The sequence below is a fragment of the Gossypium raimondii genome, chromosome 4 (genome assembly GCF_025698545.1).
Source record: "Gossypium raimondii isolate GPD5lz chromosome 4, ASM2569854v1, whole genome shotgun sequence".
Classification (NCBI taxonomy): domain Eukaryota; kingdom Viridiplantae; phylum Streptophyta; class Magnoliopsida; order Malvales; family Malvaceae; genus Gossypium; species Gossypium raimondii.
In genome coordinates, this window is record NC_068568.1 from 49,970,597 (window position 1) to 50,024,362 (window position 53,766).

Sequence of the window (53,766 nt, forward strand, 5' to 3'; positions counted from 1 at the left end):
ATAAATAATTGAAGTGCATTTAATATTGTTTATCTAATGTATTTATGTTTTAAGCTTCCTTTTACTTATAAATTAATCTAATTTTTTTATTTTAATATCTTATATATTTCATGTGTTATTATGATTAATTCGTTTCAAGCCATACGTTTCCTTGTTTATTGTACTTTATTTTTAAACACACATTTATGTTTTAAATCAGTGGTTTTACACGCATATCGTGTAATAAGATCTGTAGTAATGTTTTAAGCAGGTTATTTAAAATTTTCCGAAACTTAGAACTATTTTTTTGAATTATTATAATTTTCATAAATATTAATTTTTTTGTTAATTTTTAAAATTCAACCCATAGTATACATTTATACATTACCATGTTGTTCTCAATTGCATTTATATATTTTTTCTCTCTTAACAACAGTATTTTTATTAATGGAAATGATTAAAATTGTTTCAATTCTTTTTATTTGTTATTTTTAATACTATAGGGGCATCACTACTTACCCTATAGATTATTAACAAAGTGGTTAATTGTTTGCTTACTTTCTAATAGGACAGAGATTAAATTACTCTATTTGCTTTGAGAGGGACTAAATTGTTTATGAATCTATACTGTAGGGATTTTCTAGGTATTTTTCCTTTCTAAAAAATAATGATACATGTCTACTTAAAAACATAATGAGACAAGTCAACTACATCATTGTCACGTGCTAGCCACATGACATCCATGTGTTGCACAGGTATCAATTTTTCAATAAAAATAGTAGTAAAATATAGGGATAATTATTTATTTGGCCCTTCGACTTCAAAATAAATATTTTAGCTCTCAAACTTGAGTCGTTCATCAAATCATCCCAGAATGGATGAAAAAGTTAATGTCTGTTAACTTTCTTGACGTGGCATACACGTAAACTGCCACGTGGATGTCACATTAGCAATTAATTTCTTAATTTTAAAAAATTCAAAAACATTATAAAAATATTTTTTAAAATAAAAAATTTTTAATTGCTAAGGTGGCATGCACGTTAGAAAAGTTAACTTTACTATCCATTTTGGAGTGATTTGACAAACAATACAAGTTCAAGGGGTATAAGAGATAAAAAAAATTAAATGGAGAGCTAGAATAATTTTTTTTGTAAAGTTGGAAAGCCAAATAAATTATTATGCCTAAAATATATTACGAGAAAATGTAGTAAAGAATATATCAGCACGGGGTTCTATGATATGTAATAATGCAAAATTAATGGATCCAACTATATTTATCCTACCATTAACAACAATACAAAAATTAAACCCCAAAATGTTTTTCTTTTAACATATTTATTGTCGATTGAGTTTTAACTCGATTGACATGAGTATTGTTGCTAACGCAGGAGGACGTGTGTTCGAGTACGTTGAAGCGTATTATTCTCCTATTTATGAGGGTTGAGGAAGTGCTATAAATAACTCTAAACATTGTATCAAAAATATATGAGGGTTGAGGAAGTGCTATAAATAACTCTAAACATTGTATCAAAAATATATTTATTTTCGAGCTTTATTATTAACATTTCTGTGAGAAACAGAGAATGTGTCAAACGAATGTCTTCTTACAAACTAAATCATTATTAGTTTGAAATTTAAAAGAACATAATAGTTTAAAGATAAATAAAAATCTTGATAGATTATTTCAAATCGACTAATACCACTTTTTAAAATAATGTTAAATTTAATCTTTAACGTTACAATTTTTGTCAATTTGGTCCTTACTCTTTTGTTGAGTTAAATTTGACCTCAACTTTTTTAAAAAGAGCCAATTTGCTTCTTCTTCTTTTTATGAAAATATTGACTAAAACATTAAAATATTGTCAATTTAGTCCCTTTTTTAAGTTAAAAATTTGAAAATAAAATTTAACTCAAAATAATAATAATCATCGAATTGATAAAATATAAATTTGATATTATGCCAAATAATTATACAAATGAATTGAAATTATTTTTATAAAAATCGACTTCATTAATTAAAATAAATAAATAAACAATGCTTTTGATTTGATTTGCTTTTTTTGTCTTATTTTGTTGTATTCATTTTGGTCCCCGATGAAAATAATGGAACTCTACTATCATTTTGCTAACTATTTTAGTAATTTCGATATGTTAGATCAAATTAATCACTCTATCATTACTATTTAAAAAAAATTCATTGGTTATTTTTTTCTTTCTTTCTTTTTATTGAATACTTTCTGTTAAGGGAGGTTAGACTCGGGCTCTCAATAGTATTATTCCATTCAGGGGAGCACCTCGATTGATAGTTGATATAGATACAACCTGCAAGCTCATGGGAAATGTGTTAGTATTGTTAGAAATATTAATTATATATAATGTGCCTACAAGAGATCGAACCGTCGATTATAATCTAAACTTATGCTTGTAGCTGCACAGTAAAAAGGGGGAAAGTGAAATTTTGAGTGTTCTATATTTTATTTTAGTGAGATAAATTAAATCACAAATTTAGGGTTTAAATTCATTCAATTTGATTTAAGGGCTAAATACATCTTGATTCTTGTGATTTTCATTTTAAAATATAATGATTTTAAAATTAAAGAAAAAATTGAAAGTAGGCCTGTTTTAATTTTTCTTAAAACATTTAAAAAGTAAATTATTTAAATTTACACATTTAAAACAATATTTTATAAATATTTTATCATTAAGTGAATGTACATCAAGATAAAAATAAATTTGATGTACTTTAAAACTCTAATTAGTTAGAAGTGGAGCTTTATTTCATTTATCGTCTTATGTCTATAAATATAGACTTTGGAGAAGTATCGTAAATATATCTATTGATTAATAAAATACCTACTTCTCTTTTGCTCTCTTATTTCTTGTTCTTTTACTTTCTTTAAACATGTTATCGGAGCGATAACACGATATTTAGATAAGTATGAGGCTTCAACCATTCAGTCACATCAATTTTTATATATACTTTTACATCATATGAGTAATATATTAATCGATTTATAGCATGTTTCTAATTTTCTTAAAATTTTCTTCTTGAGATTATATTTTATTGAAAATATTGGATCGAATCAAATCGATCCGCCCATAATGGGGTAGAACTTAAACCCATTAAGGTTATTAAAAAGTAGTTACCTAAAACTATCATGGGTAGTTTATATATATAAAGAAGTTTTCTTCCTATAAAAATAATTGCTTGAAGTTACAAAAGTTTAGAATAACATTCTACCATTAAAAGCTATTTATTTATTTTAAGTGATTTTCATACTTGAGGATATTTCGTAATTGATGAAATCAAAGGCACTCGGATCTAAAAAGAAATAAGTTTCTTTTAAATAACTTTTAAAGAGAACAATGAAAGTTCTTAAGATAACCCTTCAACTGGGAGATATAACTTATCGTAGCGATGTGATATAAAAGATCATAGTCACATACTTCTTGTATGTTCAAATATTTTATTTCTATTGATATTTTTAGAGGAAAATACATATATACATTTACAGAAAATATATATAGGGATGTATGTTCAAATATTTTATTTCTATTAATATTTTGAAAGGAAAATACATATATATTTAAAGAAAAAATATATAGGGATGTTCAAACTTCAGTTAAAACTGAATTAACCTACCAAATCAGTCTATTTTGGTTAATCGGTCAATTAACCGATCTAGTTTGGTCGAAAGTCGGTTAAAGGTTTTTTGAAATTTCAGTTAACGATTAATTCGGTTCGAAATTGTGTAATTAACCAAATTAACCGAACTTAATAAATAATATTATATATTATATGTATTAGGCTATTACTAATTCGGTAATTTGGTCAAATGAACATTATCAAATTTTTTTTATATGTTTTATATTTGTTTTAACAAAAAATAAAAAAAATAAAAATTTCGGTTAACCAATCCAATTAACCGAAATATTTTGCTTTGGTTAAAGGATTAAAAAGTTCAGTTAATGCTAGTTCGATTCGGTTAACTATTTGGTTAACCATTTGAACACCCTAAATATATATACCTCATTAACAAGTGTAGCAATGAATACTATCCTTACAGATAGAAAGTATTTATCTTATTCAAGATTGAAACAAACCAATATTATTGCAATATTTGGTTGTAAAAATTAGTTAAAAACTCAAGAAGAGTTAATATATCAATACCTAGAAGAATAAAATTTGTGATGGTTAATGCTAAAAGATAATCAAAGTTTGCTATAATTAGTATTGAAACTCCTAAAGTGATCAAAATATATTTCTTGAAATCTTTCTCACTCGTGACTTCTAGAAGAATGATGACATGAGCGTTTATCAAATTCCTTTAAGTGATTATTTGAAAGCTAGTATTCAAGATTGAATCGTAGAATATGAGATATTATGTTATATCGTCATGAGGGAAATAAATACGCGTTGTACTATTTTTCCTTTAATTGAGGTTTTGTCTCACTAAGTTTTCTTGATAAGGTTTTTAATAAGGCGAATTAGATAAGTATACTCTTTTACTTCACTAGATTTTTTTCCTCATAAGATTTTAACGAGGTATGCTATCTACCAATAGACATCTAAGAGAAATATTATAAATATTTTATTATTAAGTGGATGTCCATCAAGATCAAGATAAGTTTAATATACTCTAATATTAATTAGATGTAAAGTTTTATTTTATTTATAGTTTTGTGTCTATAAATATAGACTTTAAAAAGCATTGTAAGCATCCATATTAGTCAATAAAATACCTACTTCTATTTTGCTCTCCAAGTTTTTGTTCTAAAATAAATTTAATAAGTATTTAAATATTTAACTCAAAATTATTTTAAATTAAACCTTTTAAAATTACTCGTTACAATAATTATAATATTTGAGTTTATTTTGAAAATATAAAATGACAAGAAATGAAAATATGATTGTTACTTATTTTAATAAAAATAAATATAGATAAATATATTTTATTTATTATTTTCTAATTTTTAACAAGTAATTTAAATTTTATGTTTAAAAATATAATTACATTTTCTATTATTTCTTAAAATTACATGTTTTTAAATGTTATTTTAATTTTTTGGTAAAAAGACGTCTTCAATCCCTCCCAATTTTGAAATTGAACAAATTGATCCCTTTCAAAAAAATTAAAACAATTTAATACCCATCAATTTCGAAAGTGAGCAACTAGAACAACGAGGGACAATTAATCACAACGATAATATCTTTTATTAAGTGTACATAATTTTGATTTGGTATAACAATAAATTTAGCCTTCAAGTTCACATATTTTGCCATTTTGGCTTAATTTTAAAACATTCAACAAATTCAACCTCAACTTTTGTACATTTACACAAAAATTGCAAGATAAAATTGCTAAATTAGAACCAAATTGGTAGAATGTGTAGACTTTGAAAACTAAATTTGTTATTATATCAATCAAATACACTTGGTGAAAAACATTAACATTGTGATTAATTGTCCTAGTTGCTCATTTCAAAATCGACAAAAATTAAATTGCTCTGTTTTCTGCAAATGGACCAATTTGCTCAATTTTAAAATTGAGATAGATTGAAGAAGTCGTTTACCAAGTTTTTATATTTTAAAAATAATTATATTATCGTTTTATATATATATAAATTTTTAATGAAATTAACGGATGCCATGTGTCTAACAGGAAACATGTGAAACACATACTAATATATCCAATGCTCAGGCTATGAGATAAGTAACTTAGGAGTAATCGATACTCACGCTCCTATTTGAGCTAAGCAAAACGGCAGACAATTCAAAGTCTTTCCATGATCAAGAAAGGAAACGGTATGGTGCCCATGAAAATTGATAGACATCAAAACAAATGATTTAAATTTTGTATGAATCGGACAGCAACAGTTTGTAAGCATGAACCCAGATATGTTAGAAATGCAGGGAAAAATAACTTTCATTACTTTAAGATAAAATGATTTACCAATGTGAACCAGGAACAGGGGAACATGTTGCTACAAGTGTCCTGGGATCCAGCAATCTTTATTAACGATGTAGAGCAAGCTTGACAAAATCAATCCCGCTTGGTCTGCTGAATGAAGAAGTAGATGTATGCGCCTGTATAAAGACAAGAAAGAAAAAAACAACACATTGGAAATCCGAGACCCTTAAACTCCGAAAATCGCTTTGGTTCATTTCAAGACCTAAAACAAAAGTTAACAGCCACATCTCAGTAATATGGTACCTAAAACTTGTGAGAGTCTTTTATCGGATTGATGAATAGAATATAAAAAACTTATTACTGATGCTTCCCATCATGGAAATGTGCATTCTTAGAAGACTTGAAAGTTTCCAAAAATTCTTTAGCCTTCTGTATTTCTTCCTTCTGCCTTGACTTGTCCCAATTGTGCTCTGTAGCAAGTATTTCGATAATGCGTGGCAACGCATGGCTTGCTGCATCGGTGTCAAGGAAAGCAAGGCGAGATCTCCTGGCAATGAAATCAACAGCAGATTCGCAGTACTCATTTCGAGCACAGTATGCAACCTCTGCCTCCAGATAGGGGTATCCATGAGCAAGCCTCTTGCCCAAATTTTCATTCTAACAGTTGAAAGGCAGATGTGAAATTGTTAACCAACCATAAAGGAACTACAAATTGCATGTTCAGAGACATTAATTTTGACATTCAAATGATATAATACTTAAATATTCCCAAATCATTCAATGCTAGGTCACTAGATTAGATGGTGGCACTTGGGACAAAAATTCAAGAGCATTATACTAAAACCATGTCCTAGAACCGGTTCTATTAAAGCTAACAAAGCTATTGCAGCTTTTGATTGATTACAAGGTTTTTATATCTATGCTGGCTCCAACTCTTCATTTCCCTTGAAGTATTTGTGTTTGACAACCATGTCTAACACATATATGGATACGAGTGTGGGGATATCACCTTTCAAAGATCCTCCAAATACATGAAAAACCTAGAAAAAAGATTAAACATATCCGTGCTGGATGCATACCGTATTTGGGATTCTTACCAAAGACCAAGTGACATAGTCTTACATGACTACGAGGTCAATAATTAGTGCATATATTTATTATGCCGAGAAAAACTGAAGAACCAAGAATTGCTTGTCCAGTCCCTAGTAGCACCCAAGCTGGTCATTTAAATTTTAAACAGGCGTGGAGACCTGATGATCGGGAGTATTTTGACAAGCCAGCTCCCACTGATAAGAAACATAATCTCATTTGATATTTCACAATATCATAAGTCAAATATATTCAGTACACAAATAAAACTAATGCACGACTCCTAGAACTATCACCAGAAATAAATTATGAGAAGCTCATGACATTCTAAGTTAAATTTGCATTTCTTTACTCTCTCATCGAGTAATGTCATAAAAATGCCTAAGATTATACTTCCAAGCCTATTCCCAGTTATTATTATCCCTCTCAGAAGAACAAACCAGTATCAGAATGAAGATCTCTGAAAGCTATTCAATTCACTAATTCTTAATACATTTGATTAATGAGGTGTTGCTAGATAATTATACACTAAAATCCCCTAAATTTGTCTCCACTCGAAGTTCAATGTGCAATAGACAGATGCACAATTACCTAATTACTACAGCCATTAAGACCCATTATTAACAGTTATATAATTATGAGAGCACCGAAAACCAACCTGAGCTATGGTGGCTACTCGTTCTGCTAAGGTGCCATATGCACGAGACAAATGCTTTGCAGCAGCGGTGTCCATCACCCCAGGAACAACTTTACCACCATCAGACTTCTTCATCCGTACATACTGTTGAGCAAGAACAGTAAAAAGTGAGGGTTCCCATCCATCTCCACCAATCAGCCGCAGGTTGCTTGTTATACATTCATTGCTTGGGCTCAGTTTACCAGACTTGATAGCAGCATTAACTGCATCTTCTGCCATACTGAAACTAGTTCTAGTAAGCGGAACAACTCATGCCGAAAAGAACAAAGTGAGGGAAACAGAGGAGCAAAAAAGAACAAGATACCATGCTCCAAAATCTAGGAGTATGTTTATCACTAGATCTGTAATTCAATGGTTGAACCTACACTCCAAATTTTCACTTGATAGTATAAGTTCAACAGTAGCCCATCAAGATAAACTCAGCTCTTGCAGTACAACTAATACTTGCAACCATGCATTGGAAAAAAACCCAGAATATATTGCCACTCCAAAAGAAAATTTAGCAAAAACAAAGTAAATATTACCTACGATAAGTAGTCCACTTCCCACCAGTGATTGTCACCAAACCAGGATACTCCTCAGACACAACATGATCTCTAGAGATGCTTTCAGTGTTCTTTGCATTAGGATCCACCGCCAATGGGCGGATACCGCTCCAGGCAGAAAGAACATCTGTACGTCGCACCTAAAGTTTTCCACCATAAATTTAATAAAAAGTTTAGACTGAACCATTTGCCAAAAAACGTGATTGAAATGAGAAATAAAGTGAAAGAAAAAGTCAAAACATTGAACATTGATAAATCCATGCTATACCTTGATGTTAAGGTAATCGCAGATTGCGTCAAGTATAAATTGAATTTCATTCTCATTCGGTTCTGGGAGTGGAGTGATGGAAGTACTAGAATCTGTAGTGCCAGCTATAGTTCTCCCCAACCATGGTAGCATGAAGACAACACGTCCATCCTTAGTTTTAGGGACAATCAAACCCATTCCATCTGGAGAATAATAATCTGGGAGAACAATATGTACACCACTGCTAGGACATATCATAGGCAGTGCATCTTTGTTAGCCATTTTCCTTACAGAGTCACAAAATGGTCCAGCCGCATTCACAACAACTTTTGCATAGGCGTCAAACTCTTGGCCTGTTTATATGATAATGAGCAAAAGGATCAAATAGAAAACCAAGTAAGCTACCTAATTCCACCAATATTCATATGCAGAAACAAAGTTAATGAAGGAAGAAAAGTAGAAAGCACATATTTAGTCCTTATGTGCTAACCCTTGTCCCTGCATGTAAACAAAAAAAAAATTCCTCTTTTCTTCTTGATTGATAACAGCACAACAATAACAATAACAGTGACAACAACAATGACATTAATAATAAGAATAAGAATAATAAAAAATGCTTCGATCTTGCAGGGCATGAAATAAGCCAAAAATAAATAATAAAATGTAGAAATGTTTAACTAGGATTGCAACGTATTTGAAATGTAAGGATTGAATAACATAAGGTCTAAACTGAAAAAAGAAAAACTAATTATTTCCATCCGAGCACCCTCATCTAAAGAAAGTTTGATGTTTTAATACCAAAGCTCCGTGACAAACAAGACTGCTAATTACGGTACACAATTTCAATGGAAAGCCCTCAAGTTTGATAAAAAAGGAAAGAAAAATATCCTTTTAGGGGGCATTTAAGCCACTATCACGCACCTGCATTATATTGGCAGTTGATTCTAAGAATAAGGATAAATTGAATTTTCACAATTTTCTGTCTCATTTTTGTCTAATTTTAGAACTTAGATCTTAGTCTTACCATTGTATGAACAAGGAGATAGCCTAGTGCAACACATTCAAGTGTTTAAAAGGTAATTAATGCATTAAAGGCAAAACTAACTACAGCAAGTTAAACTACATAGAGTTCAAATGGTGATAAAAACTAACTAGTACAGTCAACTACAAAGAATTCAAATGGTAGTCTCATTCAACTGCTTGGACAGAAAGCTGATTCATATTTACAAACAATAGATATCAAATGCGTCTCAATTCATTGCTAGAATGTCACTAACAAGTACTTCAATAATCTATAGTCATTTGACTTCTCTTCTTCTTCTCTTTCTTTTTTAAAATTTAAAACTTAAGGTTTCATGAAAAGCTATAGAACAGAAAATAAACAAATCAAGACAGATATGCAAATTGTCTTATGGTTGAATTGGTTAATCATTTATGTGAACATTTTGCTGAAAGGACATGCCTTCTGTACCTGACAGATTGTCACGAATTCTTGCACCGACTATCCGCTGAGTACCTTCATCTTTAAGAAAGGAAACAACTTCTGCATGATTAAGCACAGCTGCCCCAGCAAGCGCAGCAGTGCAAGCTAATCCAACGTTTAGGCGCGAGTCATTCATCTGACCATCATAGTACACAACTGTGCCCCTCAAGCTTCTACCTTTGCCCTTCCTTGCAAGTGTAGGGAAGAGTTCAACAGACTCTTGTGCAGAATAATATCTGGAAAAATGTAAAAGACGTCTTCCAGCGACCAAATCGTACATTTTCAAGCCCATCCAGTAATATACTACCTCAAACCAGTCAAAACAGGGTGTCATGCAGGGCAAGGCATGGCAGAGATGAGGAGCATTCTCAATAACTTGTTTACGCTCCTCGAGTGCATGGAAAACCAGTTTCAATTGCCCGTAGTCAAGGCCAAAGACAGCTTTTTCCAAGTAGCGGACTCCTAGCATAATTGAACAAATGGATTTGCCGAAAAAACAAAACCAGCTTATGAAGAAGAAAAGGAATTGGCCTCGTGTACATATTTTATGGATTATAATTAAATTTCAATCCTAAAGGCAACAATAAAACTGACACATGACATCATAAATTGCTATCCATCCAAAACATTTTATATAATTCAACTGAAAGGAAGACTTCTGACCTTAGTAAGATAGACTAGGCAAGAAAACTACTTCAAATTTCAAAAGAAAAAAGAAAAGTTTGCTAATAAATTAATACAAGTGTAATTGATACTTGTTGAGAGGAGGCCACCTCCTTCCGGAGAAGTCCGTCAGTCCAGAGTCGACTGATCTGCTGAAAGGAGTCGGCTTCCCTCAACAATGCTTAAATGGAGAATATGATATACTGAAGAAAAAATTTTAACAGAACTAATCGATGTTCATATATGTACTTAAAATCCACGCTCCCTCGGCAAAAATTAGAAATTTCAATATCTAATATCTTCTACACATAGAGTGAATTCCCAAGAATTTCCCCTTTTCTCTTTTCAAAATTTCGAATCCTATGCGATCATCATGGTGGATTTGGCGTCGTCGTCAACGATCAATGTTGAAAATCAGCAATTTTGAAACATTTGATATGTCATATGTATAGCGAAGAGAAGGCATCTATGACCGTGCAAGTCAGCTTGAAGTTTCTTCGTTTTTTAATTTATTTACTAAAGCACATTTTCAAATAAATGGTGGAAATTACAGAAGACTTGAAGAAGAAAAAAAGAAAACAGTGATTCATTTTTTTTATTAAGAAAAGGTTGAAATAACCGTTCATATACGCGTATACATACACATTTACATAAGAAGATTTATCCTTACCTCCATGAATTAGCTTCGTGGACCGCGAAGACGTTCCACAGGAAAAATCCTCTCGCTCGACGAGGCCGACTCGGAGGCCTCTAGTAGCGGCATCCAGTGCAACGCCGCAGCCAGTGGCACCACCGCCGACGACTAGGATGTCGAGTGGACCAGATTTAGAACTAATCAGAGCCGATTCCTGAAGAGTGCGGGACGGGACGACGGCGCTTGGGTCATTAATTATCTGCCTCAGGGACTCTACTGTAGGGTGGCCACTAGCGCGGTCATTGGAAGATACAGAAGGAGTTAAAAGGACTGCGCCACCGCATGCGGTAACTGCTACAGCCGCGGAGGCAAGGCGTCGGAGGCGAGTGGCACTTGCGGCCATGGTGGGAGATACAGAGAGAAGTTAGAGAGTTGGTTGTTGGGAATCGAGATGAAGAGGAAGATGTAGGAATTCTTATACCTCCTTAACCATTCTTTTCCCTCATAAAATATATATTATTAAATTATAAAATTCAAATAAATAAATTTATCTATTCACATGCATGTATTACGTACCATTTTGAAGATCCAAATATTTGTCATTACAAATGCTTTTTGGTTGTCAGTTAATTATGGTAAGTAGCATTTATCATATATGGTATTCACTAAATATTAAAATTTTACCCTTATTGTCAGTGTAGAAAGATACGAGTTTAAGTATACCGAAACGTATTATCCTTCAATTTAAGAGTTAAGGAGAAACTATGGATAATTCTAAATTATTGTATCAAAAAAAGAGCAGATGTGTTAAAAACTAATTTATGATGAGATTAATGTAAAAATTAACATAATGTATTGCCAATAACAATATCACTACTCAACTTCTTTTAGCCTTTTATTTTGGGCACCAGAAATAAAAAATCGTTAACAATCGTTTTCAGTTTGGCCATTTCGTTAATTCAACGTTATTGTATACTCATTTAGCTCACCCAACTTTAATAAGTATTCATTTTAGTCTCTCGTTTTATCTTTTAAAAATCAATTTTTAACCTTTTCTAATAAAACCCTTGGTTTTTCAAAAAAAACTAAAATTAACTCTAAAAGTATTAACTTAATTTTTCAAAAGATAAAATGAGGATTAAAATGAAAAGTTGTTAATATTGGATAACTAAGATGAGTGTATAATAATATTGAAAATGATTATTATCGAGAAGTGCTTAATTTGTATTTTTTTATTTTTGATACCCAAAATAAAAATTTATAAAAGTTAGCAACTACTATTATTACAAATATTTTTGGTACATTGTGTTATGGAAATTATAAATTATTTTATGAAATTTATTATGTGTTTTTTATTATATCTATTTTTTTGTTTTACATAATGTTTAGAACTAGACATAGCTCCCCTCAACTAATAAATAAGAGGATAATCTGTTTCAACGCACTCGAACCTATGCCTTCTTGTATTGATAGGAATGTTGATTCCAATCGAGTTAAGTAAAATAATTTACTTAAATGTAAAATAAAACTAAAGATACTAAAGCCCCTGAAAAAAATAAAACATTACACTAATCGATCTATACTCGTTACCAAAAAACCAAAAACAAAAGGAAAGGACACTGAAGTAATTTGGAAGGCAAAAGGGCAATGGGTGGGTCCTTGAAAAAGACACGTACCAAAAAGAATGCACGGGTGGCTTGTGAGTCACCACTTAAGTGGTAAAAGTTAAACAAAACCCCTTATACTATACTCAATATTACATTTTAGCCCCTTTATTGAAAAAATTGAGTAAATTAGCCCCTATATGTTAGATGAGTGAGCAAAATAGCTCCTTTGTTAAAATTGCACCGTTAAATGTTTGTTTTGGTTTTTGGTGCTTTTCCATGTTATAATATTCCAGTAGAATGTGATTCCTTAGGTACAACGTTTGGTATATATTGGAAGTTATTGATTAAAATATCATGAAGGTTGCATTATCACGTTTGGTTCACGAAGTACTTTCCAAAGAATATAATGGTAATTTACAAATTTATCCTTATTAAATAAAATATAATATTCATGTATTTAATTTTTTATAATAAATTTTATTCTTAACAAATATTTGTATTAAATATTTAATATTAAATTTTAATCGATAATTTTACATTATTTTTTCAAAGCCCGATGATTTACTTTGGATATTGAAAAAATATAATTTACTTGAATATAATGCATTACTGCTTTGAAATTTGATTAATCACTTGTCTTATCGATTCTACTTCTAAATGGGTTGCCAATCATTTGCTCATTCTCGAAAATCATTCCAATAGAATTCCTAATCAATGAATGTCTCTAAGAGGTCCCTCTATCATAGGGATCTAATCAAATCAGTCTCTCTATTATTAAATAGATCAAATTAATCCTTATACTATTAAAAATCAAATAATGCCAAATTGGAATAGAGTTAACATTTAATGTTAAACATAATTAATTATTTTAAAGTTTTTGTGGTTTTGTAAATGAAATCTTTTGCTTTGGAATTGAATTGCAATTGAAAATAATAAATTTTGTTAGAAGTTGTGTAACCCAAATTCTTGTTAAAATAAAATACAAGTGGCAAGATAGGAGGATTTACGAGAGTGAAGGTCGATGGTCGCAGCCCATTGTAGATCCCCAATAAGCAAAATACTAGACCGGGGTCGCAATCGGGGGTGCGAGGGCCAAGAAAAAACTGCACAAGTGAAATCCGTATAGAAGTTTACTTCATTTATTTGATGTTAATTAGAATAAGGTGTTTTAACCTTACTGCATTACTTCTATTTGACTTTGAATAGAATAAGGTTTTAAACCTATAAATAGACATAATCGTCTCTCATCTTGTATCATTCGAATTCAACATAGTTAATTTTCTTCTCATCTACTCGTGGTTTTTTTCCCAAAAGGATTTCCACTTAAAATTCTGTGCATTCTATTTTTCTTTCTTTTCTTTACGATACATTGTCATCATCAATGTTCTATTTTTACAATTTTAAATACATTTTTTATATAGTAAATGGTAACTTTGATACAATTTAGACTTATTTGATTCTTTTTAATAATATAAAAACTAAATTGTTCCATTTAATAATAGATGGACTAATTTGATCCAATCCCTATAATACAAGAGCCTCCGAGGTACTTTAACCGTTCTCAACCGCATACAACAAATCATAATTCAAAGGTAAATCATACAAAAAAGTTATAATCAAATCAGTCTTACAAGTAAACCAAAACCTTAATTTTTTTTCTTTTGCTCATAAAGATTCATAAAAACTAGAATAAAATTGAATTTTCAATTAATATACCAAAAAGAAAAGAAAAAAACAATAGATAATAAATATAAAATGTAAATGATGTAATATATTGAAGTAGCAGTGAAAATCAAGTAGGAGGAATGAGGCAAAAGCTTCTTTTCTTCTTTTAGATCTATTAATAGATTAAATACCCTAAACTAATATAAATTTGGGTTAACTTTGTCTTTATTTTTTTACTTTCCAACTTACATGGAAAAGTAACTAATTTTCTCACATTTTATCGTAAGAATCACATTGTCATGTTTATAGAAAAGTAACTCTCAATGGAAAGTTGAATTCGGGTAAGTAAATAAAAATTAACATAATAAACGTTGGAATCACTTTTCAACTGATTAAATTCTCAAGAAAGTAACCATTTTCCATCATGCCAAACGTTATCATAAGGTATAATAACAAATTTAACCCTAAACATTTACCGCTTTAGTTAAATTGACTCATACTCTTTTATTGGAAGCAAATTGGAAATCTTTAAAACTAATACAACTAATGGGGCAAAAGACTTTAATAACAATTTTTTAAAAAATCAATTAAACCCTTTTAAATTTTAAAAATTATAAAATTATAGACAAAATTTATAAGAAAAATTTATTAAAAAGTTAAAATTATAATCTTTTATTAGAAAATAACAATGTTAACCTAATAAAGGAGTAGGGTTTTTTTTTAATCTTTAATCATTATATTTTAATGGATCATATTCTTATTTTTAATAAGAATTTCATAATCTTTATAACTTATTTTTATAAATTTTGTTTATAATTTTTAATAATTTTAAAATTTCAAAATGACTCAATTGATTTTTTCATTTGTTACTAAGACTTTTATTATTATTTAGCTTTATTAGTTTCAAAAATTTTAATTTACTTCCAATAAAAGATTAGGGTCAAGTTGAATAAATGTGTAAAGGTTGAGGACTAAATTTCTTATTATACCTTATATATAAATACAAAACAAACATTTAATGGTGCAATTTTAATAGATGGGTTGTTTTGCTCACTTATTTAACATACAAAACTTTTTCATTAATCATTTGAACTAAAGCAATTTTTAGTTTTTTTTTGAAACTTTAATAAGTTATATATGTGTTCTAAATTTGTATATATTTGTGTATATGAATAATGATATTGATTGAGTCGGTACCACAAGTCAACTTGACACTAAACGTAAGATTACTAACAACACCATAATAAACCATTATAGTGCATTTAGTATTTTTAATATGATGTATTTTCATATTTAAATTTCATTTTACTCATAATTTAAATTTTTTTATTTTAAGATTATAAATATTTCATGTTATATTATTATTAATTAATTTCAAATCATACATTTCATTATTTATATGTTATTTTCAAATACAAATCTGTGTTTGAAATATATGATTTTCACGCACATACAAGTATGATAGAATTTTTAGTATTAATTAAAATAGATTAAATAAAAGGTAGTGAGGCGAATTGAACGAACTCTCCGAACCATTCCATGAAGTATGTAACTTTTTTTTCACTTTGTTGGCGTTTGATTAAGGTTAAATTCTATTATTAGCATCTGTACTTTGTAAAAATTGTGAATTTAGTGCTTGTACTTTAATTTGATTAATTTTAGTCTTTGTATTTTTCGAAATTCAAAATTTTAGTCCTGACAAAATGGTGGCAATTAATTCTGTTTGGTTGAATTATGCTATTAGTCTTGTATTTTGAGTAAAGTTATAGATTTAGTCTATGTTTTCCAACTGGATCATTCTTAGTTGTTATATTTTTGAATTTCAAATTTTAATCTTAATGCAAACCACCGTTTTTAAATCTATTAACTATTTTTTTGTGAGTGATATATAGAAATAATAAACTAACATAGCATTACACATGCGCTAATATGTTTGACTATCAAATTTTGAAAATAATGAATTTAATAAATTTAATAGTTACCATTAGATTGGAACTAAAATTTTCAAATTCTAAAAATATAGAGACTGAAAATGACCAAAATATAATATAAATGTTAAATCCATAACTTATACAATGTGTAGAGTCTAATAACAAAATTCGAACTTTAATTAATTAATTATTGAGTCAAAATGAAACTTCCAACCAACTTCCAAAGTGCTTGTTCTTTTCCAATAATGGAAAGTTATCTTTATCATGGGTTCACTTAGATGACATATATAAATAATTAATTATTTATTTAATTCCCATTTTAAAACTATATAATTTTTGAGGATTTTAAAACTATTAAAATCTTAATACATGAATGTTGAAATTATGAATTTAAAATAAATAAATATATTTAAAATAACATTATTAATATATATAAATATATAACAATTTTATATAACAAACATATTTATTAAAGTTTCATACAAAATTAAAAATTTTAAATGATAAAAAAATTATATGTACAATTCCATTTGTTCAAATTTCATTATAGACAAGTTTTTAGTTTTTTTTTTATAAAAAAATAATAAAAAAAAGAGGATAATCGTTGTTTCAACACACTTGAACTCACAAACTCATGCATTAGCAATAATGCCTATGCCACTCGAGCTAAAACTCAATCAACAATAATATAGATATTTTTAAACATTAATTAACGTTTTTTATTGAATTTAAAAATATATTAATCATACGTGTCTTCAAACATTTAATACCATTTTTTATTAATTGGTATTTGATAAAACAATAATGGGTAATTATTTGATATACTTGCAGAGTTTTTAGATTCTACAAATGGGTTAAAGGTGTGATAAGTGTCACATTTATTTATATGTTTAATTTTATGGGAAAATATTTGATATATTGCCAATGAAGATTTTAAACTCCATAAGCAAGGTTGGGGTAATGACAAGTATCCTGTAATGTATAGTAAAATATTAAAAAATTAAATATATAAAAGAAATAGGAAACATGACAAATTTTTTGTTTAAAAAATGATGTATGATTTACAAAATGTTGGACTTGAAACCAATGTTGTTTGAACTCGACCAGACTGATAGGTTGGATTGAGAATCGACTGGGGTACCGATCCGAATAGTGGCTTTGAACTGGTTATATGGAGTCATACGGGCCGGTTGAACTGAGATTTTTAAAATTTTTAATATTTTTTTATTGAACCGGTTGGACCGACGAACTAGTGGCTTGATCGGTTCGACCACCGGTCCAGTTTAAAAAATATTGCTTGAAACAACTATAACCGAAAATTTTTTAACTCTATTTGTGAAGTTAAGAAAGTACACTATAAGTATACCAAATAGTAACTCTTTTATATATTTTTATATATATATATATATATATATATATATAATAAAAGAATAAAACAAGCAAGCCTAAATTGGGATCAGTCTTCCCAATCTAGTTCCATTTTCATCCTCATGTAGCAGCCGTATTACTTCCATAGGAATCTTCTACATGACGCACACCCTATAAAACACTTGCCACACTTTAAACCTGCTTGTAGAGTTTAATTTTTCAACAAATGATGTATGAGATAATTTTCTAACAATACTTTATAAAATATATAATTAATATTTTATAAATGATAAGGAAATTATCTTGCCTATAATATTGAACTAGAGTTAGCTCAAATTTTATAATAGATTATCATACATGCATTTATTCAAAAGGCTTAATATAATATTTGGTTTTTGAACTTGACACTTTTTCCTAATTTGGTATCTAAACTTTTTTAATCCAATTTAGTACCTAAACTTGACAAATTTTTCTAATTTGGTATACATTAGGGACCAAATTGAATAAAATGAAAAAATTTCAAGAATTTTTTGTAGGGATAGAAAACAGAGGGTCCCTAATAAGTATTGGTGAAATCAGGTTTTAATCTGAGACCCTGAATTGGAAGTTATGCTTGTCTAGGTTTTAGGGGCTAAATTGAATAATTTGTAAAATGTGTGAGATTTAGTATTTAATTCTGATTTGATTGGAATTTGATATTGTATTATTATTGAATTATTATTTTTAACTAAATACGATGCATGATAGTCGAGAGGGAAAGGAAAGGCGAGAGCCTACGACAAGTGACGCTAGCTTTGATGATAGAGCCTTAGGGGTTGAAACGAATCTGACCGAGCCGATAGACTCCAGAAATAGATTGACCGGAAAGTATAAGGTAAGTAATGAAATAGGTCATGACTAGTTGATTAAAGTAATGCCTTTGTTATGTATGAAATTGAAAGGTGTGTAGCAAAAGTATAACTTTGATGATAATGTTGAAATGTTAAGCAAATTGGCTTTCCTAATGGGATATGCACACTTTTATATGTATATATATGAACTTATACAAGTTACAATTTGATTTCACATACTTATTGTCATGCTTTTATACTAATTTTAAATCTTTTGAATCATAAAGGTACCATTGAGCCTTGTTGCTCAGTGTACGGTTTATTTTTCTTTGTACATAGGTTCAGGTGATTTTCGAAACCCTAAAACTTGAAGCCAACATCTTGACTATCATTTCTGACCCAACAATGTTTTTATAAGATGGTTCATTTTGGTTCTTTAGCATGTACCTAAATATATTTTGGTTTAATGTCTCAAATGATTAGGTTGTCAAATTGTGATCTTATGTAAATGTTTATAAATCATATTTGAACATGTTTTCTAAAGTTGCTTTGGAGCCTTAGAGTTAAAGGCTATGAACGTTTATATGTGTTTGGCTGGTTTTTAGAAATATGAATGATAAAAGTTAGATTAATTAATTGATGTTAGAAATTGGTAGTTTGGTGGTACTTGGAAGTACCAATTTTTATACAAATTGTCTTAAATGCTTTGGTATGTGATTAATATGGTAGTATGAAATGTGTTTAAATATGATTTCAGGTCTTCCAAACTTGTATCAAGTTGGCTATTGTGAAAACAATGACTCACGTCGCGACGACGAACCTTTGACATTGCAACGAGAAATAGATAAACATTCATGTGGCGACATCATTGCTTCAAGGTCACAACAAGCACCAAATAGAGAGTTGCGCCGCGACGAGTAACCTCCATTGCCGCGACGTCAATCCAAAATTTTAGATTTCTTACAATTTAGTCCTATTTCGATCTCGGGTTAACAAAAGTTTCGTTAGCTCGTATAAGACCCGAAAAAGATTATGTATCGTTTTATACACTTGTTTTAGTTACATTTGAATGTTTAATAGTTTGTAATTGAATGTAATTTGACCATAGTTGCTTCGACAATGAATACGACACCTTGTAACTCGAGCCCGATGATTGGACTGGGTAACAGGGTATTTCACAACAATTGTAGTTCTAGCCTCGTGACAATAAAATTTCCATCCTGGAAAATCGGTAAACTACACCATATGTCACTCAATTATGGGTTCGTTTTTTTTGTCACCCAACCATGAATTCTTTTAAACTGGTCACCCAATTAATCGAGTTTTTTTTTTGTCCTGGGAGAGTGAGATGGTAGCTTAAAAATTAATATAATAATAAATTTAGCTCTCAGCTTTTACAGATCGAGTCAATTTAGTCATAGTTTTGAAAAATTAACCCTCAACATTGTAAATTATTTCAAATTGGTCTTAATTCTAAAAATATATATATTTGAAAATTTTAGAAGTTGTTAAACATAGTCACTTGGATGACACAACATTAAATTTATTGTCACACAAATCTAAAACACAAATCTAAATGAACATCTGTTTCAAATCTTCATCTTAAATTTTGAAGGACTTCAGGTTCATATCATCAACTCCACATGAAGGCATCTTTAGGATATAAATTTCAAAGTTGTGAAATAAGCAAATCAAAGTAATTAACAATTTTATCTTCCCAGAGGATTCCAGTACTGGAAGAAAATTTTAATGTTGAGGATTAAATTGAGATAATTTTTAATGCTGAGGGTTAATTTTTTTGAAATTATAACTAAATTGAAACAAAATGTAAAAGTTGAGGACTCAATTATCATTATACCAATTTTTATGGAACCTTATTTAACGGAAAAGGATTAGTTGGGAGAGTCACTCTCCCATCAAACCTCATTTAACCAAATTAATAAATCATAGTTTCTGCTGCTTGTAAAGTAACACTCCCCTAACCCTCTAGAAACCTCAAGTGAATACGTGGGATTAAATTTAAATTTCGAAAGAGTATAGGGACCTTGGTCATATTTGAACCATAAATTTAACTATCTTTTTACGAACTTATTTTCTGATTTTCTCCTCTGCAGAGAAAAGCAAGATAGTTTTTTTTTTTTTTTTCTGAACTGAAAATGGCTCAGATTCCAAATTTAGACAACTCTCCTCTGAATCTCAAGTCTCTCAGGTATAATATTCAATCGCTTAATCTCCTTATTTCCTTCAATTTCGTTTGAATTTGTAGTTACTGATTCTGATTTATTATTATAATTATTATTTTTCAGGGAACAGTCGCAGAAAGATCTTGTTAAAATCCTCAAAGATGTAATTCGTCATTTAAATTTGATTAGCATTTAATCTTTTTTTCCCCAACTGACTACTGTTTGGTTGCCGAGAAAGCTCGGGAAAATTAAAATGATTTTGTTGCATGAAGCTTAGTTTAGCGGACATTTCGTTTGGATTTTATTGATTATTATTTTTGATGAAATTAGATTCGAGGAAAGAAGTGTTTGGTTATTGAACCGAAACTTGGTGGCTCCCTCTCTTTGATTATCCAAACATCTCTTCTCAAGGTAATTCACTTGTTTTTTCTTCTTGAAACTGTAAATGCTTAAGGATGCCACTGTTTCAGTTAAGTTCTATAAGAAAGTTGTACTCTTCTACTAAAGTTCTGCCATTGCAACATCTATTGAAGCAGTAAAGGTTGTTGTGTTGAAAAAGTTCTATTTTCAGCTTGTTTCCATGCATACCTAAATTTGAAAAGAAGATGATATGCCTGGATGTTTCAGTTATATGGTTGGAAACAATGTACTGGTGTTACTAAGTTTATGATTATGGATGTCTTGTTGACTACGTTCAGGAATATGGGATTGAATTGCGACATCTTTCAGCCGAGCCAGTTCAGACTGATTGCACCAAAGTGGTTTATCTCGTTCCTTCTCAGCGTGACTTGATGAAATCCATATCTTCTCATGTGCACGATGATATCTCGAAAGGACTTCAAAGAGAGTACTATATCTATTTTGTTCCTCGCCGTGAAATTCAATGCGAGAGAGTAAGCATCCCTATTAAGCTCCTAATGTGTGTGTATTGTTTACCCAAACACCATAAATAATTTTGATCACTCTGCAGATCCTTGAGGAGGAAAAAGTCCATCACTTGATAACCATAGGGGAGTATCCGTTGTATGTAGTTCCCGTGGATGAAGACATTTTGTCATTTGAACTGGATCTTGCTTACAAAGTATGGAAAATATGCCTTCCTTTTCCACCCACTATATTCATCTTGTGGTTCTAAAGAATTTGAACCAATTCTTTATGTGTGTGTTTCTTCGTTGTAGCAATGTCAGGTTGATGGTGATACAGGCTCACTTTGGCATATTGCTAAAGCCATTCACAAGCTTGAGGTTAGGGCTACTCTAGTTATTCATTTGGGATAGATAAGGATGATGAGATATCTTTAATTTATAAAAATAAGTTAATTAGCTTATCACATGATTAAGGATTTGCTAATTTCATAAAGCTCTATTGTTCTAAATTAAATTTTTTTTCCTGAATTAATCTTAAAATTTATACATATTGCAGTCTACTTTTGGAGTTATACCAAATGTGCGTGCAAAAGGCAAAGCATCTGTTCTTGTCTCAGATATTTTGGATCGCATGCACACAGAGGAGCCCATGAATTCATCTGATGTAATTATGAACCCCTTTAAAACCTTTTCTCCATCCAAATTAGCATTAATGCTTTTGCTTTCATGTATTTATGAATGACTTGTGGCCTCCTATTTCTTTTGGTTCTTCAGATGGCTTTATCAGAGATTAACACTCTCATCCTCATAGATAGGGAGGTGAGTTTTGCTTTTCAGTGCACTTAGTAATTTTGTTTTCTAGATTATTGTCATCAAGATGATGCAAGACGGTTACTAAGGCTGTTTTAAGGAGGGCTACAAATTTATTATTTGATTAAAACCTAAATGCTCAGCATACCGCTAATAATTTACTAAATCAAATTGTGAAATTCTTCATGTCAGCTCAAAGTATACATGGTTTCTTGCCTTTTTCTCTCTCATTTGATAATGAAGTTGACTGCAAAAATAAACAATAGTTGTTATAACTTTAAATTTTGTACTGCTTACTTACAGGTGGATATGGTTACTCCTATGTGTTCACAGCTAACATATGAAGGGCTACTCGATGAGGTAAGCTGATGCAAGCAGTGGCAGTATTACAGTTAAATATTGTTATGTATTTTCTTTGCAAAGCATCTTTTTCGTGTTTATCAGGTAGACCAGTCTATGTGTGGAGATTAAATTTGAAATTGAGTTGCTTTATGAAGTATCTATCCAAAGTGCCATCTTCATTATAATATTTTTTGCTAACTGCTAACTAGTTCAGTTAGTTTTTTCAAATAAAATATTCTAATGAGGTGGCTTATTGGCGGCATAAATTGCCGGGAAAAGCAGGAATGCCACTTATGCGACTAACAACTGGTCCTGGAAATGTAACTACAAAATTCAAGCTCTCATGGTCTTTGCTAAAACCTCTTCTACTTCCCATTCTGTTGGCTGTTTTTGACTCTGTTTAGTATTAAACGTCATGAGAGCTTGAACGGTCCCTGGGTATCTGAATAGGTTGGATAGATAGGAATATAACTAACAAAAGAGGTTTTCTAATCGAAATTGTAATACTGAACTCTTTTAAGGCAATCAACATTTCTATTTTTCTTAGAGGAAAAGAACCATTTTAAGATTTTTTTTTCTCTTAGTTGTATTTGGTAATGCTGTCTCTTAATTTTTTCATTGCAGTTCTTGCGCATCAATAATGGTTCTGTGGAGCTGGATTCATCTATAATGGGTGTTCAACAAGAGGGAAAAAAGATGAAGGTCCCACTTAATTCAAGGTAAAGTTAGCCTCCACTTGATCTATTTAACTGATTAGTTATAATAGTACTCTGATTCTTATAAACATTGTGGTTTTGCCTGTTTTGATGTATGATCATGGTTGGATATGGCTTTTACTGTAAGGTTCTTATATCTGTGCCTTTGTTGCATTGACAAGTAATTTATGCCTTTGAGTGGGTAAAACAAACATGAATATTTTAATTTGGTGGCTATTTGATTAAGGTTTCTATTGTCCTTTGTATTTATCTTGAAGCATAATGAGAAAATTGACTTTTATTGGCCTCAGTCAAAATTCTGATCTGTCTTCACAAATAAAAGGAAAAACCCTTTGAGCCGAATGTTAAGCATCCTTTTGTTTACTGCCTTCTCCCTTGTTTTCCTCTTTCTGATGCTTATTTTAACTTTTAGTGACAAGCTGTTCAAGGAGATACGAGATCTCAATTTTGAAGTTGTTGTCCAGGTTGACCCATCTTAATCATTTTCACATTCTTGTTTTCCAATTCTCGTTACCCCAAAGTTAACGTCACTTCCAAGTTTCTCTGCTTAGTTGCCATCTGACTGCAGGTTCTTAGGCAGAAAGCAACATCCATGAAACAGGATTACACTGAGATGACTACTACTGTAAGTGAATAAGGACCTGAACATTTCTCATGCCTCATATGTAATGCATAATGTCAAAACCTGATTATGCATCATAGTCAAAAGCCTAGTGAAAACAGTTTTTAGCTCACTATTTAAGTTTCCTGTGGTGATTTTAGAAAAGTCATATGTGCATGGAAAGACTATTTAAATGGTTTGTGGATGAGTAACTTATACATTGTCCTCACTTCTAATGTATCGTATTTTGTGGATGACTGAGTGGTTGAAATGGTTCCCTTCTCAGACAGTTGAACATTCTTAAGTTTGTATAATTCCTTTTTTAATTTGTTAAATGTGTACAGAACCAAACAGTTTCTGAGCTAAAGGATTTCGTCAAGAAGCTGAACTCATTACCTGAAATGACCGTAAGTAGGGTTCTTTGGTTTTTCCTTATTAGGATTTGCACTGGCTTCCTGGAAAGTGGTCTGGATGAGTTTTAGGTTGTAATTTACTGCTGATTATTGCTTCAGAGACACATAAATCTTGCACAACATCTGCAAACATTCACATCAAAGCCATCTTTTCTTGCAAAACTTGACATGGAGCACACAATTATTGAGACCTCAAGCTATGACATGTAAGTCTAGCATGCTTCACCTACTAATCTCATGAACTTAAAGTGTCCTTGCAGTTTTTTGTTATGTAATGCAACTATTACTGCTTGCTCATAGCATTTTGAGGCGAATAAAGCTATTCTCCATTATTCTTAGCAAATTGCAGCTGCCTGATTCATTCTCTTGAAAAACAGTATTAAACTTCGAGTCCCCCCCCCCCCAGTTTCTAAGCATTTGTTTCTGGTCTATTAATGCAGTTGCTTTGATTACATTGAAGAAATGATCCATAAGCAGGAGCCTCTTGTCAACGTCTTGCGTCTTCTCATCCTATTTTCTGTTACAAATTCAGGGCTGCCCAAAAAGCATTTTGACTATTTGAGGCAAGCAGTGTTTACTCCGTAGAAGTATCTTTTAGTGTTGTTTTTCTTCTTTTATGTTGATTCTGTATGCTAGTTTTTGACTCTTGACTTTTTACAAATTAACAGCTAATTTTTTTTCTGACATATTGATTTGGTTATTTAATATTTTTTGAATTCATGGTTTAGGAGGGAGCTTCTCCACAGTTATGGATTTGAGCATATGGCTACATTAAATAATTTAGAAAAGGCTGGATTGTTGAAGAAGCAGGTATAAAACAAGAGTGCATAATCAGTCATTTCCTTCAGTTTGTGTACTAGTCTATGACTACAAGTTCTGTTGACACTTAGTTTAGTCAATTGTTTTACATTTGACTCTTGCAGGAGTCAAAAAGCAATTGGCTGACAGTCAAACGTGCTTTGCAACTTGTAGTTGAGGATACTGACACTGCAAAGTATTTTCTTCTCACTGATGCAACCTTTTCTCATAATTGAACTGTATAATAATTGCTATGTACTCATTTCAATGTTAGAGGTTAGGTACTGCACCTAGTGAGCCTTGGTTGATATTAGTCACCTTATCATCTGTATGTTTTGGAACCCCCCCCCCCCAGAAAAAGAAAAACAAAAGAAAAGAGAGATGGATGAAACTTCATTTTTATCAAGAAATTCTGTGTTGTTGTTGTTAGTATTTTCTTGTTTTCACGATTCATTTTTTCTCTATAATGTTTGCTGTATATTTATTTCAGTGTTAGAGGTTAGTTGTTGCTCGTGTCTAGCTGAGCCTTGATTGTTATCTGTCACCATATCATCTGTATGTTAATTATGGTCAATTTTTAATTCTAGAACCCTCACCCTCACCCTCCTCCCCCAACCCCCTCAAGAAAAGGAGATGGATGAGTTTGTATCTTTTATAAAGAAATTCTGTCTTCTTTTCCCTTTTCTTTCTTTGTACAATTGCCTCCATATCTTTCTCTTTTCCTTCTGTCCGAACAAACTTTGCAAGAGCGACTTGTAGCATGATATGATGATAGATTTTATTGTATGTCCCATATCAACATTTTAATCTGAAGCATACTGTTGTACTTTGAAGCAGTTAATCATTCTCTTTTGCTTCCTAATTAAGAAGTTATTTTTTGATGCAACAGTCCTAATGACATAGCCTATGTCTTTTCTGGATATGCACCTCTTAGTATTCGCCTTGTGCAGCATGCAGTTCGATCTGGATGGTGAGTTAAATCTATTGAGTTTCATTCTAATTATTATATGTGATCTAGATATGGAATGCTGCCCGTTTGCTTTCTGAGTGAGAACAAATTTGATTTTAGTTCTTTCCTGTTGGCTATAGCTTGTTCTAAATGGAAAAGGTTGACTTTAATTAGCAGGCTCAAGGTCAATTTCTTTTTGAGTTCCCGGCCCAAGTCAAGGCGATGCAATAGTCGGGCGATAAGGAAGAAGCAGTCCCAGGCCTTAGGTCCAGATCTGAGAACTTTAATGAGATTGAATCGTTGGCCTTAGGATCCGAGTTTGAATTGGCTAGGGGCATGTATAGTTGTCAGTGTCAATGCTTTTACTCTTACATATGATAGTCCTTTTTGTGTTTATGCAAACATATGCCAGTCCTTTTTGTGTTTATGCAAAAGAATTTTATCCTTACTCTTTCATCTGCAAAGATGTGGTAGTCTCTTTGAAGTGGTCTCCCTATCTTCTATCTTTAAGCTCTAGTTAATTTTATGACTTTCTCAAGCATTCTCTCACTTTACAAATAGAGCAGTTTTGTCTACCTTTTTTTTGGTGTGCAATGGTGTACTAAGATTTTACACAATCCTGCTCTGCACTTTGTAATCATTAGGAAGTTGTAATGCAGAGCAAATTTATATAAATTAGGCCTTAAATCAATAGCAGATAAGTTGATAAGTTTATAAAAAGTAGGCCATAAATCCAATAGCAGACTAAATAGGTCCTAAGCGATAGCCAGACTAATTAGTGAAACAGCCCCGAGGGAAAGAAGGTTTTTATTGTTTATTGCCTGAATTTCTTTTGTTATATTCATACTCTAGATGTTTCATTGGTCATTATATGAAATTTCAATGAATGAGCAGCTAAAAAGTAACTACCAGTGAGGGGGCTATTGGAGATAGCACCCGAGCGTAACTGCTGTATAGTAAGTTTACCAGCCAAGTGGTTTAACTAGGCAGGAATGTTAATCAAACCCCGGCTGCCTTCTATTTCTGAATTTATATATGTATATATATTAATAATATGGCCTTACAGGCGTGCTATGGAAGAAATTTTGAAGCTGTTGCCTGGGCCGCATACAGAAACAAAAAGGGTCAGTAGACTTCTGGGAGTAGTTTATTTTACTTTCTACTTTTTTGTTTGTTTCTTTTATCTGATGTTTTGCTGTTTCAAATATGGGACGACATTTCTCTGGAATTCTCTTAAGAGTCACCCTTGACTTCTGTGCATCAAAACTTGACTCTCTGTATTGTTCTTTGGATATATTTTTACTTACTATGATAGCATGTTTATTTTTATAGCTTGGCTTTGCTAGCAGTCCCTCATTTGCCACATTGCAGGGTGCTTCAAATGGCTTAGACAAGTAAGTCATTTTTCTCCTTTTGTATGTCTCATAATTTGAGTGCTATACAAACCATTAAATAATTTCACTCAGATGTTTGTGTTGGAATTTATTTTGGTAAAGAGACTTCTTCCTCAGTTAATTGTCCAAACAACCAGAATAACCAGGTAAAACAATGATAGAAGACAATGACAGTGGCTAGGGCAGTAAACTTGTGACTTTTTCTTTTTAGTTTAGAAAATTGCTGTAATGATAGGCAGAGATGGTCGTTTCTGTAGTTACTGAAAGCTCCACTGCACGGACTTTTCAGTTTTAACATTTATGCTGTATTTCTTTATTGACCCCTATAAATAGAGAACAACAATCTTATTCTTTTTGTTTACAGAAAAGCTTATGCTTCTTGGCTGACTCCTTGAGTTATTGCAGAATAGCAGACGGGAGGCGCTCCCTGGTACTTGTTGTCTTTGTTGGAGGGGTAACATTTGCAGAAATTGCTGCTCTCAGATTTCTCAGTGCCCAGGTATGTTGCTTCTTTTGTGTATATGGTATGTTCACTGTTGTACAGGTTTTGCTAATATATCGTGCAATTAAATGGTCATTACCTACTCCACCAGGATTGTATGTGTTCGACTGGGTATGTTCAAAATTTTAAGCTTTTTCATGGATTTGGAGTCTTTGGTCATATCTTCATACCCATGTCCTACTTTGTATCAAACATGGGTATCGGACTCATACTTAAATAAAGCTAAAGAATCTGATCAACATAGGTTGTTACTTCGTTGAAAGGAATAATTTTCAGGTGCAGTGGGAAGCTGTTTAGTGTAATTTTGGATTTGTGGCATGGGAGTCTCTGGGGATATCTGCTCATTTTTCTTTTCTTCTGCATAGGATTGGGAGATAGCGTTTCTAAGGAATTTAAGAAAAAAACAACATTGATCAACCGTATTTCATTATTTGTTATTTGCTGACATTAGTTATTTTTTTTAAAATATTCATCTTTCGGATTTCTATCTTGTTAAAGTAGGTTTATTGATTCAACCAGTTCTCTGATATTGTCCGTTTCACCTTTTTGTAAGTTACTTACTTCATATCGCTACCTCTCTGCTGCAGGAAGGAATGGCATATGATCTGATTATTGGGACGACAAAAATGGTCAATGGTCATTCATTGGTTGAAACATTCTTAGAGACAATCGGTTAACTCGTTCGAATGTGTGTTGGCTTTTATGAGGTTTTTGTTTCCCAATATTTCTCTCCAACAACCACTGAAAATCATAATTATGGCGTACTGGGCAGTGAGGCTGAAAATGTGAAGTGTTTGGTCAGACGAAAATTGTTGTGCACTGCCAGTGTATCTATCCATCTATATTGTATTTATTTGATTTTACAGCTGGGACCATTCAATGGAGATGATTGTTTTTGGTGTCATGAGAGTGATTTGGGGATAGTATGACTGTAATGTGATGAAGATGAGCAAACATTTCAGATCTGTCGATGAGGTAAGTATGTACCCTAAACAAACTTAAGCTGAAAATTGAAGACTATGCTTTAATCTGTCAGGGATTATTTCAAAGAGAAAAATGTGATGGAAGATCATATTGTTGAGTGTTGAGGCTTAGTGTTTCTGTTCAAACGTCTTAGACTAATGGAAGTTTGTTTATATTTGATTCATAAAACTGAATCTTAGTGAATCAGCTTTATATTTGTTTGGTTTTGAGATCATTCTCCCCTGGCAGAACAGACCCAAGCCGGAGTCGATAACTCACCTGTATCGATTCAAGCTTGTAATGATCTGAATCTGAGAAAATTTGTGCTCTAAAAAATCTGAGCTTGAGAAAGCTCGAGTACAAAAATAATTTGAGTTCGAGACCGATGTGAGCCTCAGCTCATAAAGATCTGAGTTTGAGATTAGTCGAAAATCTGAAAAACTCAAGTTTATAACTAAAAATATATTAATAATAAATATAACTATATGATAATGTTTTATATAAAAATAAAGGGAAAAATATCAAATATATATGTAATTTTGGTTTAATATGTAATTTGATACATGAACTTTGATTTGGTGTAATTATACACATGAAAATTGAATTGTGATTTATATGTATACATGAAATTTTGATTTAATTTTACACATTTAAGTAGTGTTTGAAAAGCTATTTAGTAATAGGATTTGAGTGTAATTGTTTGTAAATACATAAGGGAGGTATGTTTAGGTAACAATTGAAATTGGTGGATTTTACTAAATTGGGTGTAATTGTTGCATTCGGATTACACTTTTTAATTCTTAGGGAAGGTGAGAATTAGAGTAATTACATGTGTATTTACACTCAAATCCAATTACACTAACTTTTGAGCACTTGTACATGATTTAACTTTAACAATTGTTTTTTTTATACTGAGTTTAAGTTATGAAAATCATATTATAAGTATAAATACGTCACGAGTGTTTGAGATGATTAGGACAAAAATTTCTAAAATTACATTATAAATCTTAAAAGAATATACTATAAAAATATTAATTTATGTATATTTTATAAAGTTATAAGAAAAAATAATATTATTTAACTCTTAAAAATTTCTAAAATTATGGTCAAAAGTATATTATAAAAACAATTTATTTCTTATAGTGTTATAATATGCTTATTTATAAAAGTTATAACAAAAAAAAACATATGAACTTTAACTTATTTACATGTTCATATTATTGGTCGCACTTATTCAATAGTATTTTTTTATTTTAATTTAGTTTATGGTATCGTGATTTTTGTCCATATTTTCATAGTTTTATTTTGTTCATTTTGTTTTTCCTCAAAGCAGTAGTGGTTTAAGTTTAATTTTAGTGTTTATAAATAAAGTTTTTTTATAACGTTCTTAGATGGCCTTATCATAGTGATAGTGTTTATAAAATTGGAATCCGAGCTGATGAGGGGAGGATAGATCATCTGATATTAGGCTTTTTATGCATCATTGATGGAGTGGGTCTCTTGGGGCTCTTAGCAGTGGTTTCTTGATTAATTAGAATTCATGGTTAGGTTAATCTAATGATAGAAAGATTAAGATACAATTTTCAACGGTTTAATTAGAGTGATACAACTCTAGTTAGATTATGAATATTTTCAGTATTGCGGTTACTGTTAGTTTCTCTTTCTCCTCTCTATTAGGATTATTTTACAAACATGACATTTGGATATTAATTTATAATATCTTATTTATAGTTTGTATTATGTGTCATATTTTTGTATTATTATTATTGATAGTTCCTATTAACAATAATATTTAAAAAAAAGAAATATAAACAAATAATAGATTCAAATTCAAAATCCATTGTTCAATTTACAAATAAAATTATGTTATCCGCACCCAAATATTATCAATCAAGCCCTCCCAGTGATGGAGCCATTACAAGACCCAAGAGGCCATAACCCCCTAAAATGGTAAATCTTTAATTTAGATTTTTCATAATTTATAAAATTTTAAATTAATAATGATAAAATTACACTTTAACACCAAAAAATTGATAAAAAATTAATTCAACCCTTTAAAATTATAAATATATAAACTATTAAAATGATAAAATTACATTTTAGTATTGTAAAAATATACAATTTAATTTGTTGCTATCTTCATCAATCATGTCCAAATAAAGCTTATTGGTTGATATATTCTTCTCTTCCTTATCTTACAATTTTAAAACAGTTAATTATAGGAATAGAATTAATATCATAAATAATTAGTAATTTTGATTGAATTGAGTCATAAATAAATAAATAATTAGTAATATTACACAATAGATTCCAAAACCATCTCTCTGGATCTAGAAAGGAAAAAGTCCTCTAACAAGCCTTTAAAACAAGTCATGATTCCTCTTCACTTGCCTCAGCAGCAGCAATCTCAGAATCCAACTTGTTTATTAGCTGTTCACTTACATGTTTTGCTACAGAAATCATGTCAAGAATAATACTCGGGTCTAGGCCGACACCCCCACGTTTCATAAGCCCACAAATGTGTCCTTTTCGGTTAACAGAAATCGAAACAGCCGAGCTCATTTGTGATTCCTCTTCCGATGTAGCATCAACGATATAGTGCCTCCCCACCTAATCAATGCAATGAGATAGTATAATAGTTTTAAACAGTTTGTCGATAATTATGAGTTTGGAATTACCTTTGTTAGAGTAACAATGACAGGGATTCCAGATGTGTCAAACTGTAGAAACTCTTCATCACTAATGTTGACTTCAGGTTGTTCATCACTTGTTGCATCTGCTGCAACATCGACCTTAGGGATGCCAGTATTGCTTAAAGCAGCCTTTGCAAAAAAAAAAAACAAAACATTTTGACTAATTCATTTCAAGTTTCGAGAACCAGTTCAATCACAGTATGTTTCAAAGTACACTAACCAAAAGTGCAAAAGAACTTTCCTTAGTTTCGAGGCAAAAGGCTATTTTACTTCAACATATAACTTAAATGAAGCACTTATGTAAACCCAACACGTCTTGAGTACATGGCTCATGGAAATTTTACATGAAACCATGAATTGATGCAAAAATGGGCACCCCAGCATGCCATATGCCAATAAATATAGGAGTTGATTATCAAGCAGATTTTTACTGTATTTGACAACATAACTAGAGAAGACAGACTCAAATTGAGCATGAATGATTCCGAACCCATTTACTCTAATACTAGCAGTTAATTTGATAATTAAACCCAAGTCACAACCAAATCAAGAGAAGAGAAGAGAAGAATACAATGCCTAATAAGTAAAATACCTTAATGGCAGCAGCAAGGGCATCTAGCAAATTCCCATCTGAACTAATAACGAGACCATCAATATAGAGATCCCAACACACTTTTCCTTCCACAACCACCAGAGATGTGGGATCAATTCCAGCTCCTGGAATTTATGGATTTAGATAATTACTTTCTCAAACTAAAGAGAAATAATAATCAAGTACAGGAAATTAACCATTTGTGAGAATGTCTACCTGCTCCACTTTTACCACCCAAGAGGCACCGTTGCAAGGCAACCGATAGCTCAGTTGACAACTCCTCACCCCCTCTACCCTGTGCAAAATGAAATATGAGATTTAACACATAAAATGAAGTGAGTAATGGATTATGAATAACATAATGGAGAATTAAAGACGGACAAACACGGCTAAGTCACGACTACATAGTAGCTTGTACATAGAGGAAAAGGAAGAACATAAAGACTAGAATAATGTTAGTCCTTCTACATTACAGATACCCATTATTCTTTTAACCAAAGACAATAGGGAAACTCACTCACCCACATACCAAAAGTGAAATTCATATTTCATAAGTCAAACTGTCCAACAAAGAGAGAGTAGCATTTAACATATAACCACTCCAAAAGTGCATGCAACTAGCCATTTACAACTCTTCATAAAGATCATGTTCTCCAAGGAAGACAGTTAATAATTAAAGACATGGATGTTTAAGCATGCATGGTCATGAAACTAGAAATTGTTTTCACCCTTCTACCCATTATTACTGTGTAAACAAATCCACAATAATATCTTAACTAACATTAGCAAGGAAACTCTTTAAAAAAAATACATTATTAATAAGGAAATCAAATGAAGAATTTTGAAAGTATTATTGTGAATTCAACCAATAGAATCAACAAAAGGAAGGATTTCGAGGGTAAAGCAAAAACCACCTCAAACATTGGTGCCGCAGTTGGACTACAATCAACATATATAGCAATGTTCCCTTTGTCAGGTTGCAATGCACTTGGTTTTCCAAGTTCAGCCTGCAAAAACATAAATTAGTAAAATTATATTACCATACATCTAAGACAAGAAGGAAAGAAGGAAAAAAAAAATTCAGCATTTAATGAAATACCTTGACACTGGCAATAACATCAGTTGCACCAAGCCTAACTCTAGCCGACCCATGTGCCTGTCACAATACCCTTCAATGAGAATTCAAATAAAAGCAGAAATATTGTTGATGGGGTTGAAAGTAATTAGAAGAAGATTCCACACCTGAGGAATAACTCCAGTTTCAACATATATGGGTCGGTAAGTTAGCCTTTTTCGACCATCTGAACGAAGGTCTTGAGCAATTCCACCTTGTATGAAATGCTTTTCTCCAACAGAAAGTCCCACCATTGCTGTAAATCCACAGAGGAATACAAAGCTAATCAAATGGAAGGAAAAGCCAAAAGGAGCATAACAACACACACAAAAACAACAAATACTTTGAACTCACTCACTCGGTTTCACTTCCACAGCGAAGGATTCGATAGAAATATAATTTTCTCTTCAAGAGGGATTGCCAATTAGAGAATTTATTTTCTGGGTTTTAGCCACTTGCGAGAAGAACCAAAAGCTTGTTTCTTATTAGGGTTTTAGGATTTATTATTATTGAGGCTTAAACAATAAAATGGACCTAAACTATATTCATTTTTTTAAATTGGTCCCTGAATTTATTTTGACACAATCATTTTGTTGTATGCGATAATTTAATTAAAAAAAAATTAAAAAAAAAAAAACTTATGAACATATCTCTTTTATTCTTCACCCAAAAGCTCGGATGACGAAAAATTCAACAACATATTAAAAACTCAGTTAAATCCAATTTTCAGCTATAAAATTCATAGTCCAACAATCATTATGTAATTATATATAATTTGAGTACCTAACCATTTTGAAACTAACATATGACTTCCTTTTCTTTGTAGCTTGCATTGCGGGGTTTTTTTTTTTTACGCTATAAGATAAATTATCAAATTTCAATTTTGTCCTCCAAATTATGCTGAAATTTACAAGTCAGTTCACATCAATTCTTTTTAAAACATTATTGTAACAAAACGAAAGATTATCATGACGATTTCGAATAATTATTTAAAAAGAACCTTAATTAGTATTTTTATCGATACTTTTATTGCTACATGATTACCAAATTAAGTTTTTAATTTCAAAATATCACGTCAAAAATTTAATAATGGTAACAGTTAAATCTAAAATTTTAAATTAAAAAATAAAGAGACTAAAATCTAAATGTACGAAATGGATAATGACTTGCAACATATTTTTACTCTATAATTTGATATAAATAAATAATCAACCCAACCTGAAGCATGAACTGAAAAACATTCTAGTAGTAGTAGTAACAAGAAGAATAAAAGAGAAAAAAAATTCTGAATCATCTACCGTAAACCAAAAAGTTCCCAAAGCCTAAATATTATGGAAATCTGACGGCCAAAATCACCCAACTGTCCCAGCAATAGAAAGACTTGCTATGAGTCACCCCTGAAATGAACCTTATGAAATATACGGTTCAACAAAGGCTTCAGAATCAGAAATAATCTCCACATTCATCTCAACTAAGTTTTAACATATATTATGTCACAATGTGAATCAACTGAACATGGAGAATCACAATGCTAAGAAGAGTTCATATAAAAATTAGCCATCGTACTCCCTCTCTGCAAACTTGCTCTCCGGATAGTAGACAGCAATAACTTGATTCCCACCAAATTTCCGACCATTCATAGCCACTTGGGCTTTTTTGGAACCTTCGACATCTGAGTACTCCAGAAATACCTAATAACACCAGAGAACTACAGTCAGGAACATTGGGGGCCCGAATATAAGTGCGAAATAGTCACTTGCAACTACAAAATACATAGGATGAAAACAAGACAATGGATAACAAATAAGAAGTAAGAATACGGGTTAAAAGGTCAACACAGACCTTCCCTACGCCTGGGGATGGTTCTCCATTTGGATTTGGGCGTGGAATGACAACATTCACTAATTCACCTGCATATAAACTTATGTGTAAAAATTGGGAATCCACCAAAAAATATTATTTAAAAAATCCCTGAAAAGAATAAAGATGTAAGTAAAATTAGGTAGAGGGTTAGCAAGTCCTTTTTCTGTATGTTGGGCTTGATTTTATAGCAGAATGCGGAACAATAAAGGGATGTAAAACAAGAGACATAAAACTAAAAGGGAAAACAAACAAAATTAGCAAAAGTATATGAGACTTGTGTTTAAAAAGAGGGCAAGATAAGGGAGGAAAAATGCACTTGGTAGTTTAAGAAGAATTTTACCATATTTTCCACCCTCTTGCCTCATGTCTTCCACAATGTCTTCATACTCCTCATCATCCATGAGATCATCCACATTAAGTGCTTGAGTCAAGCAAACAACCTTCGTAGGCACCCCTTGTGGTTGCAAAATAAGCCTCTGAAAGGAAATGCAAATTTAGCCTAAAAACCGTTCTAAAATCCACTGGACACGAATAATATATAAAACGGATGTGTAAAAGACGTATAGATATGTATATTTAATCTCACCTGCAAAGCAATCTGCTGTTGTGCGTGCTGGAGTATACTCTCTTGCTCAGGTTTAGGCTGGGTAGCACCCTGGTTTGCTCGCCTAACGGTGAGAGTTTTATCACCCATTTTAATTCCATTTAGAGCAGCACAAGCTATATCTGTAACTGACAAGTCTTGATAAACACAAAAGGCATAGCCTTTCGAGTTTCCAGTTTCTCTATCTTTTACCAGATCAAACCCTCGAAGAGGCCCAAAGGACTCCAATAGCTCGCGGATCTGTGCTTCTGTGAAGTAGTAAGGAAGCCCACCAACAAATATGCGGTCTGGACCCTCAAGTCCACCAGAAGTGCCCTGAGTTAGACCCACAGCAGCTAGATTAAGATTGGGACTGGGCTGGCTTGGGCCAAGAGTTGCAGCAAGCGAGGGATTGTAGTCACTAGGTCTCCTCACCTTCACAGGTGCTCCCTGAAAGTGCAAACAGGTCAATTCAACTTATTGCATTTAAATGATCTCAGCATAAAATCCCAAAGAAAATATAAGCACCTCGAATATTATCCCATCCAAAGCCATTGCATTACTGGCCTCCTCGACAGATCTCATCTCTACAAAAGCAAACTTCTTTTCATGGTTTATGTAGACGTTAACAACAGCATCACCTGAATAAACATAAAAGGATGAGCAACTACAGAAGAACTAAGGTGGGCAGTTCAGCCATAGAACATAATATATATTAAATAAAAGAAGAAAACTCAGTATACCTGGACCAGCAGTGTTTCCACCAATTGCAGCCATGACTTGGCTGAAGAATGTCGCAACAGACTGTCATATATTAAGGGTCAGTACTGGATTCGTATGCAAGCATAACAACAATAATGATGAAATAGTGGAGAGTAGAACCTGTTCATTGGCTGTAGGAGAAAGCCCTCCAACATAGACCCGACGAGCATGCCTAGTAGCCTGGAATCACAAAATATATTCCATTAACTTCTGCAATATAAGAAAATAGTTTTCTAAAAAAAAACATATAGACTACATCGTATGCATGATCCTCCCAACCTGCTGAGTCATTGCCTGAACTGGCATAACAGGCAGAGCACCAAAAGGCTGCAGCAAACCAAAATTAAACAATGTTATAGCACATACAGCAAGCTCAAAAATCATCAGGTGCTAAGAGAAACGTATACCTGAGTGGTTGCAAGAGGAAAGATGCTAGGGAATACTCCAGGTAAGGTCGGGCTAGTCCCAGGAATCTGACCTGAAAGGAAATTAGATTTCATATGAGACATGATTAAAAATCAAAGTCATATGTTTATAGCATTTGATTTAGCATAAGGACTTTTATCCCCCATTTCCTGTATATCCAAACCTCTGATGATTAAAAAAACCTTCATCACATGCTACTTCTGGAGGAAATATTTAGCAAGACTATCGAAACAGGCTATAGTTCCCAGTTTAAGACGTACAATACCATCAAAACTGGTGCATCGATTCCTCCTTGTACATAAAAGCTACAGAAGTCGGCTCACGCCATTGCCTTCTTACAACAAAGACAAGACATAGAAACAAACAAAACAAACACCAAACACAAGACAAAACCAATTTTCTCAGTTCCAGAATTATTTCACCAAGTAAAAAAATTAAATAATATTATAGCCCTTCCACAAAATCGCTCAAAGGTGATATATACAATATAGAAGAAATAATATAGCTTACCAAAACCACACCAGTATTTTGATACGAACTTTCCGCACTAAATCATCCAAAAACAAAAATGGCAGTTAACAAAGTATAACAATCTTAATTTTTGGGGGGAAGGCATATTATACCTGCAGTAGCAGCTGCTGCAGCACCAGCAGCTAACATTGCTGAAGTTGGAGGGGCCATGTCAAAGCCACTAACTCTTTTACTGCAAAAGAAGATTAAGTTAGCATCCCAGGAACTAGAATATATAGTTGATGCCATCATATTCTCACCAGTGATCTAGTTCTTTATGATCTACCTCTTTGAGCGTGAGCGTGAGCGAGAACGAGATCTTGACTTTGATCTGCGTTCAGATCTACCCCTTGAATGGGATTGGGAGCTGCGCCCAGGCCTGTCCTTCCTGTCTCTGTCATAGTCCCTTCTTCTATAAATGACATCACACCAAATATAAGTCATTAGCAAGTATCACTAGCAACAATAAGAGAGACATTTGAAATGATTAATTTACCTGTCATAGTCTCGACTACGGTAATAATCATCATCATCCCTGTCTCTTCCCCGATCCCTCCTCTCACTACGCTCCCTACTACGATCCCTATGACGATCTCTGTGATGGCGGTCCCGATCACGATCCTTTTCTCGGTCCCTATCCCTATCCCTATGGCGATCACGATCCTTTTCCCTTTCCTTGTCATGCACTCTCTCTCTCTCCTTTTCCCTACTTCTAGAGGACTCTCTCTCATAATCCCGAGATCCATGCTGCAAATTGTAAAGTCGCATTTTATTTATACAACTAAAAATCGAATACAAAGCACAAACAAAAACTCACATTTAAGAAAAACATTTTGCAACAAAAAAAATCTTCCCATGATAAAGAATAAACATGGACGGTACTATAACTTTGGTTCACCAATTTTTTTCCATTGAATCAGAACTCAATCAAGTAGAATCAATTAATTTATTCACATTTACTATAATTAAGTCGATTGAAAAGAATACTTCTCAAACTAGCCATATTTTGTGAGACAAAATATAACTTAACACCTAAACAAGTGCGCATATCAAAACCTGGGTTCTAAACCCCCCCCCCAACCTTTTTTCTAAGATTTTCTCATGCTTAGTGTAAATTAAAACCAAGCACTAAAAATAATTAAAAAGGCTACTTGTTAAATTAGACGAGTTTCGAGATGCAAGATCTAAATCAAAGAAAAAATTATAGGGCTCCAATTTATTGTTATCTTGCTGCAATTTTTATTTTCTATGTGCATCTTCAAAAGTTGTGTAAAAGTAAACAGCCAATAATATAAACTAAAATCATAAAGCATTTAAAACGAACACAAAAAAAAGAACAAAAGACTAACATGTATCACTACTATAAAATTATACATTCTTTGCTTAATTCTTCAACAATAATATATTTCCTTCTTAAACAATTACAATTCTTTCCTCTAGGTTTCCGCTCACAACCAAGCAATACCTTAGACATTTCAACAGAAAAAATCCAAAAAAAAAAAAAAAGAAGACTATTTCTTCAAATTTCTTCCGAACAAAAACTAAAAGAGAGGAAATTAAGCTGAACTTTAAGTGATATAACCTGAGATTTAGAATCTTTTTGATTGTCAGAACGAGGCTGAGGAGAAGACCCTCCGCCGTAACTGTTTTCGAGGTTATCGCCGTTTCCTTGATGCCGCGTTTCTTCGCAATCAGTCATTTAAAAAAAATAAAAAGAAGGTTCCCTGTTTTCAAGCTTTGAATGTAAATTTTGAAACTTCGAATCTCAATCGCGAAAATCCCAAACCCCAAAATCTGTCGACAAGAATAAGAAAATGAAGAGGAAGACGAAGCAGCAGCAGCAGCAGCCCACAGGAATTTTATTAGGGAAATTTTTGTTTTTATTATTTAATACTAAAATGTTTTTTTATAAGGGTTAATATATTAAAAAGCCCTTAGACTATTACACTTTGGTTAAACAAGTCCTTATATTATTTTGTAGATAAACAATCCCTAACCTTTTGAACTATTTTACATCTAATACTTACGTGAATTTGATGATTATTGTTTATTAAATAAAAATAAAATATTTTTATTTTTTTTGAAAGTGCTAATATCAAAATTAATCACATTCTCGAAAATTCTAGTTACTCTTTTAAATTTTAAATTAATATTAAAGTGTATATAATTTTTATTGCGTCAATAAAAAATTAAAATAAAAGCTTGAAATTCAAAATATTTTTACTTTAGCATTAAAATCAAGGATCAAGGACTTTAATATAATAAGAACGATTCTATCATGACAACGCCTTTTTTTTGTAAATTATATAAATAGTCACCGAATTATTAGTTATTTAAGTTAAAACTTTTTAATTCAGTCATTAATATGATCAAAATTTAATATTTTGGTCACTCATATTAACGAAGTGCTGAAGTAACCTTTTTATTAGTATAATAACAAATCTAACCTTCCAATATTCACATATTCTAAAAATTTGGTCCTAATTCTAAAAATCCAATAAATTTAACCTCAACTTTACACATTATGTCAATTTAATCTTGATTCTTAAAAATTCAAAAATAATATTTTAAAACAATAAATTATTTAAACGTTCATTTTTCGATAAAAATACATACAAAATTATCAGAATATTTATAAATAAATATTTTTTTTCTCATTTTCTACTATGACATTATCTATTAAACTAATAATTTTGTGAATAAAACACTTTAAGGAAAAAAAATTAAAGATGACTTAAGCAAATTCAATTTTTTCCTCTTTTCAACATTGACAACCACCATGTTCAGATTGGATCAAAAATTATAACTTGAGGTCAAAAAGAGAGAATTGATGTCTTTAGGTTGTTGCCCGAAATGTGTTTGTTGTGTTTAAGGTTGTGCTTGGGAGTAGGTTTGATTGGGGATATATAGGTGAGGATGAAGTTATTGAGACCCAGAAGGTAAAAGCTCATGTTAGCAGCTCTACAATTGATTCCTAATTTGAAAGCACGACGATAGAGGATGAGAAAATCGAGGAGATCGAAGTAAGGGTTATTAGTGCCAGTGGTTGTAGGTAAAGTAGGTGCCCAACGCTCGACAACTTTGGCGAGAACTAAGGAACAAGGCTAGAGGTGTAATAAATAAACTATTATTTATAAAATAAAATAAAAATAAAGAAAATTTTGAATATGGTTTAAGTATTGATTGTGGATTTTTTTTAAAATTTGTTTTATTTATAAAATTTTATTTTAATAAATAAATTAAATGGGTATTCATTTATTTTATAATTTTGTACTTGTTTTTATCGAAGAATAAAACTTTAAAAAACTATGTTTAAAGTTTTTATTTATTTTTGAATTTTAAAATCAAGACTAAAATAGAAAATTTTAAACTTGCGTGACCAAAATAGAAACACGATAATAGTTGGGTGACTATTTATACAGTTTACCCTTTTGCCACTATAAGATAAGGGTATAATTTCAGTATTGATCACTCTACTATGGTAACATTTAGGATTTAGTCTTGATATTTTAATTTCAATTTGATCATCTATTTTATCAGCGATATTAGTTGGTCCAAATAGTTAACATCCTTACCTATTTCAGTCAAAATGTTGTCATGATTTTTCTCAAAACATTTATTCAACGCGTAAAAATTTATTTGGGTATGATAAATTTGGAATGAGTACTTTTAAAAAAACTACAACCTAAGAATTTTAATTGAAATAATTAAGAGTGTCAACTGTTTGGACTAACTAAAATAGAAGAATTGAATTATGTCAAATTAAAGTATATTTATTAAATCCTAAATTCGAACATAGTAGAGGGACCGTAATCATAATTGACATAAAACAATCTATACAAAACACAATCATTTGACATTTTATCTACAATATATATACAAGCACAAGTTTAGAAAAACTTTTGAACTTACGAGAGTATCATTTATTTTCACCATATTAATAAATTCACATTTAAAAATAATTATAATTTAAGAGAATTTGTGATAATTAGAATTTTAAAGACAATTAAAATGTAAATTACAATTATTAATTAAAAATTTGTGCTAATTTTTTAATAGAACTTTAAGTATAAAATGTAAAGAAAAAGGTTGTATAATTATAATTTACCATAATTAGTTTTTAAAAATTTGGCATAAACAAAAATTGTGTTAATTTTATTGAAATAAAGTAGAGTTATTAATTATCCTTAATTAATATTAGAGTTAATTATGTTAATTAGTTATTATTTTGAATAATTTTACTTTGCATTTATTACAAAGTAAAATATATTGTTTGTTGAATATGTTAAAAATATTATTATTATTTGAATTTTTTATTATAATATTTGAATTGATAAAGTTAATATATTTCAATTATATTCAATAATTTAAATAAGTAATATTATTTTATGTTAATTACTGTAATTAAAAGTATTAAAAGATTAATTAAATATTAAATGTGTAAAATCACTTGTAATGCACGTGATACTAGAAATTAGCTCAATAAAAGTTTGATATTTTAAAAATACTTTTAATTGATTTTTAATTAATAAAAATAATTTAGGTCATAGTGATTTTAATAAATACATATTACAATTTTAATAAACACTTAATAAATAATTATAAGGCAAAGCATTCTAGTACTGTTAAAAGTTGGGGACACCCAAAATGGATGGTTTTAATAAAAATATAAAAATATAAGAAATGGAACATTAATAAAATTGTTTAAATTAATAGATAAAGAGATGTTTTTATGGCAATTATAAAATTATGGATAAGTTTTAAAATAAATTTATTTTAAAATTTAAAATTAGTAATTAGAGATTGGTTCTAGTTCTTAATCTTTCTCTCATTCTCACTCTTTTCTCGTGCTTTCGCTAACATATGTTATTTCTGCGCTAATTATGCTATCGTGATTACTGTCACATCTACCTCCTCACATATTGATTTTCCACTCCCCCTTTTCATCTGCAGTGTTATATTCTCTCTTTGGTTCTTCCTCTACTACTTCTTTTAGGAGGATCCATTCGTGCTTTGGGCCATAACGTCAGTGATTGCTTCATACTCCTCGCTTTACTTTCCTTTTGATGTTTGACTGTTTGTGTTTGCAATGTATTTCAAAATTTATCTTTGGGTATAGGGATTGGAGTTATTATTTGTTCCTCCATGCCTTTTTTAGGAACGCTGATAGACTTTTCCTTGATGAAAACGATACCATTTCCACCAAATTGGTCCACCCTACATCATCTTCAACTACTCCGAATTTGTAGAAATTTCAATTTTCTTATATTTTCTAAAGATTTTTAATTTAGAAGTGTGGGTCAGAGGGTTGGAATTGACAGGTTTGCTCTAATTTTTCATGTTTTTTCATTGGTTTGAAATTTCAAAAGGTCCAACATAAAAAAAATAAAAAAAGTTTCTTTTAATCTCCAACAAGGCATGTTACTTCATAAGGGTGGTCACAAACTTCAAACTCCCCCAATATATGTTTCGCTACTAACTGCAAATGTCACGGGGCTAGACCTTTCGTCTCGCAATTAGTGTGGACTTGGACAATTTCTTCGCTTCAAATCCGCCTAAGTCAATCTAACTCTTACAAATTGAGAATTCTCATAAAAATTCTCTAAGGCACTAAAAATATAACAGAAACAACTCAAAGACAAAAGAAAGCTCGAAAGAACAGAATAGCCACTAAAAAGCAACACACACAAGGTGTTTGAGTAATTGTTCACAATATATTATTTAACTTAAAGAATATGATACAATGGATGAATAGAAATGAAAGAGGAAACCTCTATTTATAGTTAAGCTCCCTCAAAACCAACGGTATAGATTGAGTTACATTGACGGTCAATTTTAGAGCCTATCTACCATTGAGAGTACTAAGAGATTGAGTTACTTTACATATATTACATAAAGTAAAACTATATTGTTTGTTGAATATGTTAAAAATATTATTATTATTATTTGAAATTTTTATTATAATATTTGACTAATAAGTTAATATATTTTAATTATATTCAATAATTCAAATAAGAAATATTATTTTATATTAATTACTACAATTAAAAGTACTAAAAACTAATTAAATATTAAGCATGTAAAATCACTTGCAACGCATATAACAATAAAAATTAGTTTAATAAAAGTTTGACATTTTAAAAATACTTTTAATTAAAATTTTAATTAATAAAAAATAATTTAGGTCATAATGATTTTAATAAATACATATTAATTTTTAATAAATAAATATTATTATATAAAGTATTGAAGCCCACGAGATCAAGCAAAACATTCTAATACCGCTAAAAGTTTGGACACGAGAATGGATGAAAATAATAATAAATAAAAATATAAGAAAGGAATACTAATAAAATTAAACAATAATATATATAAGAGATGTTTTTATGGTAAAAAGAAATAAATTGGAAAAATATAAGTAGATTTTAAAATAAATTTATTTTAAATTTTAAAACTAGTAATTAGAGATTGGATTACATACGGTTCTTAAACTTTCTCTCGTTCGCACTCTTTTCTCTTTCACACTTCTGCTAACATACGTTATTTTCTTGCAAACTATGCCATCGTAATCATCGCCACATCCACCTTCTTGTGCATCAATTCTCCGGTCTCCCTCTTCCTCTACTATGTTATCTTTGCTATTTGGCTCTTCCTCTCTGGGAGGATCTATTCATGCTTTGGGGCCATAACGTCAACGATCGCTTCATGCTTCGTGCATTGACTTTCCTTTCGATGTTGATTGTCTGGATTTGTACGTCTTTCAAAATTTGTCCTTAAGTTTAGGGATTGGAGTTCTTGTATGTGTCCTCCACGCCTTTCTTAGGAACTCTGATGGACTCTTCTTTTATGAAAACGATATTGTGTCCACCAGATTGATCCACCCTACATAATCTTCAACTACTCTGAATTTGTAGAAATTTCAATTTTCTTCTCTTTTCTAAAGATTTTTAATTCAATAATGTGGATCAAAGGGTTGGAATTGACAAAATTGCTCTAATTTTTCATGTTTTTTTTTCATTGATTTGAAATTTAAAAAGGTTTAACATAAAAAAAAATAAAGAATGTTTCTTCTAATCTCCAACCAAGGCATGTTACTTCACGAGGGTGGGGCCATGAACTTCATACTCTCCCAATATATGTTTCATATTTCACCATTTCCCACAAAGCCATCCACATATTTATTCCAAACTTTTTCCATAACTGTCACTAATTGTTCACTAAACCGAGCTCTCTATTCTATAAATTTACCCTGAATGACTTCGCTCGAAACGACAGAAGTGACAAACTTCTCAATTGTAAACTCGTCAGAAAATGTGCACTTAACAATGAATTCCTCTAGTATTTGTGCCTTAACCACTCTCCTTGGCAAGAAATCTAACCCAAATTCACCAAGTTCAATACTATATTTCACCATTTGTCTTGATCAGTCCATGTGATTCAGAATATCTTTTAGTGGATGATCAAAAAAAAATTAATAGGGTAAGCTTAAAAGTATTGTTGCGGCTTTCTAGTAGCCATTACCAGAGCAAAGACAAGTTTCTCAATCTTATAATATCCTAACTCACTACCCTAGAGTACCTTACTGATGTAGTATACCGGGTTCTGGCGAGCCATATCTTTTTTTACCAATATCGCTACTATTGTCTCATTTGAGGATTAATATATAAGCACAAATGGTCTCCTAGTGAAGATGACGTTAGGAGAAGAGGGCTAGTTAGATATTCTTTCAACTATTTAAAAGACTTTTGACATTCTTCTGTCCATTTAAACAGGGCTTTCAATGCCTTGAAAAATGGTAGACACTTATCTGCCATCTTGAAGACAAACCTATTCAATGCCACAATTTTACCATTTAATTTTTGTATTTCCTTTATATTTCTAGGCGAACTGAGGCTTTTATCTTTTTAGGATTCACCTCTATTCCTCTACTAGAAATCATGAAACCCAAAAACTTGCTTTCACGTACTCCAAAGGCACACTTCGTTGGATCCAATTTCGTACCATATTTTCTTAGCACGTTGAAAGCTTCCTACAAATATATTATATGTTGCTCTATGGAGGGACTTTTAGTCTTCATATCATCCACATACACCTCAATATTCCTTCCAATTTAATTCCTAAAAATCTTGTTGACTAATCTTTGATATGTTGCACCTGCATTTTTTAAGCCAAAAGGCATTACCTTGTAGCAATACATCCCATCCTCTGTTATGAAAATTGTCATTTCTTGGTCTTCATTGGATATTGGGATTTGATTAAAGCCTAAAAAGGAATCCATGAAGCTCTTGTACTTATGCCTAGTAGAATAATTAACTAGCCTGTTGATGGAACAAAGAGGGAAGATATCTTTTGGACATGCCTTGTTCATGTGTGTGAAATCTACACACATTCTCTATTTACAGTTGGGTTTCTTAACTAACTACATTTAACACCCAATCTAGATAGGACACCTCCCTAATAAAGTTCGCAAGCTTCAACTTCTTTGTCTCCTGTCTAATTGTATCAACTATGACTTCTATAAAGCTTCTCTTCTTTTGTTTTACTAATTTAGCCCCTGGGTTCACATTTAAAAAATGTTTTATTACCGAAGGATGAATGCTTGGCATGTATTATTTTGTCCAGATAAATGCATCCACATTATTCCTTAGCAAGTTTATCAACATTCTTTACTCAAGCTTAAGCAATGTTGAAGCTATTTTAATTGTTCTCTTTGAGTCGTTATGGAAAAGCTCAATAAGCTTAGTCTACTCTGTTGGTTTAGCCTTACTAAGCCTATCTTTCAATCTCACATCCAAGCATTCTAAACTCATCATAGACTAGTTAATGATATTCACACTGGACTTGCTTTCAAAAGAACTTGCTCCGATGGAGGTAAGATAATGACCTCTATCCTTTTTTGTTAACTTCAAGGGAAGTACATGGCATTGTTGTGATAGTTGGTTGTCAAAACTCATAACCCCTCACATATTGAAGTTGGAAACTTAACTTTCAAGTGGAATGTGGCCACAACCATCTTCGTCATTTTCATTAACAACCTACCAAAGATAGTGTTATAGGCAGTCAAATAATCTATCATAGAAAATTGTACCAGTCTTTGGAAGTGAAGAATTTACTCCTGATGCTCATCGATACAATTGGCACCTAGTGCCTCATCAGGCAAATCGAAGTAATCCAATTGCGCCCAACGCTCATCAATTTAATTGGCACTCAGTGCCTCATCAGGTAAACCGAAGCATTACTTGTACATTCACTAAGTAATGAATTTTTCCATAGAATTTTCAATTATATCCCAACAACCAAAATTCATAACCCAATTCAACAAGTCATCTCATAACATAACATTTTTCAATCCAATACAGTTTAGTCCTTCATCACGAGAATCAACATTTCACAACAATTTGATTCCATCAATTATTTTCAACTTAATTTTACTTTTGATCATGTTAAGCAATAAAAGTATATAGATATTTAAATGAATTGATTTATGAAGTTACAAACCATAAACTCCAAGCTACGCATATACATTTAAACTATGCAATATCATTATATACATATCAATTTTATAATCAAGTTCAACATCCACTAATTTTCGTTCAATTAAACCAATATACCTCAATATGGTACCCAAATTATATCAATTCAATTTGTACAAATATAACCTATATTATATAACATTTACCCTTTCATAATCCATTCAATTCCATAGTATTTACTTCATACAATTAATCAATTGCCACCTAGTCAATATCTATTTCACATGAAGATATTATATATTTTTCGATTTAATCTTTTGATACCAAAACATTATATAATAACAATTCAACTATAAAGAAAAACAATATAATACAAAAATATCATCAATTAATAAAGTAAGTCTCATATGAATTTATCTAACCAACCATTCAACAAATACAACACCAAGGACTATTTCATAATTTTTTCCTCTTTCTACGATTAAGCTCAGATTGGTTCAATTTATCAATTTAAATTCTTTACAACACTAAAATACATGCATATGACCTATTCATTTCATTTTATAAAAATTTTCAGAACTTTTATATCTTATTCAATTTAGTCCCTAAAACCAAATCTAGCATAACTTTCGCATTTGAGCTCGCTTTTAAACCCATTTCAAATTCATCTATCTAAAGCCCTCTATTATCAATAATTATAGAAATTTCATTCCAATTTTAAATTATTTACACTTCAATCTCTATATTCAAAATTTAACAAATATTTTACAAATTAGTCCATAATCAAATCTAAGCTTATAATCAAGCTATTTAACAACAAAAACATTAAAAATCATAAATTACAACATTCAAAACTTTAACAGCTTTTATGATTTAGTACTCGAGCTAACTAGATTAAGTTACAACGATATCAAAAACATAAAATTTACGAAGAATGGGTTTAGAATTAATTACCATGCAAGGAGAAGTAGATGACCGAATGTTTCCTTAGTTAATCAATGGTGAATTCGGTTGGTAGAAGAAAAATGAAATAAGATGATGGCTTATTTGTTTTTCTTTTATGTTTTATCTTATAGTCAATTATATTTTTAGTCCATTTTTTATAGACGTTAAAAGAATTTTATAGTCAATCATAAAGCGCTATGTATGCCTTTATGTAAAAAATAAATATTTTCTTTTATTAAATGTATATGCACATTAAAAAATAAAATCAATGGAAATAAAAATATAACAAATTAAAATATATATAATCTAGAAAAAACATATAAATTATAATAAATTATTAAAATAAAATTTATAAAAATTACGATAAGTTAAAAGAAATTAGATGGAATTAATAATATTATTAAAATTAAAAATTGTAAAAATTATAAAATAATAATAACAATAAAGTTTAAAATATATTTTTATAAAATTCTAAAATTGTAAGAAGGTATTTAAATTTCAAGTTTCAATTTGTATATATTATTTTAAAATTTTAAATTTTAGAATTATATATTTTAGAATTTTATGAAAATATAATTATTTTTAAACTTTTTAAATTATTTTTTATATTTTTAATCAATATAATATATATAATATTTTAAAAAAATACATATGGCGTGTTTTAATAGCGCCATGTGGCCGGCCAACGTTGATAAATGGCTAGTCAACGTCGATCAGCGATCAATCAACACTGATCAACAATCTATCAAAGTTTAAGTGTTTTTTAATATTTAAATATTTAATATTATAATATTCTATTTTCTAATTTAAATTTAATGTTTTATTTTACTGAACCTAATTTCCACTCGGTAATTTTTATTAGCCAAAACATGCCACGTGGCGCTTTTCCATTAGCTAAAATTTAAAACTGTTTTTTAGGCTCGAGCCTGACTTGGTCCGAAAAATGAGTTTATAATTCATCCAAAACCTGACCCAGATTAAAAATGCTAAATGGGTTTAAAATTCATCCCAAACAATTGATTCTGACTGGGTCAGGTCGGTCTCGAGCTATAAAATCCTACCTGAGGCTCGACCCGTTTAGAAAACAAGTCTTAATTTTTTTTGTCCAAGCCTATTTTTCGAGCCTATATTTTCTTCCAAACCCTCTCAATTTTCGAACGGACCTTCAAACCTGGACAGATGGTTTGACCTGTGATCAAAACTATACATGAATTGTTGGTTCTGTTTGGATTTATCCATATTTCAATCCATTTGTTCTTTGTACTAAGCTGTTGTTTGAATTTATTTCAATTTCGATCCAATTATATTTTGTACTAAATTGATTCTAATTATTATTGTGGAAACATACATTATTTATATTTTATATTTTTATCCTCAACTCAAACTGCAATCCAATCCTGAGGGTGGTAGCTATAAAGAAAGTGACTAAGGCTTTCTTTGGATGCAACTGGGTCTCAGTGCATTGGCTTTTTTAGGTTAAAAAAAAATTGCAACTGAAATGTTAGTAAATACAAAACTGTTTGGAAAGCATTCTTCAGTACGTTGAAAAAGCATTTCACCTCACTGGAGGCTTAATTCCAGACTGGAGCTAAGTTCCATTAAATGTAGAAAATTAAAAAGAAAAGGAGGGAACTGTGACTAGAGGTGCTTATGGGCCGGGCCGGGTTCGGGTCGGGCCCAGAAAATTTTTTTGGCCCGGCCCGAAATATGGGCTTAGAATTTTGCCCAGGCCTGGCCCGGGAAAAAATTCATAAGTCCGGGCCCGGCCCGGCCCGGCCCGTTTTTTAAATAAATACCAAAAATTTATTTTAAAAATTAAAACAAAAATTAAAAAAATATTTTAAAATTAAAAAAATTAAAAAAAATTAAAAAAGTATTTTAAAAAAATTTAAAAATTTAAAAAATTTTAAAAAAGTATTTTAAAAGTATTTTAAAATTAAAAAAATTTAAAAAAATAAAAATATTTATTATATTCGGGTCGGGCCGGGCCCGGGCTCGGGCCAAAAAAGTGGTGCCCGAGACCCGGCCCGTTTTTTAATCGGGTCTTATTTTTTTGCCCAAGCCCATATTTCGGGCCTATATTTTTACCCAAACCCTTCCATATTTCGGGCGGACCGTCGGGCCGGGCCGCCCCGGCCCATGAGCACCTCTAACTGTGACATGTTTGGGTGGTATTTAGAGGTGTTGATTGGACTAACCAACCTCTTGGGAGACAGTATCAGGTGAAGTAAAGAGATAATTGGGGTCCCTATTTTTTTTTGGCATTTATCATTGTTTAGTCATCCAACATCATTTGTCTCCCCTGACTAATAAAAAAGATATTTATAACAATCCAAACTAAAACTTAACTTAAGTAAATAGGAAACAAAGACTTTTGTTGTAGGTATCTTTACTATTTTTATAAGTTGTGATAGACAAACGATAGTGCCTGTCATCGTTGAAATTTTACTGGCCACCAACAGTTTCTCTTGGAATGTTGACTTTTTAATTTATTTATGTTTTGAGAGTTTTTCAGAATAATAAATGATTTCACGAATCGGTCTGGACCCGTGTTGTCTTAAGTTTTGTATATTTTTTTGTTTGTTTTCCATTGTTTAATAAGTCTTCACTTTTAGAAGTTTTTATCTGCTCTTGTTGCACGTTTTTTAGTCTTATTTATGCATGTAGTCTTGCTTTTGCAAGTGATTTTAGGGATGATTTTGTTGTCGTCCTCTCCAGTTTGGTAGATACTCAATTCTTTTACCTATTTTTATTCATCGCTTTGGACCATCTGGGGTTGACTTTCTTATCATATATTAAGTGCTTGCAATCACTCCAAATATGTTGTGCTTGAGTTGTGACAGAGCCAATTGTCAACGTGTCATAATGTTTTATTGATGTTGAGGCTGAAGCTTTTGTTGTGTTGATGGAGCTTGTCTGTCACCACCTATGACAGTTTATTTTTTTCCCCCAAATTGTATGGTCTCATTTAGGGGTGTGCAAATTTCGGGTAAAACTGAATTTGGTTAATCGATTGGTTAACTGAATTAATTCGGTAAGGGGTTGGTTAATAATTTTTTAAAAGTTCGGTTAACGATTAATTCGGTTCAAAATCGGTCGGTTAATCAAATTAACCGAACTTAATAAATAATATTATAATATATAAGTATTCAGTCGGGGGTCGATCGGTTCGGTTGATTTTTTGGAAGTATAAATTAATTAGTCGGTTAATTTTTTATATGTTTTATACTTGTTTTAACCAAAAAAAAAACATGTAAATTTCGGCTAATTTGGTTAACCGACTGAATTAACCGAAAAAGTTCAGTTCGATTAATTGTTTTTGAAAAAATTTCAATTCGGTTAACGACTAAAGGTTTAAAAGAGTCGATTAATTTAGTTAATGATAGTTCGGGTCAGTTAACCGATTGAACACCCCCTAGTCTCATTCATAGAATGAATTAATGAATTTTTCATTTAAAAAAAATAATTTCCATTTCTTCTCCCTCTACTAAAACGGAATAAAACTCAAATTTGGTTATCTAATTAAACTTGTTTCAAACCAAAACTCTTGCGGGAGTAGAATTTTTTTTTTAACATTAATTTCATTATAGGTTTTTATCATATCTGCTCTTTATGATATAATACTTAGAACTATTCATAGCTCCTTCCCAACCATTAAATAGGAGGATAATACACTTCAGCGCACTAGAACTCACGTCCTCCTATATCGACAATTATACAGATGCCAATCAAACTAAGATTCAATCGACTTGTAGATAGAATCTTTCACATTAGGAGATCTGTCTAAAACAATTGAATTACCTTAACCAATTGGGGGCCACAATTAAAACAAATAACTTGAACTAAGAATAAGGACAAACCACACAAAAAGTAGGAATTTAATTATTGTACCATCCATTTAGAAAATGGGCACCATGCTTTCAATCGGTAAGGTTTGAGATGACGGAAATTAAGAACAAATATAGCACATAATTTGTAGATATAAATATTTAAATATATAATTTATATTAGTTTATTGTACGTGATTGATTTATAAATTATTAATAAATTATAACTTCCTAAAATTTGAGTTTTTTTTTTAAATGCACTTAATTGAGTGTTTAAGTGAAAAAAATCATTACACTACTTCGTTAACGGAAATTATTATTTGATCAATTTGACCATTAACGACGTTGATAGAGTTGACACATTGCATGTCATGTAGACATATTGTTGTCATAGCATGTCATGTTTGCAAATATTTAAAAATAAAAATAAAAATTCAAAAAATTATTAAAAACACACTAAAACATTTACTCTAGAATGAACAATTTTTATATTTATATTTTAAAATATTTATTCCAATCTTAATATAGTGATAAACAATTTTAAAATTTGCCGTGATTTATTATGTAAAACTGTAAATTAAATTATTGAATAGAAGTAAAATAAAAGGACTTATTATGAAAATATAACTTACAGAACACTATTAAAAATTATAGAAAAAAAAAGATAAAGGGGTTTATATTGCAATTTTCCCTCCACTTGAACTTGATCTAGCAAAGGTTCATGAACACATCTATTCTCAATCAAATGGGTTGATGGATTGGACTAACCCATGTTTGCTTTGGGACATACCTTTGCTGAAATTTTAAGGATATAAAGGTGGGTCTATTTTTGCTTATAACTACATTATTTTATAAAGATATGTTTCCTTATTTATTGATTGATTTTATATAAAAAGATAAAATTATCCTCGGAATAATATTTATTGTTTTGTAAAAATTAGGAAATTATTATAATAAATGTCGATAATAACAATAGAATGATCGTAAAGTAATAAGAAAGAAAAATAAGAATTTATAGATTTTACGTGAAAAATTCTTATCAAGAAAAATCACGGGCAGAGAAGGAGAAATTCACTATTTTGAAAAACACACAATACAAGGGGAGCTCGACTACATCTATTCAAGGGTTAAACAACTCTGTTACAATCAATGTCTAGTAGAATAAGTGTAGTCCTATACGGGCCGCGGGAGCGAATTTGATCAAGTAAGTTCACGTAGTATAATTATATTTAAATTGTTTTATATTTGATCTGTGAATTTGTAATTATTTGATAATAGTTTGAATTGTGCACAAATTGGTACAAACGGGTGAGTTATGAACGAAAACGTATAAAAATGATATCTTTCGCCCCCAAAGATCTCCTATTTTACCTTTCTATTTTATTTCTTTAAAAAATGATGGGATCACACAACTATATTAGAATCTGATTGAAATGTGACACAAATTTAATAAAAATATAAGATATTAGTATAAATTTATAAAATGAAAACCATATTTTAACATATTTATATATTTATATGGCATTTGTATTTTTATATTATATATATATATATATGAATAATTTCATCAAATATTCTGTTCATATATATTTTTTGACACAATGCCTAGAATTACTTATAGCCCTTCCTCAACCCATAAATAGAATGATAATGCACTTTAGCGCACTCAAACTCGCATTCTCTTGCATTGACAACAACACTCCTGCATTAAAATGAAAACCATATTTTAACATATCTATATATTTATATGGCATTCGTATTTTTAAATTTTATAATTTTTTTAAATAATTT

The 53,766-nt window shown here is 30.9% G+C and overlaps 4 protein-coding genes across 11 annotated transcripts; 1 reads left to right on the forward strand and 3 right to left on the reverse strand.

Annotated features, from left to right (window-relative positions):
* Positions 1-5,791: 5,791 nt before the first annotated feature.
* On the reverse strand, positions 5,792-11,730 carry LOC105780805 (glycerol-3-phosphate dehydrogenase SDP6, mitochondrial). 3 transcript variants are annotated; one of them, XR_001129393.2, is made up of 7 exons: positions 11,286-11,730; positions 9,941-10,414; positions 8,491-8,822; positions 8,202-8,362; positions 7,639-7,897; positions 6,195-6,548; positions 5,792-6,067 (listed from the first exon to the last, which is right to left on the reverse strand). XR_001129393.2 is itself a non-coding variant. In XM_052629823.1 (7 exons), exons 1-7 carry the CDS (start codon positions 11,650-11,652, stop codon positions 6,147-6,149), a joined length of 1,896 nt encoding a protein of 631 aa, XP_052485783.1. In that variant the 5' UTR covers positions 11,653-11,730; the 3' UTR covers positions 5,792-6,146. The 3 variants fall into 3 exon arrangements, 2 of the variants coding, with proteins under 2 accessions (XP_052485783.1, XP_052485784.1); XM_052629823.1 differs by having other exon boundaries at positions 5,792-6,153; positions 6,253-6,548; XM_052629824.1 differs by lacking the exons at positions 5,792-6,067; positions 6,195-6,548 and adding an exon at positions 6,555-7,177.
* Positions 11,731-20,736: 9,006 nt separating this feature from the next.
* On the forward strand, positions 20,737-29,376 carry LOC105780179 (vacuolar protein-sorting-associated protein 33 homolog). Its single transcript, XM_012604362.2, has 22 exons — positions 20,737-20,859; positions 20,957-20,996; positions 21,164-21,244; positions 21,532-21,726; positions 21,804-21,914; positions 22,012-22,077; positions 22,256-22,363; positions 22,474-22,518; positions 22,813-22,869; positions 23,476-23,570; positions 23,980-24,031; positions 24,136-24,192; positions 24,513-24,575; positions 24,681-24,787; positions 25,022-25,144; positions 25,310-25,391; positions 25,505-25,575; positions 26,269-26,349; positions 27,395-27,452; positions 27,661-27,722; positions 28,128-28,221; positions 28,812-29,376. Exons 1-22 carry the CDS (start codon positions 20,807-20,809, stop codon positions 28,899-28,901), a joined length of 1,791 nt encoding a protein of 596 aa, XP_012459816.1. The 5' UTR covers positions 20,737-20,806; the 3' UTR covers positions 28,902-29,376.
* A 2,047-nt stretch (positions 29,377-31,423) lies between these two features.
* Positions 31,424-34,109, reverse strand: LOC105780770 (uncharacterized). Of its 3 annotated transcripts, none has more exons than XM_012605266.2 (8): positions 33,945-34,109; positions 33,715-33,842; positions 33,572-33,628; positions 33,387-33,479; positions 32,689-32,767; positions 32,473-32,597; positions 31,866-32,009; positions 31,424-31,797 (listed from the first exon to the last, which is right to left on the reverse strand). In XM_012605266.2, exons 2-8 carry the CDS (start codon positions 33,838-33,840, stop codon positions 31,558-31,560), a joined length of 864 nt encoding a protein of 287 aa, XP_012460720.1. In that variant the 5' UTR covers positions 33,841-33,842; positions 33,945-34,109; the 3' UTR covers positions 31,424-31,557. The 3 variants fall into 3 exon arrangements, with proteins under 3 accessions (XP_012460720.1, XP_012460721.1, XP_012460719.1); XM_012605267.2 differs by having other exon boundaries at positions 33,941-34,097; XM_012605265.2 differs by lacking the exon at positions 33,945-34,109 and having other exon boundaries at positions 33,715-33,932.
* Positions 34,110-34,748: 639 nt separating this feature from the next.
* On the reverse strand, positions 34,749-39,590 carry LOC105780023 (splicing factor U2af large subunit B). Of its 4 annotated transcripts, XM_012604088.2 has the most exons (13): positions 39,313-39,590; positions 38,227-38,477; positions 38,017-38,142; positions 37,844-37,923; positions 37,202-37,272; positions 37,074-37,121; positions 36,915-36,974; positions 36,776-36,836; positions 36,561-36,673; positions 36,036-36,482; positions 35,790-35,925; positions 35,429-35,496; positions 34,749-35,277 (listed from the first exon to the last, which is right to left on the reverse strand). In XM_012604088.2, exons 1-13 carry the CDS (start codon positions 39,427-39,429, stop codon positions 35,140-35,142), a joined length of 1,716 nt encoding a protein of 571 aa, XP_012459542.1. In that variant the 5' UTR covers positions 39,430-39,590; the 3' UTR covers positions 34,749-35,139. The 4 variants fall into 4 exon arrangements, with proteins under 4 accessions (XP_012459542.1, XP_012459546.1, XP_012459544.1 ...); XM_012604092.2 differs by lacking the exons at positions 37,844-37,923; positions 38,017-38,142; positions 38,227-38,477; positions 39,313-39,590 and adding exons at positions 37,486-37,551; positions 37,731-37,749; XM_012604090.2 differs by lacking the exons at positions 37,844-37,923; positions 38,017-38,142; positions 38,227-38,477; positions 39,313-39,590 and adding an exon at positions 37,384-37,809.
* Between the last annotated feature and the right edge of the window lie 14,176 nt (positions 39,591-53,766).

Excerpts from the sequence above, each read along its gene's own strand:
- LOC105780805 (XM_052629823.1), bottom strand. The coding sequence starts at position 11,652 with ATGGCCGCAAGTGCCACTCGCCTCCGACGCCTTGCCTCCGCGGCTGTA. Across the intron at positions 7,898-8,201 it reads AAGTGGACTACTTATCGTAG|TATGGCAGAAGATGCAGTTA; the intron begins GTAATATTTACT and ends AACTAGTTTCAG. Across the intron at positions 6,549-7,638 it reads GAGTAGCCACCATAGCTCAG|AATGAAAATTTGGGCAAGAG; the intron begins GTTGGTTTTCGG and ends TTCAACTGTTAG.
- LOC105780179 (XM_012604362.2), top strand. The coding sequence starts at position 20,807 with ATGGCTCAGATTCCAAATTTAGACAACTCTCCTCTGAATCTCAAGTCT. Across the intron at positions 22,364-22,473 it reads AGCCCATGAATTCATCTGAT|ATGGCTTTATCAGAGATTAA; the intron begins GTAATTATGAAC and ends TTGGTTCTTCAG. Across the intron at positions 25,576-26,268 it reads GAGGATACTGACACTGCAAA|TCCTAATGACATAGCCTATG; the intron begins GTATTTTCTTCT and ends TTGATGCAACAG.
- LOC105780770 (XM_012605266.2), bottom strand. The coding sequence starts at position 33,840 with ATGGTGGGACTTTCTGTTGGAGAAAAGCATTTCATACAAGGTGGAATT. Across the intron at positions 33,480-33,571 it reads ATGTTATTGCCAGTGTCAAG|GCTGAACTTGGAAAACCAAG; the intron begins GTATTTCATTAA and ends ATGTTTTTGCAG. Across the intron at positions 31,798-31,865 it reads TCATTGTTACTCTAACAAAG|GTGGGGAGGCACTATATCGT; the intron begins GTAATTCCAAAC and ends TGCATTGATTAG.
- LOC105780023 (XM_012604088.2), bottom strand. The coding sequence starts at position 39,429 with ATGACTGATTGCGAAGAAACGCGGCATCAAGGAAACGGCGATAACCTC. Across the intron at positions 37,924-38,016 it reads TCACGCTCACGCTCAAAGAG|TAAAAGAGTTAGTGGCTTTG; the intron begins GTAGATCATAAA and ends CTTCTTTTGCAG. Across the intron at positions 35,926-36,035 it reads AACAGCAGATTGCTTTGCAG|AGGCTTATTTTGCAACCACA; the intron begins GTGAGATTAAAT and ends ATTTCCTTTCAG.